Below are 72,089 nucleotides of genomic sequence, written 5' to 3'. Positions count from 1 at the left end.
ATTCTAATCAAAACGTGGTAATATGGTTTTCAAGTCTCCACCATCTCACGTTTTCTCCTTGCTTAGCTTTTCAATACTTTGGAACAAGTTTCATCAACTGATCATCATTATTTTCATCACTTGATCACCATTCGTAGGCTTCTCAGCATTAAAAATTCCAAAACAAGTTTCTTTCATTGCCCCATATCATTTAATCATAACTCACAGGCTCCTCGGTATTAGTAATTTTAGCATAAATTTCATCCACTAACCCATACTATTTTCATCACAATTCACAGACTTCTCAGTACTAGCCATTTTAGAATGAATTTTATCCTCTGATCCATATTATGTTCATCACTTGATCACCATTAACAAGCTATGTTGACCAATTCATCTCTATATTCATCATTTGATCACACCATATGCCTTCTTAAATCATCATTTTTTAGGTTTCTACCATTTTTTCCTTTTTCTCTTATCATCTTAGATTTCTCTTCAAAGGAATGCAAGACTTTTTTTATGCACATTGTCATTCATTCATCATCATTTCAAATCATGACAAATATAATGCACTCATACATTTTTTCGATTTATTCTGGGGATGTAACAATAAGAGAACACTAGGTAAATCTAAAAAAAAATAATAAATGAGGAATGAGTTTGGTACAAAACAAATGAGGAAAGAAACAAGTTTGATGCATATCATTGGGGAACAATGAATATTTAGATAATTTTGAACATTAATCCAAGATTTTTTTTCAAAAACTCATTTCATTGACTGTCGAAATTATTTTGAGCTTATCAAACCTTGCTCCAGCGTTGGAGGACTTCAGATATCTTTAATCTTTCATATATGTAAACTATTAACTCAGAGATTTTTTACCCAAATCATCTTTTTGGGTTTTCAATTTGAGTTTTCCTTTTCTCTCATTTTGATTTTTGATTTTTCTCTTTCTTTTTTTTTTCATTTTTTTTCATTTTTTTCCCTTTCTTCATTCATTCACCCATCTTTCACATCAATCTTTAGAGTAACTAAGCATGATTCTGTCATTTCATCATGAGCATGCCTTAGCCTAACATATGACCATTCAATTCGAGCATTCACATTTGATCCAAATGAACTTTTTAAAGGTTGTAATGTAGGCCATGGTGAAGGGTCATGAAAGAAATAGATATAATAGGCTTAAAACATGTATTGAAAGAGTTCAAAACCAAAAGATCATTACTTAATGCAATTTGGCATTTTACCTTATTATTTCACTACTTTTTTTTTTCACATTCACCTCACTCTTCATAAAAAAATTCACATTACTTTACCCTAAATTAGGTGTGGCATTTTTCTTTGCTCTCTTTCTTTTCTTCTTGCTTTTTTTTTAGATCTTTTGTGATTTTTAGGCTATTTTCTTTCTAAAAAATTACCTTTCAGTGTGAAGGGTGATCCTTGATTGGAGTTCTTTTAGAAAAAGAAATCATAGCAGGTTCAAAGAGGTAGCAATGAATGATTTTTCAAATGATAAAATAAAAATGGTCATTTTTCATTTTAAATGTGAATACTTTTCTTGAACATCATTTATTGAGCAAAAACAAGCTCATGAATTTGTATAAAAGACTATACATCTTCAAGACATATTACTTTCACATATGCTAGTGTCACGGGTCGAGACTCAAGCTCCGAACCCGTGCGGCTCCGAGACCCGGGTATTCACCCTTCCGGCGTCCCGGATCAGCCTGACCGTCACGGTTCACACCCTTGTGAGGTATTGTCCGCTCTGACCCCCTTGGCCTCACGGTTTTGTCCTACAAAAGGTGCCTTATAAGGCGGAGATGGTGTGAACCCCTTTATACCCCAGGGACCTTCCTATTATGTTCGATGTGGGATTCAGGACTCCCCCTTAGGTCCGTGACATTCTCTCGCACCCAACCTCGTGACGCCCTCGTCACGGAGGCCGGCCACCCTGCCTACCTCCCTCGAGGCGCTCGGCGTGGATCGAACGGTTTAAGGCTAGCTCTGATACCACTTGTCAAGGGTCGAGACTCAAGCTCCGAACCCGTGCGGCTCCGAGACCTGGGTATTCACCCTTCCGGTGTCCCGGATCAGCCTGACCGTCACGGTTCACACCCTTGTGAGGTATTGTCCGCTCTGACCCCCTTGGCCTCACGGTTTTGTCCTACAAAAGGCGCCTCACAAGGCAGAGATGGTGTGAACCCTTTTATACCCCAGGGACCTTCCTATTATGTTCGATGTGGGATTCAGGACTCCCCCTTAGGTCCGTGACACTAGTAGCTAGCTTCTTTTGCTTAAATAATCTCCTCAGATTAAGGTGAATGAGTTCTCAAAATTAAATCATAGAATTATTGTTATCATTATCTAAACATTCATCATCTGAAATTTGAGAATGGAAATGAAAAGTATGAAAGGTAACAAAGTATGGAACCATGGTTGAATGAAAGAGAAAATATAATGAAATGCATTATCCTTGCCTTTATTAAAATGATAACAAATGAAATTCTATTGCATAAAAGAAATCCTAACATTACTCTAAAAAAAATCTTAAAATGACAAACAACTCTTAACCACCCTTAACATCATTCTTCAAAATTATGCCCCTGTGCAATCAGGTGAAGGATTGACATCTTGTCTCCTGATTCATTGCAACTTTCCAGGCTCTTTTGGATCATCGTGTTGTTGATTCTCACTTAGAGCATTAACATTATATTAGGTAATGGGTTGCCACTAACATGAGGTGTTATTGCTCTTCCTTGATCAAAACTTATCATCCTATCCTTGATTAATTGTTGCACCTTATGTTTCAAAGTAGTGCAATGTTTAATAGAATGACCAATAATTTTATAGTAGTAGTCACAGTGAGCTGTAAGATCATACCACTTAGGATAAGATGGCTTGAGTGGCTTCAAATGATTGGAGGCAATTAAGTGGCTGCTATAGAGCTCTTGATATAACTCCGTATAAGTCATAAGGATTGGATCAAATATGAATTTTTTTTGAGTAATTCATTGCTCTTGTGAACCATTTACTAGGCTAATAGGATGAATTTAGAATTTTGTGAGAGGTTGAATGTTAAGGTTGTATATGAGAGCTTGGGGGCTAAAAACAAGCTGGTATATTGATGGGTAAGATGGTTATGGTATGAGCTGGTATGGGTAGGATGAAATATTGTTCACAGCATGATAGTGTGGAGAGTAATATTATGGATATGGTTGATATCCTTTAAACTGTCTGTTGAAGTTCACAGCTTGAGCTTCAATCTCTTTCTTCTCTTATGCTTTCTTAGTTTCTCCTCTTTTTAACTTGTCATTTTTAATAGCATTCTCAATGATTTCACCTGAGATCATCATGTCAGCAAAATTTTTTGTTACATTTCCTATCATCTTTTCATAATAGGAAAATTTTAAAGTGCTGACAAATAACACCATGATTTCTTTCACAGTCAAGGGAGGTTACACATGAGTAGCCATGTCTTTCCACCTCTGGACGTATTCTTTGAATGATTTAGTCACCTTCTTTTCCATATTTTACAAGAAAAGGTGATCGGGGGCTAAATCTATGATATGTCGATATTGATTGATAAAGTCATGGGTAATATCACTCTAAAAATGAATACGAGTTCTATCCAGCTGGACATACCACTTAGCAACAGAGCTAGTGAGGTTGTCTTAGAATACATGCATTAATAGCTTCTCAGTATTAGCATGGGCGACCATTTTTTAATAGTACATAGCAATATGGGTTTTTAGACACTTTGTACCATCATATTTTTTAAACTCTGAAACCTTGAATTTTAGAAAAATAACCATATCTAGGACTAAACAAAGTCTAACAGCATCCACTGAACCATAAAAACTGATACCCTCTACGGCCTGTCACCTATCCTCTAATAAGTTTATTTTTGTTCAGCTTTTGAGCCTTTTAAAGCCTCATTCTCCTTTGGCCTTAGCTTTTTTCTTTCTTCTGGATCATCCAAATTAGGGACTGATATTGGTTTTACTGCTTTCTCAGTAAAGACAGGATTTATGTAGCTCTGGTACTGTGATGGATTTGAAACTGATGGTATTTCAGGGATGTGTACCTTATAAGATATATGAACTGTTGGGGCAGTGAACCTTGTGTGGGTTGGGCTTGATATGGCCCAAAATCAGGAGGGTACAGTGGGTCATCCACCTCTTGTGATGGATGATCTTGCTAGCTAGTATTTTCTTCTATTCTTTTTCCCTTGTTCAACTTGTTCAAAGCCTTCAAAATCTTATTGAACTCTCCTTTTAGCTTTTTTTGGGCTTTCTCTATCCTCTCGAGACGATTGGAATTTTCTTGTTCCATCTATCTAGCTCGAGCCCTTGTGTTGTATTGGTGAGTGGGGTTCTTGCTTGGTGGAGCTATCCTTGAACCTTTCATACCATAATTATGATAAAAAATAAAATGCTATGCTTTATGTTTAGTATATTGATGCATGAATGAAATGTACATTTTCACGGATGAAATGAGAATGATGCAAACAATAATGTTAAAACATGATTATGAATATGATGTATAGAATGAAATGATAATGATGCACGCAATGAAATGCTATGATAATATGAAAATGATGCATTGAATGAAATGAAAATGACGCAAGTGCACAAAATCAAACAAACAAAATGGTTAGATCACAAATTGTTCCTTCTTGTGTCCTAACTTTGGGTTACATCTATTGATGGGTAGAAATGGCTTTATCCTAAGGCTGGCCTCATAAGGATGAACTATATGCAAGGTTAGGTGACTTTGACTACTAAAGGTTTTCAAATTGTTCCTTACATCATTGTCTATCATAGACTAATAAGGCATTCCAATCCTCACCCATCACAGGCTACCAACGGGAAGGATTCAATTTAAGTGGGAGTATTTCACTAGCCATTACAGAGATTATCATCTCATGAAAGCATAGGTACTTTACTCCCTCCTAAAAAGGAAAGAGCCTGGGTATAGATCTCATGTAATGTAAATGCATGTGATAGTGTGTATGAAGGAACATATAGATTTCATGCCCCAAAAAAAATCAAATAAAAGTTAAAAAAGGAAAAAAAATGTTAGTAAACAAATAACATAAATCATTAAAACCATTAGACCAAAGGATAAGATAAATTTAAAAATTTATGGCTTGCTCTTTATAGCATCCCCAGTGGAGTCGTCAAATTGTCATAACATATATATCCAAAAATTTATGCTAGACTTAACAAAATGGATTGAGTCACCACCAATCTTTTTTAACTAAGTGTGATTGGCCACCTAAGGAATCTATCTTTTTAAGGAGCTTCTAAGCTTAGCTATGGTCCTTAAAAGAATAAGTTCGATCTTCTAACCAGAACAGGGTTCGATTACATATGGAGAAGGTTATAGCACCCTCACATGCCCATCCAAAAGATGATACCATATTATTTTAAATTTATCCTAGGGTCCTGAGTCTAATGGTTTTAAATTTTTATGTTAAATATTGGAAATAATTTATAAGATTCTTTTATCAATCTGGTAGAACTATTAAAAATATTTTTTTATCTCAAGAGTATTCAAAGATCCCGTTTGTTTCCTTGAAAAAGCTTCGTCATTGAAAAATTTTTTGTTTGTTTTATTTTTTGTTGAAAATATATCTAATTATTCTAGCATTTAAGCCAAATTAGAAATATTTTCTTGTTTTGAATTTCTAAATTTTTTCACAATTTGGGTCTATTTAGAAATTCTTTTTAATTTTTTTTCTTGAAAAAAAAATAATATGAAAATTATTTTTATTGAAATTTCATCTAAATTATTCCACCATTTGGACCAAATTTAGAGAAAATTTCTCACCTAGAGATTTCTTAGGAATTTACCATTTGAAATTCTTAAGAACCTCATCATTACATAATTATCACCTATTTTCAACCAAATTTTATTATTTGAAAAAGAATACAATTATTTGTATTGAAATTTCATCTAAATTATTTTACTGTTTGGGCTAAATTTAGAGAAAATTTCTCACCTATAGATTTCTTAAGAACTTATCATTTGAAATTTCTAAGAATCTCATCCTTGGATAATTTGTATTTAATTCCAAATATTTTTATATTTTTATGTTTTCATTTATTTTATTTATTTATTTATTTTGGTTTGAAAATAAATATGAATTATTGCTATTGAAACTTTATCTAAATTATTCCATCATTTGAGATAAATTTAGACAAAATTTCTCACATAGAAATTTTATAAAAATTTATCATTTGAAATTTTTATAAATTCTATCATTGGATAATTAATATTTATTCTCAAAATTTATTTTATTATTTTTTTTCTAAATTTAATCATGAAAGAAAAGAAAAAAAAGTACTAAGAAGGAAAAAAAACTAAGAAAAATACTAAATAAAATAAATAAAAAAATACCAAAGAAAAACTAAAACGACTCAACTGGCAGCTAAATCGACTCAGCTGCAGGCACAAATGATGGCTTGAAGGTGCGACTCGACTTGGCTCGACTCGACTGAGGGGTTGGCTGAAACGCGGGTCGATCAAACGATTGGCTCTCGGGTCGAGTTGCCCACATGGAAACACGCGGATCGTAGGTTGATTTAAACGCTAAAAGAACGTCATTTTGGGGAGCCTATAAAAGCCCAAGTTTCAGCCTTATGCTTAAGATCTTTCTTTCCCTTTCTCTCTCTTCCCTTTTTTTTTCTCTCATCTCTCTTTAAAAATTGGATGAACCTCGGTTGAACTTCAACCAGAATTCTAGAGAATACCATCAGAATCTGGGTTAGGTCACCGGACGGTTGTCGAAAAATTTAACGTTCACTAAAAACTTCACTGAATTTTAAGAATCCTATCAAAAAATTCAATTGGCACTGAAAAGCTGATCGAAAATTTCAACTAGCGTCGAAAAATTTCGCTAGAATATGGAAATTTTTCAAAAAATTTCCAGAAAAATTTTGCAAAAAAAAATTGAAAATTTTTTCTTTCTCTTTGCTTACTGTGTTTTGTGTTTTTGTGTTTCTCAAACTTGCTTAGGATCTATATTTACAGGACTTTAGGGCCATAGAATCCAAATCTAAGTACAAGTCCCAATTTGTTTTGGTTATGTTTTCTTTTATTTTTATTATTTTTTTAAAAATTTAATTAATATCTTATTATCTTAAAATAAAAAAAAATAATAATAAAAAAATCAAAATAGAAACCAAAATAAAAATAAAATAAACAAACAGTTGGGCCTATCACTTAGACCCCATTGAATCAGGTCCAATGAGCTTAGGCCTGGGCCTTATTAAACTGGGCTCAATGGGCTTGGGCCCAGACCAAATGGGGTGTTTACAGCAACAACACAAAATTACCAAAAAGTTTACTAATTCATTATTTTTATTCATTGAAGATTTCATCAAACTCATGGAAAACATAAAGAATAAATTAGAAAACATAAGCAAAAAAGCATATCATGAGCAACATTTAGCCATAAAAAACAAGTGAAAAGTCTGGCTAAGCATGGGAAAGCTTGGTCGAATGTCCATTTGGCTTTTCTAAAACATGCAATATTTTATCTAGTTAGAGCATGAATCAAACATCTATAAAACTATCATATGAATGCATTTTTATTATAAAAGAAAATTTATCAAACATGTAATATATTACCTAAAGAGGAATTCAACAACATTACATATTAGCCAAAGACATAATGTAAACCACTAACATAATCAACAATCATGCAAATAACAAGTAGTATAATATTCAAATCATCCAAATTCATCATTCATAGCAAGAAACACATTCAAAATACCCTAAAAAAGTTTGGCCATAGAGGATCACAAGCTTGGTTGAACCTTCAAATGAGCATTCATGGTGGATTTTTTATGTACTTTAATCTTTTTTGCTTTAATCCAAACTATGAATTAGTTGGTTGAATTTTTGGACCAAGCTTGGAGATAAACAACTATGGCAGACGTTGTTGTCTCAAGAAAAAATAAAAAAAATTAAAGGATAAAAACAATATGAAAATGATATGAAATACAACAAAGGAGTAATAAAAATTATACTTTCAATAAAGCTCTAATTTTTTTTCTATTTTTTTTCCTATTTTTATTTTTCACCCATTGTGTTGGTTGCCTCCTCTTGTCATTCCTAGCCCTAAACGGTGAATATATATCCCATGCAATTGTATAACAGCACTTTGATCAAAAGCCCATCTTAATGCTACTATTTCTCTATTATTTATTCACCAAGCAATCACCTTTCATCCTTGGATCAAGGCTTATGAAAGATCAATGATTCAAGATGAATCCAGCACAAAATGAAGCTCTAAGTGCTGCTAAAACCTTGTAAAATGATCAATTTGCCCTTTTAAAACTTTTCACCTTTTAATGCAATTTTCTTAGAAAACCATGATCCCTTCTTTGTTTTTGTGATTTTAAAGCATCATAAATCTTAAAATGATATGAATTATGATTTGAAGGTTTTCATGGAAAATCAACATTGAAAAGGTCAAATTACAAAAATACCCCTTAAAAGTATTTTAGTAATTTCACACCTTCCAAGGTGAGATCAAGGTTTTTAATACACAAAAAATCATAAAATAATATGAAAACATGATTTGAAGTGTTTCGCAAAAAACCAACTTCGAGAATGTCAAATTATAAAATACCCCTTAAGAGATTTTAGCAATTTTGTACCTTTCGAGGCGCGACCAAGGTTTTTAATGCTCCAAAAATCAATAGATAATATAAAATCATGATCTGGAGCTTGTCTTTAAAAACTAACTTCAAGAATGTTAAATTATGAAAATGCCCATGAGGTATTTTGATAATTTTACACATATTGAGATGTGATAAGCGTTTTCAATGTCAAAAATAATAAAATAATATTTAAATGAGATCTAAAATTTTTACAAAAACCCTTAAAGGGCATTTCGATAATTTTATCCTTCTCAAAGTACAATCAAGGTATTGAGTGCATAAAAAATCACCAATTTCATTTCCTAACCTTTTTAATCCTATTTGATTGTGAATTTTGAAAATTGACCTAAGTTCAATATGATTTAATTGAATTTGACTAATTTTGATAAAGTTTGATCTTAGGGCATTTGGGTCAAATTGGTCCCAAATTCAATTTTGAAAATTTGTCAAAATTAAAAAAAAAAAAGGATTTAAATTGAGTTAGATTTTAATATCCTCACAACTAGTTAAATTTTAGTCAGACAAAATTAAATATTTATAGTGGCCTTGTAAACTAGGGCTATGGTGGGTTTTAGGTGATTTGTAAGGCAATTGTGAGCTAGGCTCCCAGTGGTAGTTGGAAGTGGTCACGATGGGGATAGTATTGTGTTGTGGTGTTGGGTAGACTTTTGTTGACTTTTTTTTTAGCTGATAATGGTAAAGGTCTTGATGGTGGCAGAATTGATAGGTAGAGGTAAGGTGATTCTAGGTACTAAAGGTTGGAGTTGATAATGGTTATGGGGGTAGTAGGAGGTTGTGATAATGGTGGTTTTGGGTTGTAATGGTATCAAGGAAAGGTTGATAATTGTAGTGCTGAGGAATTAAAATTGCAAAAAGAATAGAGCTTGGAGATATATGCTTTTTAGGTTTCATCTATAATTTTTTTTGCTTTCCCTTGTATTGTAATTGAAAAGCTCCATTTATAAAGCCAGTTGAGGGTTCAAATCCCAGATATTATGGGATTGAGGAAGAATTTTTGGCATCGTTGGTGACTTTCGAGGCATCAATGAAGAATTTTTGCCTTTTATTATTTCTACTGCAAAATTGGTGTCTAGCAATCAATGCATTGATTACACAAAAACTTTTAAGGAGAAAAGAAAAGAAAAGAAAAAGAAAAATATTAAAATAAAATAAAAACAAAATTAAATCTTTGGCTAAATTACTTTTGGGCTTGGTAATTGGGTTTTAAGATTTGATTTGAGTCTTATAATGGATTTGGACTTTGTAATACTTAAATGGATTAAGTTTTTATTCCTAGCCAAAGAAAAATTGACATCAAACAAATTTCAATTGAACACAATGTGAAAGTAATTCGATAAACTTAATTAAAATATTCAAAAAAGTTCAAATAAAATCGACAATTGATTCTAATTCATTTCAACTCAACATTCGATATTTTTGAACAAAATGGGTGTCAACAATCATAATAATTATTAATCTTATTTTTAATTTTTTTAAAATTCTTTATTAACGTTAGAATATTTAAAAATTTCATGCAAGCACAAAGTCAACCAAAATTTACATGTCCATTTTTTTAAATTTTGGTTTCAATATTATCTCCATCAAAATGTTTGGCATGTGATTTTTTTAAACATCAATTTGGATGGACTTAGAAATTAATAAGATATAAGTTCATGCTTTTTTTATTAACAAAATTTTCAAATAATGATTCTTTAGATAACTTTTAGCTAGTTAATTTATCAAATAAGGGTAACTAAATCTTATATATTGGCAAAAAAAAAAAAAAAACTCATATATGGATCCTTTTATTTTGTAGAAAATGTCTTTTAGAAAATATTTTTTTATATTTTTTTGTGTTTGTTTGGTAAAAAATTGACTCATTAACAAAAATTAACTTACTGGTAAATGAAAATGAGATCTTTTTTTTTTTTTTTTTAAGAAGGAGTTATTTGTGAGCGTGAACATTTACCAAACTTGTAAGTATAGTTCAACTCTAGTTGGACCTTAATCATAATTTTTTAAGCTTGGGCTTAAATTAACCCAACATGAAATATTAGTTATTAATAAAAATATTTTATTTAATTTTAATTAAAAAAATAAAAATATGAATACTAAATTCTTTTAATATTTTAAGTTTAAAAATTTTTATAATTTTAATAAAGCTGATCTTTAGATATGATTGTGTAAACTCGCACTTAATTTGATCTGATTTTAAATAATATTATATTAACAAAAAATATTTTTATTTGATTTTAATTAAAAATATCAACATATTAAAATATTAATATTAATACTAAAAGTTTTCTAATATTTATTTTTAAATATTTTCATTTTGTATAGTATTAGATAAATATTTTTAATATTTGAATAATAAATAGTATTATATTATTATTTTAATAACAAATAATAAATATTTATATAGCAAATAATTTTTTATTATTTTTATAATATGATTAATGTCAATTTCAATCAAATAAATAATAACAAATAAATAATGTTTCCAAAAACTTTTAGAAAGTCACAAGAGCTTTGCCTCAAAGGGAATTTTATATTCTTGATAATGCGGGGGTGATTGTTCATAAGATATTTGAATCTTTTTTACAAAATGAAAAATTGGAAATGGCATCCCAAAAAGTAAGATAAAGAAAAGGGAACATTTGGTGATTAAAAAGAGTTTAAGGTCCTTTTGAACCCTCCAAAAAAGTGTCTTCACCTTTTAAAAAATAAAGGAAAAAGGGGTTCGTTTTGTCTTAAAGTGTAAGCAATATATTTAGATATGACTCAACTATGTCATCTAAATCAAATTGAATTTAGTTGAATCATTAAAATCCAGCTATGTCAATCGTCAACTTGTGATGTACCTTCAATTTTGATTTTTGATAATACATAAAAATAAAGTTTTCAAAAAGTTATTAGATGATATAAAAAAGCAAAAACAAGTGAGTTAACTCATATACTAATTTAAAACTATTTCATATAAAAAAATTGATAATTTAATTTTAAAAAATTATAATATAACTTTTAATCAATTGATATTTGATTTTTTTAACTAAGTTTTTTTATACTTGTGCTCTACACGATTAATTTCGTAATCAAGTAGTATTAAAAATTATAAAATTTTGATAATTATATGATTTTATAATTTATCATTAATATCATAATTATTTCTCTTTTTTAATATATTGCATCTGAATTTTAAATGTAAACATGTAAATCCCAATAATAAAGATGGATTAAATTGTTGTCTTTGCTATAACAATTTGAATATAAATGCTAGTTTTATTGCTCTTTTAGTTATTTGATATAAGAAAAAGATATTGTTTATATCACATATTTATTCCATTTGAATTTTATTTTTTGAGATAAACAATGTGTTTTATTTAGCTAGAGAGAGAAAAATATCTTGTTATTATTTCAAATGGTACAAACCATATATTGACAAAAACAAATGTAAAATTAAGTGTAGAGGAAGTTAGTGAAAATCTCATGTGCCCACATGCTATCCTATTAAAATTAATAAGTATTAAGATGCATTACGAATTTTTATAAGTTATAATTACATTAAAATTTATATTTTTTAAGAGACTATTTTTCAGGAGTTAAATCCAAAAAAATTCATCTATGCCAATCATATTACATTCGAATTCATTATAAAAATATTGTTAGGACTAAAATTCTTTAAAATTGATTTATATTAGTTATATTTAAGCGGTTTTACTCTATTAAGATTTAATTTAAATGTTATTTGTGAAGCTTTTTAATCAAATTACATTTTCTACATAAAAACAAAAATATACAAATATAAAGAGAATAATATATTCTTAAGTTTTAATATAATTGTATCTTATTCACTACATCTTACATAAAATTTGATCTTGTGAATCACATTGATGAATTTGCAATTCTAATGCTAAAAGGACATGTTACTAAATAATTAGTTAAAAAACAAATAAAATATTTTTATTTTTAATTAAAAAAGTATCAGACTCAACTTTATCAAATCCAATAAAAATTTTAAAGTGAAAAAATAAATAGTGCGAAGAGCATTTATCATTATTTTCAAATAGAAGAATCAAATAAAAAATTATTGAATTTGATTATCCAATTGAAGTAAATAAAAATTAAATTAAAACAATATAATTCTTCTTATAATTTCATAAATTATTAGAGGATAAAATTAGAATATATAAAAATTTTAATTAAAAATTTGTTACCACACATTAGAACTTCTTTAATATTTTAATTGGTATAGAAATTCAAATGAGCTTGTTTCACAAATAAAATTTTTAAACTTTTGAGTGACAAACAAATCGCTTATATTCTTAAAAATACCTTTTAATTAATGAATTTGTCAATAAGTATAATCATTGATGATAATAAATTTAATTATATAATATATAAAAAAATTAATAATTAATTGTGATAATTGATATTTTTTGGGCTTTCCTTACCTTTTTGTTTTTTTAGTTTAGAAATAATATTTATCTATTAATTGTATCTTTTTGGCTTTTTTTACCTTTTTATTTTCTTTGATTTAAAAAAAATATTTATCTATTAATTCTGATAATCAATTGTGTATTTTTTTTGCTTTCTTTAACTTTTTGATTTCTTCATTTTAAAAAATAATATTTATTCATTAATTATGATCATTTATTGTGTCTTTCAGGCTTCATTTTTTATTTTTATTTATTTTAATAAAAATAATGTGTTTTTTTATTAATTGTGATAATTGATTGTATTTTTTGGTTTTTTATATTTTATTTTCACCATTTTAAAGAAATATATATTAAATTGTGTTTTTTTTTTTTCCACTTTTGGCTTTACCTTTTTGTTTTTTAAAATAATATTTATCTATTAATTGTGATAGTTTATTGTTCATTTTATGTTTTTTACCTTTTCATTTTCTTCGACTTTAAAAATAATATTTATGCATTAATTTAATAACTGATTGTGTCTTTTGATTATTTTGTCTTTTAGTTTTTTACAACTTTAAAGATAGTATTCACTAATTTAGAGTTGGATTAACTATGATTGATGAATACATTTTTTAGGGATTATTTGCCTTTTGATTTTTTTTTCAATTTTAATAAAAATAATGTATGTTTATTAGCTGTGATAATTTGTTGTGTTTTTTGGTTTTTCTTCCTTTTTGATTTTTCATTATTTTAAAGAGATACATATTATTTTGATTGTGTATTGTTTTCTTTGTCTTTTGACTTGCAATTTAACTCGAAGATTGGTCAATTTCTAAAATATTGAGGTACAAACAAAGTTAAAAGAAAAATAAAAGATATTTTAATAAATTAGCTCTACTTAAATAATGTGAAAAGGTAAGAAATTTATTACTTAAGATTGACTATTAGATTTATTTATCTTTCAAAAGAAGAAACAATTACTTTAATAAAAGTATCAATCTTATGAGAAATAAGATATCAGCTCCTAAGAGGCAAAAAGTTTCCTTAGAGTACATTTCATTCAATGTTTTATTTTACTTTAAGTAAAACTATCATATTTAAATAATGAAATTTGTGAATTTGGCGTTAAATCTATAGTTCAAAGATAAGGCTTGGGCTTATTAATGTGGCTAATTAAACAACAAAGAAAGGAAATATAAAGACTCAAAACAAAGATACTAGGGATGCTTTACTAAATGTGGGCTTGAAAAGACTCAAATGATCCCAAGAATGCCTAAATCATTTCTTGAATCAAATACAGTCTAGAATTTCACTTTAAGGATTAAGTAGGTAAATTCTAAAGTCATACTCATACTTCAAATCTTTATGCAACTTTATATTTTACATGTTTTTCACTAAAATCGATGCATATCAAAGATCAAGATCAAATATACAACATAAAAATCGTAATCCAAAGAAAAACATGTTTAAGAAGTCGTCTATTGCTTCACTATATTCACCTTTTTCCTCTTATCAAACATAAGTCATGTTTAATTAACTCATGAAAAATTAACTAAGTTAGCATTGTAATGATTATAGCAAGTTAACTTGGTTTGAAAACAAAGCATAGAGGAAAATTTTCGAAAAACATTTTTACTCAAAAAGTTTTTCTTTTCCTCCCACACTTGAATTATACAATAATTCACTAGAAATCTTAAGGATTAAAGGTAAAGAAATACTTACGCATCTTTGCTTTCCTTTTGAGGCTAAAACTTACATCATCCATTAGGCATCTTTTTGCATCTCTTCAACCCTAAGTGACAGCTCAAAAACAACAAAAAGATAAAAGCATACCTGTGATAATAATAAAAGAAATATAAAACTTTAAAATGTAAAACTAACTAAAAAATGTAGAACTTGAAAATGAAAAACTTGGGTTGCCTCCCAAGCAACGTTAGCTTTGGTCAGGCTTAACCATACCTAAATGTTTGGTTTAATTAAGTACATTACCCTTTCAACTTGCTTTGCTGCTCCCCCATGATAGATTTTTAATCTATACCCATTAACCTTAAAAGGTTGCTTCTTTACTTCATCCATAATTTCTATGGTTCCATAAGGAAAGATTTTGGCCATAATGAAAAGTCTACTCCACCTTGACTTTAGTTTGCTAGGAAACAGACTTAATCATGAATTGAAAAGCAATACTTGTTGGATTGGCTCAAAATATTTTTCCAAGATCTTTTTATCAAGCCATATTTTCATCTTTTCCTTATATAGCCTAGCATTTTCATAGGCTCGCATCCTGAATTCATCCAACTCATTTAATTGCAACAACCTCTTTTCTCCTACCAAATTCTGATCAAGGTTAAGGTTTTTAATGGCCCAATAACCCTATTGTTCTAATTCCACTGTAAGTGACAAGCTTTTCCGTAAGTTAATAGGCTTAAGATTATTCTCCCGCATTGTATTAGTGAAACACTGAGTGCTTTTGTTCTTGGTAGATTGATTTCTGATGACATTTTAGTTGCCTATGAACTTATGCACCATTTGAAGAATAAGAAACATATGAGAAAGGGTTTCTTTGCTTTAAAACTTGACATTAGCAGGGCTTATGATCAGGTGGAGTGGAGTTTCTTAGAGGCAATAATGGACAGGATGGGGTTTCATTATAGGTGGATCACTAGTCTAAAGAATTGTGTAAGATCTGTCTCATATTCGATTGTGGTCAACGGAAGGCTCACCAATGAAATATTTCTTGTGTCACCATATTTATTTCGTTTGTGTACTAAAGGTCTTTCTGCCTTATTAAAGAAGTGTCAAGATCAGGGGTTGCTACATGGATGACGGGCAAGCCGAAATGGACCTCAAGTTAATCACTTATTCTTTGCGGATGACAGCCTCCTATTCGCAATGGCTAATAGAGGTGAGAGCGACAAAGTGATGGACGTGCTAAAGCGATATGAAGAGAGCTCGGCTCAAAAAATAAATCTTGACAAATCAGCCCTTTTTGTAGTAGCAACACTGGAGTAGGACAAAAGGAGGAGATCAGAAGCATGTTTGGTGTGAATGAGACAACAAATGTAGAGAAGTACTTGGGTCAGCAAGCAATGGTGGGGAGAGACAAGAGAAGGGCCTTTTAGAGACCTAAAGGACGGAATAAAGACAAGGATGAATGGAAGATGTCAGAGATTGTTGTCATTGGGGGGAAAGGAAGTCTTCATTAAATCCATTCTGCAATCAATTCCTACTTATGTAATGAGCTGCTTTCTTCTACCAAAAACACTATGTGTGAAGAGATCAATAAATTGTTTAACAATTATTGGTGGAGAAACAATAAGGAGTCAAGAGGAATACACTGGCAGAATTGGAAGGAATTGGCCAAGGCAAAAAAAGATGGAGGTATGGGGTTTAAAGAGATGGGGGAGTTCAACAAGGTTCTTTTAGCAAAACAAGGGTGAAGGATTCTAACGAATCCTGACACTCTAGCTCATAGAATCTTGAACGACAAATACTTCCCAAATGTTTCTTTTCTTGATTCCAATGTAGGATCACATCCGTCACTCACGTGGACTGGCATATGGGCAACTAAGGCAGTTCTATAGCAAGGCCTAAGGTGGCGAGTGGGTAATGGTCGGTCAATCAGAGTTTGGACTAATAAATGGATTCCAGCCTCTCCTTGTTTACGCCTTAATCACCAAGGGACCATAACGATGAGACAACACTGGTGGCAGACTTAATTGAGGAGAATACCCGTATGTGGAAATGGAATATGATACACGAGTTGTTTTCACGTGAGGAAGCAAAAGCAATATGTGCGATCCCCTTTAGCAAACTAGACAGGCCGGACACTTTAGTGTGGCATTTTGATAGTAAGGGGGAGTATACAGTGCGAAGTGGTTACAAGCTGTTATGTAAACTGTCACAGGAGGGTAGATTTGCAAAAGAAGACAACGAAGATATAAGGGGAAGACAGAAAGTATGGACAAGGTTTTGGGACGCACAAGTGCCAACAAAAATTAAGGTGCTAACATGGAAAGTGAGGAAGGGTTTTCTCCCTGTAATGACAAACCTAGCAAAGAGGAGAATACCAATGGAGGTTATGTGCCAAAGATGCGATCAAAACCCTGAAACAGTCCTACGTGCAATAAAAGAGTGTCGTTGGGCAAAGGGAGTCTAGGAAAAATTAAGTTTCCAGTGGAGCGAGGAAGAAAATGGGAATTGTTGGCACTGTTTTTCTGAGGTAATCACTAATGCCACGATAGAGAAATTGCAGACGTTCATGGTTGGAATGTGGACAATTTGGAATGATCGAAACCATGAATACCACGGTGAAAAAAGGAGGGAAACAGAAAATGCAGATGGATTTACAAGGAAGTACATGGAGGAATTCAACAAGGTACACCAGCAACACATGGGAATGAATATTGCGGAAACTAGGCGATGGAGACATCCTGGAAGAGGCACCATCAAGGTGAATTTTGATGGAGCCATGGATAAGGCAAAAAAAAAATGAGGGATAGGGGTGATCATTAGGGATGAGGAAGGCAGAGTATTGGGAGCCCATAGTAATAGGTTACCTTGGATGACGAACTCTTTCGCAGTCGAAGCTGTAGCGGCAGTGTGTGCTATGGACTTTGCAAAGGATCTGGGGATAAGAAACTTTGAACTGGAAGGAGATGCATTGACGAGCATCAGCAAGCTCCGATCATGGACTAAAAATATGTCCCCTATAGGTCAAATAATTGAAGAAGCAAGACAGAAAATGGGAGAACTGCATGGATGCAAAGCACAGCATATTAGAAGAACGGGGAATGTTGCTGCAAACAGATTGGCAGTACATGGATTGGAGTTAGATGAAGAATTGTCCTGGGTCGAAGACTACCCTGCTTTCGTGCATGAAATTATTGTAACTGATTCAAACGCGAATTATGAGTAAATGAATATGCATTATTATTCAAAAAAAAAAAAAACATTTTGATGGGCTTTGCTTGCTGTTGCATCGTCATTCTGGTTCTATCATTGTCTTTCAATTGGCATTATCGTGGCTAGGAGCATTTTTCGTCTAATTGTTCTATCTTTTGTGTTGATACAAATTTACTTTCTCCAGCATCTTTGTATGCTACAGCTTTCCCAAACATATTTCATGCACTATTCTCCGAAAGCTAGCTTATTCCACAACATTTGCGATGGATTTTCCATTTCAACATCATCTTCCTGGAAAGTGCTCTAAACAAGATTGACTTTCCCCACAATCTGTCATCAATGAACTTGTCATTTAAGCTGTTCACATACCGTCTGGCCTAAAAGTCCAGTGAAAGCTCAGTGTAAGCTCTCTCCCAATTCCAGAATCCTATGGAATGAATGCCGATAGCATGCAGGGGTAGATGCAACCTTTGAACTAGAGAGTTTATAAAATTTCAAATTTTGAAAAATAAGAAAATTTGAAGGAAAATTCTTTCTAGACATCCTTAAAAATTTTTCCTAAACACCCTTTTTGTTTACAAAATTAATAAATTCATCGACACTTTATTAAGTGGACATCGAAAAAAATCCTGCCACAATATAGCTGGTAAATGCTAAAAAAATTGCACTAACTGCTCTTTTGCAATCATATAACACATTAAACTCTCATATGTTTAAATACTACGCATCACTAAGCCCTTCCATGGAACCAAGAACCTTATATTTTGGGTTCATTTTCGAAGAATCTCCGGCATACATGCCTCTTGGCAGGTATGCACCCGGGCTAGAAGTTGACATATGCTTGTGTTTTTTATCAAAAACCTTGTATATTGCCTGATGGCTATGGCTATTTTTTCCTTGGCAAGTCTCGACTGATGGCTACGGCATAAGTTGCCCTCAAAAGTATGTCGAGAAAAGCTTGTCTGAGCACTAGTTAATAAGACCTAAGTCCAATTATCTAAAAAAATATTAAGAATACTAACGGCTAAATCCACACACAACAATGGAATCAGGTCACCTGTAATTCTTTTTATTACAATCTTATAATTATTTAATCACAATTAAAAATTATGCAAAAATCTATCACTTATAAGTGTCGAGTCCACACTAGGAAGTGATAGACCCTACACAACTTTAAATTCTGATTAATTAATTATAGTACAATTATTATAAGTGATTTGCTCCTTACAGCAAAAGGGATTCCAAAATGCTTACAAAGGCAAACCAATTTTGATCCCAAAACTGTCACCAGTTTCAAAAGAAAAAAAAATGGTAAAATGCATAACCTCAAACTTGAAAGGAGGTGCAAGCACAGAAGACTCTAGCTTCAACACTGAACATTACAATGATTGTATCTGAATTGAGCCAATGCTTTATTCATAGTTTTACCATTTATCAAACATCCCCTCTAGACAAGTAATATTACATGTGTCCTCTAAATGGTACTTTAGAGTTTCCCTTGATCCATTTTGTCTCTGTCTACCTAACTTGACACAATGAAGGGTAACCTTAGATAATCTGAGTACCGAGTCTCCAGACTTTTTTTCTCAGCATATACACAGACATCATGCATCAGCAGCCATCTCATTAGGTGAAGCATTTGAACTGCCATTCAACTTGGCACGTTTCGCTTCTACATCTTTTACAGCTGCCTTGATAGCATCTTCTGCAAGCATACTGCAGTGCAGCTTAACTGGTGGAAGTGCTAGATGTTTTGCGATCTCCCTGCAATATTTATGTTAGTAAAAACACAATAAAATACTCATATTTACAGTCCAGCATGAGTAAGTTTGATTTGAAGAAACATTAAGAAAAAAATAATAAAATGAACCAATGATACCAGAAACCAAACAGGGACTTTGTTGTGTACCCTGCACATCCACGCTATAAATTGAAATAAAAGTTAAAACATAACTACATTCTTTGACATCAATCTTATATTTCCTTACCCCATTTCTTCTATCATATGTTGTCCTTCCAACTAATTCACATATATGTTATATATTGTCTTTAAACCTAAACAGGAACACAGCGGCTGAGCTGTTAACCCATGAAAGCTATGAATTAACTTATTCTGCTGTAGGTGAATTCTGATAACTATCTGCTGTATAATCACCTTAAGGCTTCAATTTAGATGTTCTGGAGTTATCTATATAGACAATCATGCAATTACAATTTATGCCATACATATATTTATGTTGCAATGAAAAAATCACAATCAAAAGAAATATTTTTTCACTTGACTAACTGCTTCTATCTTCATAATTGTATTTTTATATTGATTCCTTTGATACTTAAAATCATACTCTGAAACTTAATCAATCAAAAACTGCTTAATACATCTTGTTAGAATAGCTCGATCCTCAGGTGAACATTATTTGATCAGACACTCTGTCTTCCATGATTTATTGCCAATATTAGGCCTTCATTATTGTGCAACAATATAGAAACTAAAACTTCAACATCTACACATAGAGAATAGAGAATATCCTAGAATTACTAAAATAAATAAACAGTTAACAAGCATAATATAGCTGCAATTAATTAACGACTTCCCTTACCAGAGGCAGATATGACTAGATAAAAGAGAAGATAATGCAAGAAAGAAGATGATCTCTACATAGCAGAATTAAGGTTATAAGTTTCTATTACAAAGTTAAAAACTTTAAATTAAAGGAGAAAAGTAAGAACAGAAAGTATAAATTAATTAATTACACAATTAAAAAATTCCACTTAATTATTTCAATGATCAGATATCAAAAAGCCACATAAAAGCATGCAATCTGATGAGCAAATAAACAAAATGGAACGGAAAAAAGGAATACCAGAAAGTATACCTGTAGAATATACAAGTCAAAATCAAATATATAATCATACTTACGTGTTTTTAATGGTTAGCACTTCATCCATGCTTTTTCCCTTCACCCATTCAGTAGCTGCAACATGAAACCCCAAGTTACTACATAGCTCCTCCGGCAAATAAACTCTTTTAAGTACAAAATATTGAATAACATTCATAAAACAGATTAGGCCTTTAATAACATTCACAAACAGATAGGCATTTGGTTCTGTTGGTTTTTGCTGATTCCTTTTATGATCTCTAAAATTAACTAAATGCAACAGTAATTAAGCATATTTGTTGTATACTAAAGTAATTTTCTTTATTAAAAATAAAATTTTAATTTAAGTGTTTAAAATAATTATTTGATTTTGTATGCAAAAACGGACTTTTTTATTTGTTTTGGATGGAAATAATAATAATAATAATAATAATAATAATAATAATAATAATAATAATAATAATAAACAACCAATCCGTGCTCTGTTTGCGTTTTGTTTGTGAGTTTCCCACTGAAATCAAACATAACCCAACTAGGTCGCATTTGAAAACTTAAATTTGGATTCAAAATTTTTGGATTTGGAATTTAAATCCTCATGTAAAGTTTTTAATTCAAGAAAACAAAGATAAAATAAATAAATATTACAACTTCAATGAAAAAGAATTACAGCTTCAATGAAAAAGAATTATACCTACAAATCTCATTAACCAAAATAATAATAATAATAATAATTGGCATACCAACAGAAGAAGACGCAATTGCCGATCCACAGCCGAATGTTTTAAAGCAAGCATCGACGATTTTCCCCGACTTCTCGTCGATTTTGATTTGCAGCTTCATAACATCGCCACAAGCCGGAGCACCGACCAATCCCGTGCCGACGTTCTGGTCGTTCTTATCGAAGGACCCGACATTACGAGGATTGTTGTAGTGGTCGATGACATTCTCGTGGTAAAGACGTGGCAAAATCTGAACGGGCCGTGATGAGACCTCCCTTGACGCTAGCCCAAGCAGCCTTCCCGACGCCAGCCTCAACATTTTTGCCGTAGGTTTTGCAGGGAAGAGTTTTCCAGGTTCCGTTAGGGTTTGGAACTTTGGATTTGTATGAAAATAAATATCAGCTTGAAATGTCAGCTATATTGGCACGTAGAACGCGGGGCTGGAGTCCGAGAGACTGAACACACGTGGGAGTCTCCCTCCAGTTACCGGATTGGATTGCGTTTTCAGCAAACCACGTCATAAAAAATCTAACCGGTTAACCGGGTAAAAGGAAGAGAAAAACAGTAGAAGAATTCAGATGAAATTTATTTTTGTACTATGGCTTAATAATTTGTCTTATTATTGAATTTTAATTTCGTTTAATTTATTATTATTATTATTATTATTATTATTATTATTATTATCTTCATGATAAATATTGCTTAAAAAAATTATAAAATTAATGTGATTTAAAAAAAATTTATAAGTTATCAATAGATAAAATACTTAACTTTTAAAACGTTCCAAAGTACACAATGAAGAAAATCATTATTATTCTTATAATTTTAGGTATAATGATTATGATGTATAAATTTATGAATTTATTGCTAAATATAATTTTAAGAGTCATTATTAATTTTTTTTATTTAAATGTGATTGATTATCTAATTAAATTTATTATCTTTTAAAAAAAATCTCAAACTTGACTCAATAATTCTTAAAAGAATAGAATTTAGTCTATGCGATCAAAATTAAATGAAAGTATAATTATATGTAGAGAAAACTATAATATTCTTACCAAGTCTATCCAAATGATAATGCTATTTCATTGTGTATTATCTAAAACTTTAAAACATTTTTAAAATTTATCAAATAATTTATTACTTTAAAATCAACAAAATCTTCTAATAATTTAGTAAGATATTATTTGATATTTAAATTCTTCAATAATTTGATAAGATTAAAAATTAAAATTTTAACTTTTTTCTTAAAAAATAATTAAATCTTCTAATAATTTCGTAAGATTTAATTCGAGATTCAAATCCTTTAATAATTTAATATGATTAAAAAAATTATAAATTTGTTTAACAAAAATATTAAATCTTTTAATAGTTTGATAAGATTTAATTTAAAATTTAAATCCTCAAATAATTTGGTATGATTGATTTGAAAACATTCTTAATTTAATTTTGTTATGAAATCTTTCAATAATTTAATAGGATTAATTTCAAAAATTCATTTTCTTGAAAAAGATAATTAAACCTTTTAATAGTTTAGTAAGATTAAGTTTTGATATTTAAATTCTTCAATAATTTGATATGATTGTTTTAAAAATATATATATTTTTATTAAACTTCCTTATCAAATTTTTCAATAGTTTGGTAGAATTTATAATTTTAAAATAATTTTTAACCCATAAAAATTCTCTAATGATTGAGAAGGATTTATGAATTTATTTAAAAAATATTTTTAACAAAAATTAATTTAAATAAAATGAGTAAATAAAATTTACATAAAATAAATAAATAAATAACAAAATTACCAAAAAAAAAATCAGTGGTTCGACTCGGGCTTAAGACTTGTGAGATGCAAGTTGCTGGATCTTAGTGCCATGGGTTAGGTCCATAATCAATGATTGAGAATAGTTGTTAGAATCTGGAAGTATCATTAGAGTCTTCATCAAGAACTTTAATGCTCGTTGGGAAATTTTACTAAAGCTTGGGAATCTCATTGAAAAATCATCAAAAATAAAAAAAAGCTTAAATTTTGAAATTAAACTATTTAAAATTTTTTTACTCTCAAATTCTTTTTTATGATTGTTGTTCTTTGTGTTAATTGTAGGTTTTAAATAAGGATTTAATCCTAACTTCAATAGGAGTCTAATTTTGCAAACAATTATCTTAACTTCTTTTTCACTCGGTTTCAATCTAAAAAATCCCAATAAAGCACACCTTTAAGGATTTCGATCCTTTTTCAATCCCAACTCTTTTCTTTTATAATTTTAAACTTTCTTATTTTTTAAACAATCAAAATAATAAAAAAAATACAAAACTCAATAAAATAAATAAAATAAAAATTTAACTTTAACTAAAACCTTGAACTAAATGGGAAATCTACAATTACCCATCTTTGCGCATTTTCTGTGAAACAGAAAATGTGCAAAGATATATACACCTATTATGTTTGGATCCTAATCTACCAATCTTTTTTTGAAAAGGTTTTTTCTAAACAAAGGCTTAACATCAACTTTAAAAAATTTAAAAGGCTTTTCTCATCAAAGGTTTAATAACTTTAAAAAATTATAAAAGGCTCATCTTATCAAAGGCTTAACAACTTTAGCAAATTTATAAAAGGCTCATTTAACTAAAGGTTATGAAACTTTGAATATTTTAAAAAGGCTAATTTGACCAAAAGCTCAATAACTTTAAAAAATTATAAAAGACTCATTTCATTAGAGGCTCAATAACTTTGAAAAATTATAAAATACTTCTCTCATTAGAGGCTTAACAACTTCAAAAAAATTATAAAAGGCTTCTTTTAAACAAAAGTTCAACAACTTTTGGAAAAGTATAAAAATGCTCCTTAACAAAGGTTTATCAATTTTCCTTGAAACTATTGCCTTTATCCAAAAGTTAAATTTCTTATCTTCGACTCTTTTCCTCAATTTATGATTGAAATCCATCTTTATAAAATTTTCTTAACTAAGGATCAAAATCTCATTAAGAAGTCTTATCTTTGTAGAATTTTTTCCTCAATCAAGGATCAACACCTTACTCACTTTCTCAATAAATCTTCCCATTGGGAATCAAAACCTTATCTCTAAAAATTATGCTTCACCAGATATTAAAGTCTCATTTTTTTGAAAAACTTATCTTCAAATAAAATATTTCACACTTTCATTAATCTTAATTTCACAATCCAAGATCACAACTTCTTATCAAACAAATGCAATGAATGACATGCTATGAATGCAATGTCATGAATGTAACCTTTAATTGTGACAAAAAGGTTTTTAAGATCTTTTCAATACCTTTTTTCCATTTTAATTTTGAGGAATCATAATATCAAAACTAGCTAACAAGTTTTATCAACGAGTTTATGAACCAAATCTTCATTTGCCAATTTGATCATAATATTTGAACTTTTTCAAAATGTTCCTTCTTTTCTTTGAAGGCTTTAAGGATTAACATTTTCTTAAGTTTCCTTCGTCACTCATATTTCTTTTTCATGCTAACATGTCATTCAATTTTTCATTTCAAAATGATGCAAGGATCTTTTATGGATTCATTTTTTATCATCATTTCAATTTCATGGCAAATGCAATTCATAAGATATTTTCTCAACTCATTTAGGGAAAATAGAGAGCAAGGTAAATTGGAGAAAATAAGTAATAAATATAAGATCAAGTCTAAAGAACAAATAAGCAAATGAACAATTTCAAAGCATATTATTGGTATAAATGTTTGGATGCTATAATAACATCTAAATAATGAATTTTCCAACAATTTTAGATACAATTCTAGAATTCTTTCTCAAAAACTCATTCTAATGATGTTTTTCATATTTTGAGCTCATCAAACCAAATCTTGCCCCTATGTCATAGGATTCTAAAATGATATCATCTTTTCAAACCAAAGCTATCTTTACAAGTTTCCAACCTAGTTATCTTTTTCTTACTTAAATTGTCATTTCGGGTTTTCAATTTAAGTTTTCCATTTTCTTCCTTTTTCATCTTTCATTTTTTTTTCTCATTTTTCATCACTTTTCATCATTTTATTTTATTCATCATTTTTGCTTCATTCACCATAGTCATTCCCACAAATCAATCCCAAAATATAAGAGAAGATTATAATCTCATTATCCTTTGATTATATCATAAACATGTCTTAATGCATTATACGATTTTTCAATTAAAGTATTCACATTTTATCAAAATGAACTTTTAAGGCATGTATCATAGGCTATGGAAAGGGGTTGTGAAAAAAGAATAAAAGAGGCCTAAAAATGTGTTTAAGGGTAATCAAACCAAAGATTATTCATCGTCATGCAAAACACATTAGCATTTTGCTATATTTTTCAACTTCATCATCTTCTCATTTTTTTCTTTTTTTCCCATTTTTCAAGACAAGTTTAAACTCAAAAGGGTATCTTACTTTTTTTACCCTTGAGTATTATTTCTGGCTTTTACTTTTTTCATTTTTGTGAACATGATTTTTTCAAAATTTATTACTAAAACCTTTTTGTGACTTTTATTTTTTTTTTTGTGAATAGGTTTTTTTCTTAAAATATTGCTTCCCAACATATAGATGATCCTTGGTTGGGTTTTTTTTAAAAAAATATATACAATAGGCTCAAAATTGTAACAAATGGACAATTTCTTGTTTGTAAACGATAAAAGAAAAATGGTCATTTCTCATAAAAAAAAATGAATGCTCTCATTGAAAAACATTTATTGAATAAAAACAAACTTATGGTTAATTAACCAAAAAGAACCACATACTTACAACTCCACTTTCGTCTTTCGATAGGTGAAAATAGCATATCAGTTTACTCTTTTTATATAATTCATCTCACTTCAACTTTCGAGAATCTCAACAGAATATAGGTCCTAATCATCAGTGTTATCAATATAAATAAGATTTTTAAAATTAAATCCTGAATTATTGTCATGACTATTTGAACATTTATTATTTGAAATGTGGGAATGGGTGTAGCATGGAAGGTGTGTAAACGTAACGATGAAAAGAGAAACATATAATAAAATGCACTTGCCATTTTATTGAAACTAAAAGACAAATAAAAGACCTTTTTAATGTTCACAACATGTAAAAACTTGCATTACTATCTAAAAACTCCTAAAACCTTCTAAAAATTATGCCTCTATTTGCTTAAACAAAGGATTTTCAATGACACTTAGCCTTTCCTTATTTTCAAAATTTACCAAACCAACCTTGACTAAACTTTGTACCTTATACTTTAATGCTGTGCAATTTTTTATGGAATGGCCTACAATCTAAGGATGATAATCACAAATAGCATTCGCATCATACCACTTAGGGTGAGGAGGCTTTAAAGGTTCCAAATAGATTTGTGCAACCAAGTAATTCTTAATGAGCTAAAGAAGTAACTTGGTGTATATCATGAGAGTTAGGTCTAAAAGAGTTTTCCTGTTTTGTTACTCACAAAGATCTTAGGTTGAACAACTAGTTGAAATACAAGTGTAAGATCAGGTGCAAGTGTTTGAAAGTTTGTTTGCACACTTGATTGTATAATTGGCTAATAAGTATAAGAATTTGGGAAAATGTTGTTCATAGCCGGGTAGTAAGGTGAGTACATAGAATAAAGATAAGGATTGTGAGAGATAAAGCCTTCAGCTTATTTCTTTTTTATAAATCATAGCTTAGGCATATTTTTCTTTCTTTTTTAGTGCCTTACCATTTGTCTTTGCATTAGAAGCATCACCTTTATTAAGTTTTTCATTCTTGATGACATTTTCTATTATCTCTTTAGAGATAACCATATTAGCAAAAGTTTCTGTAGCATTTCCAATCATTTTTTCATAATATAAGGCTTTCAAAGTACTAATGAATATGACAGTGGTCTTATTCTTAGTAAGAAGTGGTTGAACTTGAACAACATAATTTTTCATCTTTAAGCATATTCTTTAAAGCTTTCAATAGCTTTTTTTTTTTCATATTTTGTAAAGATAAATGATTATGAGCCAAATCTATGATATGTTGATACTGAGTAATGAATGCTCTTGCTAATTATTTTCATGATTAGATATAAATTCTATAAAACTGGACATACCATTTAGTAATAGAGCCTATTAGGCTATTTTAAAACACATGAATCATGAGCTTCTTATCACGAGTATATGGGACCATCTTATGGTAATACATGGTGACATAAAATCATAAGGCATTTGATCCCATCATATTTTTTAAATTATAGGACCTTGAACTTAGGTTGGATTACCACATCAAGTACCAAACACAATTCAAATGCATCCATGGACCAATAGAAATCCATTTTTTCAACAACTCAAAGTCTATCTTCTAATAAAATCATCTTTAAAGTGGATGAGTCTTCTATTGCCTTAAAGTTATTCATTTTCAATTTTTCTTATTCCTTGAGATCAACCAAATTAGAAACTTGAATAGAATCAAATACCTCAACACCAAATGTAGGATTAGTATAAGTTTGAAAGGATCCTTGAAGAGTTGTAAATGACATTCTTGGATTTGAATATTAATATGTCCCAAAAAAATGAAGTTGTTGTACTTATGCCCCTTGATATGTTTAGGCCTCGTATGGGTTATACCCAATAGGGTATAAAAGGTCCATAGCACTTTAGGATGGGCAATCTAGCAAAGTAAGAGTTTTTTCAATAGCTTTACCTTTATTTATCATGTTAAGTCTTTCCATAATCTTTTTCAACTCCTTTTTAATTTCTATTTGGGCCTTCTCAACCTTTTCAATTCAATTAGCATTTTCTTGCTCCATAAGCTTTGCTTGAGTGCAAGTGTTATAATGGTGACAAAAAGCTATCGTAATTCTCTAATAATTGAGTTATCCTTGAACTTTTTTACCACAATTAAGATGATGTGTTACTAGATACTAAGAATCATCCTAACTTGTTAGAGAAATTTTTCTATATGCTTGTATTGAATGTGGTACATAACAATTCAATGATGCATAAATGGATAATAAATGCATGCATATAACAGTTTACTTATGCATGGATTGATAAAATGACTACATGAATGGATGCATGAGTTAATATTTACCCCATAATGATGTATAAATGAATAAATGATTGCTTAAGTTAATGTAACAATTTAATGATGCATGAATAAATAAATGCATTAATGTATTAATGTAATGCATAAGAAGCCAACTAAACCTAAACACTTTCAACTTTATCACCAAATTTGATGAAACTAAAAATGTTCCTTCATGTGTTGGGTTCTTCTAGATATTGGCTGGGTATAGCTTTATCTTACAGCTAGCTTCTTAAGTTTTTCTATAAGTTGGGTTAGGATATCTTGATAATCTAAAGGTTTTCAAACTATTTATCTCATTATTGTCCATGATAAACTAATAAGACACCCTAATTCTCACTCATTAGAGGCTATAAACAAAAAGGGTTCAATTTGAATAGGAGTATTTTGCTAGCTTATGCAAAAACATGAAATCTTATGAAAGCATAAGTACTTTACTCCTTCTTAAAAGACGAAACTAAAGTATAAAGCTTATGTTATGCATATCCAAATGAATGACAGGATAATTAATACTTGAAAATAAACAAAATTTTTTTAAAAAATTGTTAAATTAGGCTTGAACAACACAAAATCAATTACTAGCTTGACTCTCAAAATTCTTAATGGAGTTGTCAAACTATTATAACATATAGATTCATGCACCTATTGCTAGACACAACTTTAAGAATCGTCACCAATTTTTTTTATTTATGTGCGATTGATCACCTATTTAAATCTGTCACCTTTTAAAGAATAGTCTCAAGCTTGATTATACTATTTCTAAAATAGTAGATTTTAGTTTACAAAACTAAAATTGGATTTAGAAGTATGATTGATTACATGTGATAAACGTTATAGCATTCCTACAACACTTATCCGAAAAGTGTTACTAGTTGATTTCATGTTATCTAAAACCTTAAAACATTTTTAATATCTACCAAATAGTTTATTGTTTCAAAATCAACAAAATCTTTATATAGTTTGGTAAGATTTTATTTGAGATTTAAATCCTCCAATAGTTTGGTACGATTAAAAAAATTATAAATTTAACTTTTTTTTAAAAAAATAATTAAATCTATCAATAGTTTGAAAAAATTTAATTCGAGATTTAAATCCTTTAATAATTTAATAATATTAAAAATTATTTTATAAAATCATTTAAAAGAAATATTAAAATTTTCAATAGTTTGTAAGATTTAATTTAAGATTTAAATCCTTCAATAGTTTGGTTGGATTGATCTGAAAACATTCTTAATTTAATGTTATTATAAAATCCTCCAATAGTTTGGTTAGATTAATTTCAAAAATTCATATTCTTGAAAAAGATAATTAAACCTTTCAACAGTTTAATAAAATTTGATTTTGAGATTTAAATCCTCTAACAATTTGATAGGATTGATTTCAAATATATATTTTTATTAAATTTTCTTATGAAATTCTCTAATACTTTGGTAGAATTCATAATTTTAAAATAATTTTTAACCTATGAAAATCCTTCAATAGTTTGGTAGGATTCATGGATTTATTTAAAAATATTTTTAACAAAAATTAATTTAAATAAAAATGAACAAATAAAATTTACATAAAATAAATTAAAGAAAGAAAGAAAGAATATTACCAAAGAAACTATCGACGGCTCAGCTCAAGCTTGAAACTTACGAGATGCAGGTTTTGGATCTTTGCGTTACGAATTGGGTTCATATCCAGTTTGATGCTTAAGGAAACTAATAATCGTCATTAGATTCTAGAAGTATCGACAAAATCCTCATTGAGAACAATGCTCGTTGGAAAATATCACCGAAACCTGGAAATCTCATTGAAAAATCACTGAAAATCGAAAAAAGCGTAAAATTTAAACTTGAACTATCTAAAACTTTTTGGTCTCAAATTCTTCTTTTTGATTATTGTCCTTTGTGCTAATTTTGAGTCTTTAAATAGATATTTAATCCCAACTTTAATAGAAGTCCAAATTTGAAAATAACTAGCTTAACTTTTTTTTACTCGGTTTCAACCTAAAAAATCCAAATATCAATCCCAACTTGTTTCTTTTATAATTTTGGACTTTCTCCTTTTTTAAACAACCAAAATAATAAAAAAAAACTCAATAAAATAAATAAATAAAATAGAAATTTAGATTTAACGAAAATTATGAACTAAATAAGATGTTTATAGTGATATTTGATATATTTTCAATTTTGAATAGGAAATCCTTTTGTCTTTACAATTTAACCTGTAATAATGAACTCAAATTACAAATAAACAATATCAAACAACAAAGTATGAAGTCAATTTACTAGTAAACTTCTTTATTTATATTTCTTTTATAAATTTCAAATTAATTTCTTACCATCTTCCTACCTTTCTTTCACCTTTCAAGTTTCTCAGCTTTATTTTATCTTGCTTGAATCATGCTATTTTCAATTATTCTAGCTAAAATAAGTAACAAAAAATTGACTAATTAGACCTTTGAAGATAACTTATTAAAAAAAATAATCACATCAAGTTTCTTAAAGACAAATAGCTCTAAAGTAGCATACCATGTAAGTATAAAACATAAAAAAAATCATTTTTAATAAATAAATCAAAAAAGTAATTTGCTTTTTCATTACTAACAAATACACAACCTTGTTTCTAAGCTTTAAAACTATATTTGGATAACCAAAACTAATATCCAAGTAGCTAAAATGCATTTTGATTTGACTAATAAGACCTGTGAGGATAGTTTATCAAAAATAATTTATTCAGATAGCACATCAAGTTTCTTTAATGAAAAATCGCTCTAAAGTAGCATACCTATGTAAGTATAAAACAAAACAAATCCATTTTTAACAAATAAATCAAGTATAGAATTTTGCTTTTTCATTGTTAACATATACACATATCTCTATTTCTAAGCTCTAAAATCATATTTAGATAACCAAAACAATATCCGAAGCAGCTAGAGTGCATTCAACATATAACACCAAATACACATCTCGAAATCAGCCCACCTTTTAAAATTTACATTTAAATGGGATAAAACAATTAAAGATTTTGCTTTAATAAATTATCAAGAAAGACTACCTAGACTTATAGTAGCACTATAAAATAAAGGATTTGATCAAATAACACATTGATCTATAGAACTATTACATCATAACAAACAACAATCTTAATACTTTTTTTTCTTTTAAGGGCATAGATTATTATATTATACTTTTAACATTCTAACCAGCACCCATGTTGATGTTCATTCTTTATCCAACCAATCTTCTAAAAAGAAAAAGTAGAGAAAAATATAAAACACATCATATTACCCTTAACTCCAAGATAAAATGGCATACTTTAGTATCATCTATTCTAACCTTCCTAGAATAGGTTTTTTTAAAGGAAGACTCTATATAATGTGCCCTTCCCTTACTAGGCTTTCCTTATTTTTGTATAGCAAGTGGCTTTCCTAAAAAGTACTTTTTATCATGTAGGTTTTCTAAAATCTATACCCCCAGGTTGCTAAATTTACTTATCACATTTACACCTTGTTTTATTTATTATCTAAGGAATTTCATTTACACCATGCTTCGTTGACTCATTTTATATCATAGATTAAAGAAAAGAAGTTACATTAAAAATGAAAAAGGGTATACCCCTTTTTCAAAAACAAAAAAAAAAAGAAAGAAAGAAAGGAAGAAAAGTTACCTTAGAATTATTTGGATTATATGTCAACCACTCAATCAATTAATTAAGTATTATAGGGTAGTACTTCCATTTTGTGACTTAACACCTAGACCATTTGCTACAAGATACTAAAGTGCATTCTAAAATCGTTCCCTATTGTAACAACAATGTTTGTTATGAAAATGTACCATCAAATAATAGGATAAAGACAATTATCATACAATCATCTAGGCCATAATAGCTAATGGAGGAAAGGCTAATACTTTAAAAAAAGTTGATAGTTTGAAATGTTGCATAGGTTCTTCTTAGGATGTGTTAATAGTAATCCTATTCAAAATAAACAATCCAAATCTAAATTTCAATGCTATTTTTCTACTTCACACAACCAATAATACAATAAAGCATATATGAAAAACATTAAATTATACCAAGCATGACCTAGAAGAATCCTTTGCTTTATCAACTCTACTACTTTTTTCTAAGCAATCTGAAATTCATTTGTTGTAAAAGGCAAAAAAAAGTATGCATTATGCCTGAAAGTTTTTTCCTAAAGCAATCATACCCTGTGTACTTTGTAATGCTTCAATAAATGTTCCTAAACCTTTTTTTTTTTCTAAACAGGAAACAAAGTTGAGTTTCAACTCTCATGATAATAATATAAATTTTAAACAATCAATATTTTAAAAATAAAATGCCTAACTATCTCATATCAAAAACCCTTTCATCTTTTTTCTTTGTCTTTGCAAAGCTTAAGAAACCTTTCAATATCTACTAGCAATAAACCTAATATTTGACTTAAAAATAAAAATTTAAATCAATGAATAATATCATAAAATATACAAAATCAAAACTAAATGACAAACATATATACTATAACGGGCCTACCTATTGCATTTTAAGAACCTTTTTATATTTGTTTTGGTCCCTACAAAGCATGAAAAAGCCATTCAATCTCTGCCAATAACAAATCTAATATTTAACTTAAAACTAAAAGTCTAAATCAACGAAATTAAAAAACTTGTAAATATGAAATAAAAATAAAACAGATAAAAAATAATCTTTTGCCAAATCTGAAAATGCCATGAACCCAAAGCATGTTTTGAATATTGACCCATTAGAATCTTCTCTCTTCACCTCTATACCAGCATTAATTCAAAGCTTGAGAAAGGTCTTTCGAAAACCTAAAAAAAGAGACTCATTTTCCTCTCTAATTCTTTATTCTTATTTTTTTTTTGTTATTTCATTACTCTCACTTCATCTCTTGCTAGTTGCTATATCACTCTTTTTTTTTTTAATTTTTTATCCTTATTATTTATGTGGTCTCTATCCATTTATTTTTTTATTTTTAAATGTTATACTTTTATCCTTAAAAATTTTGATTCACATATGTGAACTTCAAAATACCAAATAACAACCTAAATTAGCATGCGACATAATACATGTCAATTTGTGAATTCCTCTGTGCTAGTAAAAAATCACTTTAGTTAACTACACACCTAAATTGCACTTCAAAAACATAGAGATAGATAAAAAAGAAAAAACCTTCTAGAGACATAAAAGAACAATGAAAAATATAATAGAGTAAATGAGCACCCAACCCAAAAACAAAAAAATGTCAAATGTTAAGCCCAAGATCCTTAAAGGTCCTTTTAAACTAGGGGTGTCTAAATATTTATAATTTTGTGTTTATTATATTTTTAATTAGTTTGCTATCGTACAATGCACATATTATCTTTATTTATATAAATGTGAGTAAAAACATAAATTAATATTATTTAATCACTTACATGTTCAAAATATATGTAAAATATAAATAATATAATTAAAATATCAAATCATAATAAAATTAAAGTTTTAATTAAAAATTAACAAAATTTAAAATGTACAATAAATAATTTTAGAGGAAGAAAAGATATCTAAAAAATATTGTAAATAATAATATTAAGTACATCAACACAATATTAAAATAGAAACTAAAGGTTTTATCACTTCAAATTCATTTTCTTTAATTTTTATCATCTTTATCTTGTAAGCTCTTATTTGAAAGTCAAAGTTGACCCTTAAAGATTGGTAGTGATGTACAGAGCACATGTTAAGGCAGTTCTCAAGATTGACCCTGCCTTTTAGGCTCTTTATCACATCCTTAGAAACTAAACCTAAGCTACAAAAAGTATAAAAGGGAATTTGAGCTAAGGTTTCTAAATTTGTGAGGCCTCTTTTCCTTTTTATCACCTTCTTAGCTTGGCTCTTTTTGCTATTCATTGAAATTCTCCTTACCTTTAGAATTTTCATATTTAGAATACTCAGATTCTAAAAGAGTAAGATTCTATGCCTGAGTAATAGCTTAAACCACAATGACATCGAAGGAGAAAGAAGAAGGGCAAAAAGATTTCACAAATAATGGGAAAAAATCAAGGATAGAAATTGAGATCAGTTTAAAAGATTGGAGAAAAAAAATAGAAAGGACAAAATTTTTAGAATGAAGATGAGGAATAGAAAAGAAAAAAGAAAGGTCAGTTAGAGGAGCCAAACTAACTTTAGACATTAGAGCTGTAAGATTTTCAAGCTTAAAGTCAAATGCAACAAGAAGCTCTTCCACCCCATCATGGACCTACCTTTTTTTAGCACAAACATTATCTTCAACTCATTTTGGATTTTTTTTTAATATCAGGTTCAATTAAAAGGCAACTTGGAATAATCCCTTCCTATATGAAAGAAGAGACTAAGACATTTACCATCGACCTTCAAGTTGACCTCCCTTAGCTCCACCTCATAACTCCCTAAACTACAATCCCTAGAACCAGAAGAAGACATGATAAAAAATAAAAGAAAAAATGTATTGAGAAAAAAAAAAAAAGAAAGATCGATTGCAAGAAGCTAAAAAATTTTATGTTGGTTAAATTAGGTCAATTTGAGAGTAAGAAAGTTGTAAAGTAAAAAATAAAGGCTTAGAGGACCTTTTATGTAGCTAACATAATGGTCAAATGTGCACTTCAAATCATGTCACGTATCCTAGACGATTATTGATGATGACTCTTTTCATTTCCAACTCTAGGTTTTTTACCATTTTATTTCTTTTTTTCTCATGAAATTCAACTTTTAGATAACAAAGGGGTAAATTGATCATTTCACTTACTTAGACTGGTCAAAAATCTAGGTTAGATTGATCAAACTGGTCAAACACCAAGTTAACCTTGTATTAAACCAGAAAATCAAATTCTAACACCAAAAAAACCTACAAGTCTCACTTTGGTCCACACCACATCAAACGTATAAATCACATCGACAATTACTTACAAGCTCACTTAGTCCAACCTTTGCCCACCTTGACATTAGGTCACTCACCTTGATAAACCCAAGATCGACCAATTAAGTATATAATTTAAAACCCATGCTCGAGGTTAATTTTAGCACCATCGAGCAAATATTAGGTTGGCACATGCTAGATCAGCTAAGTTTACACTCAATAGTTTGATATTTAGACTACTTGGTGGAGGACAAAATGTTAGGAGTATTTTTGTGTTTAAATGGTAAAATGATCTTTTTTCTTATTAGAGATTGTTAATAGATAGTTAGGGGCATTTATGACTTTTGGATTAAACTGACATATCAAGTCAACCTAACAAGTATAATGCAACATCAACTTGGCCATGTCACCAATTTAGCTCGCATATCCCTCACCTTCCAACTATAAATAAGGCCATCCGGATGTTTATCTAATGATCTTATTTTCTTCTATTTTTTCTTTATTTTACTATTCTTTTGATCTTCTATAATCGATCTTTGACTTTATCATCGGAGTGCAAAAGTAAAGAACACTTCCTATTTTTGCCTTTACCTGTTCTTTTTCTCTCTCTAGTAATTTCAGGGTTTTACCTCTCAACTTGGAGTTAAACACAAACACTTTTCTTGGTAAGGTCTTGGTAATCACGATTGTGCTTATCACTTTAAGCTAATTAACAATGTCACTATAAAGCTAATTTCAAAGATTGTTATGAGTCGATTAAGGCCTTTCTTAGATAATATTGTTGCACTAACTCAATGTAGCTTTATCCTTGGCCAAAATAATACTAATAACATTGTGGTGGTTAAGAAGGTACACTTTTTTAGTATGACTCGTGGGAAATCTGGGGGTATGATTATGAAAGTTAATTTGGAAAATACTAATGATTGAATAAGCTAAGATGTTATTAGATGGGTGTTGTTGGATCTCAATTTACCCTCTACTCTTATTACCTTGATTATGTTTTGTGTAACTTTTGAATAGATGAATTTCTTATGGAATTAGGAGAAAACATAGATTTTAAGCTTACTATAGGGTTTTGGTGAGGAGATCCTCTCTCTTTTCTTTATGTGTGTTCCATTTTAAAAAACTTACTAAGATGATTAAGGAAGAGGCAGATAAAGGTAAGTGGCAATCAATTTTTTTTTATATCTATCATGGTGGTCCAACATTGTCTCACTTATTTTTTGTTGATGACCTAATTTAGTTTGAAGAAGTATTAGTGGTTCAATGTGAAATAATGGTAGACTATTTGAATTCTTTTTGTTCTATATCAAGATAAAATTAAATTTTAATAAGCTAAATTTTTTTCTCCTCCAATTGTTTGAATGATTTGGTGGAATCTATACAAACCAATATAGGCTTGCAACATTGTTATGAGTTTGGAGATTACTTGAAGTGCCTATACATTCAAAGAGGGTGAATGAAGATACCTATAAGCTTTTGTTTAATAAAATTAAAAGGAAACTTTTGTTTTGGAAGGCAAATCAATTATCATTTGAAGGAAGAGCCATTTTTGTGGAATGAATTTTTAAGTTCCATCTATGTTGTAAAAAATGACTTCATAAAAATGATTTTTGTATTTTTTAGTTTTTTTTTTCAAAAAATTGATTGAAAAATGAAAAATAATTTACTGGTTAACAAAAAATCAATTAAGTTTTCAGGAATTTGTATTTCCCTTCAAAAGGGGAAGACAATTTTTGAAAAATATCTGTTTATGAGTAAAACCATTTACGTAGCCTATGTACATAATTCAACTTAAGTTAGACCTCAAACATGATTCTTTAAGCTCATAGTTAATTTAATTTAATTCAAAATATTATTTTATTAATAAAAATATTTTATTTAATTTTAATTAAAAAATAATTTATTAATATTAGAAGTCTTTTATATTTTAATTTTAAATATTTTTAGAATTTTAATCAAGTCAAACTTCGAATATAATTGTTTGAGCTCGAACTTAATTTGATTTGACCTAAAATACTATTATATTGATAAAAAGTAATTTTATTTGATTTTAATTTAAAAATATAAAATATAAAATTTTAAAGTTTTCTAATATTTTAATTTTAAATATTTGCATTATGTATGTCATTGAACATAAATATTTTTAATATTTCAATAATAAATAGTTTTATATTATATATTTTAATAATAAATAATTATATAGTAGATAAAATTTTTATTATTTTAATAATTAATATTGTTTATTAGAATAATATTATTTTAATAATATGACAATTTTTAATCATTTTTAATCATTTTTAATTTAAAATATATTATTTTTATATTTTATTGACAAATGTATTTATATTATTATTTTAATAATAAATATAAATAAATAATACATTTGTTATAATTTAATTATAAATATTTTCAATATAAAATATAGCTATTTTAATAGTAAATATTTTTAAAATTTAAATAAGAAATAATAATATAAAAATATTATTATATTAATAGAAATAATATTTCAAGAAAGTAATGATATTTTAAATATTTTAAAATATTAATATAAATAATAATTTAATAATTTAATAATAAATATTATTATTCAAATGCATAATAATTTTAACAATAAATAATTTCAATATTTTAATAATAAATAATTTTGAATATTTTAATAATTATGTTAATATTATTTGAATGGAAATCATTTCTCTTTATAGGCTAATTATGGTAGGTGTATTATGTATAAAAACAATATTAACCATTTTGTACACCTAAAAAAAACTATTTTATTTAGATAAAATCCTACAATTTATATTATTATGGACATGCTTGACAACTTTTGTAAGACTATTTTTTGTGTAAAAACAATATATAAACTATTTTATTATATTTTAAGTTTATGGGATTTTATTATAATGATTTTATTGTGTTGTATTTTTTAATTATTACTTTTTATTTTATATTTATGACATTTATTATTATGGATAAGTGTAAAAATATTATTTAAAAGAGTTATGTAAAGAACATTATTTCGATGGAAATATTGATTTTTTTTTTAAATTCAAACACCAAAAAAATATTTTTCACAAGATCATCCAAATAATAAAAAAATATTTAGAAATTATTTTTAAAAAACTATTTTAGTGAAACAGATGAAGCCTTAATACGATTGCAAATTTTATGATGCAGTCAACTAATTTGCCTATTTCAGTGGCTAAGGAGATTGATTCTTTGGGGATCGATTGAGAGTCAGAAGAAAATTCCATTGGTGCTATGGGATAAAGTTTGTTAACTTAAGTCAGAGGGAATCTTGGCATTAGGATGAAGTTAATTATGAACAAGGTTCTTTTTCCTAAATTGTGCTGAAAATTGGAGGAGGGTAATTTAGGTTTATAGCATGTATGCTGGGGTCTAAACATTGGAAATGATCTTCTTTTATTCATACTTGTATCAAACAGTCAGCTTCTCATACTTGGAGAAGCATTTACTCGACTAGGGACGTGGTGAGGAAGAGATGTTTTAAGTTGATTGGTAATGGGGAGTACTTTTTTTTTTTTTTTTGATTTGATAAATGATTTGGAGGTAAATCTAATTGAGTTTTGTGAATCTTTAATCTCATTCCCAAGCAACCATGATATTGTTGGTGATTATCTTGACATGAATGGAAAGTGGGATTGGGAAAATTTGGTTTTTCTTCCCATTGATATTAAAAATCAATTATCCGTTGTGTATCCCATTACTACCAAAGAGGATCGAGTTATTTGGTCAGCAAATTTAGCAGGTGTTTTTACGATTAAATTAGCCTACAACCTTCTTGTGAACAGAATGAACGGTGATTTTTATTGGAATTATTTTTTTGAAAATTGGACATGCCGCATCAAGTGAAACATTTTCTTTGGCTTGTAATACGTAATAGAGTTCTTGCAAGGTAGTTGTGTGTCAAAAGAAAATTTTATCTTTTTCGTTAAAAGAAAATTGTTATTAGTTAAAGTTTTATATCATTTTCAGAATTATTAAAATAATTTAATTATTAAAACGATTTTATTACTCGTAATTTAAAATTATTTTGTTTGACTAATAATAGTTTATTTTTAGAATTTAAAGATTATTATGTTTAGTGCTAAATATAAAAATTATTTTATTTAAAAATATCAAAATAATAATATGTATTTAATAATTATACAAGTTAATGATTTTAATATTGTTTAAAGATAATAATTTATAAATTACAAGCAATATTTTATTTACTTTGTGACAAAATATAATTAAATTAACAAATAAATTTATTAATAGATAAATTAAATTTTATAATATACATAATGTAAAAAGACATTTAAATTAAAAAAATACAATTAATGTATTAAAATTATAACAAAGAAAAATAAAAAGATTATATTATGTATATAAAATATTAAAAAGTTAAAAAAACATATAAATTATTTTTGAACTTATTATAAAAAATATTAGTTTGGAATATAAAAATTTATAATAAAATAATTACAAATTTGAGAGAGAATAAATTTTTAATCTGCATATTAAATAATAATATTAATTATTGTTAATTTTACATCACTTAATTTTAGTGATAAAAAGTTTTTTATTTTTTTTATAAAAATTAAATAATCTTTTAAGACAATGACATAATCAATTTTGGTAATCCAAAATACCATCCCTAAAGATAGTATATAATAATTTAAATGGATATAATTAATTTAAATGATCTAAAATTATCATCATATAAAATCATTAAATGTTTACCAAAAGAGTGATCTAATCACAAATTTATACTCCATTTGAAATACCACCTTAAGCCAAACAGGTAAATAGTTGCAGACCAAATCGAAGAAGAAAAAAAGTAAATCTGACAATTTAGTGATACAATACAAATATAATTAAAATATAAAATATAAAAATATTACATTTTAAACTTTTAATAATAGTTATATATAAAATTAACAAAATAAAAAAAAATTATATTTTATATTTTTATATAAATATAAATTAAAACAGCATAATTTTTATAAAATAAAATAAAAATATATAAATTTTGTATTTTACACCATATGTCCGGTGAATCTAAATTTTAGAAAGTGTAAAACATTCTTATTAAAAAAAAAAAAAAATTCCAAGGGCAGGTATGTAATGAAAATCCGTCGAAGCCTCCGAAACTCCCGAACCCCAAAAAACCAAACCCTAGAAAAAGTCTCGTTTAACACTTACGTGAGAAGAAAGGAGTGCTGTAACTCAAATATTCACCTTTCACTTTCCCAGAAAAGAAAAATGGAAGCAATGAGAAAACAGCTCGATGTGCTAATGGGAGCCAATCGAAATGGCGACGTAAGAGAAGTTAATCGCAAGTACTACGATCGCGATGTTTGCCGTCTCTTTTTGTCCGGTCTTTGCCCTCACGAGCTCTTCCAATTAACGGTACATGGGATAAATCTAACTATTGATTCCTTAATTTCTATTCGCTTCATTAATTATTAGTTGCCAAAATTCTCTTTGTTTTGTTTAATTTATAGCTTAAAGAGAGAATTGTTGATTTGTGGAGTAATAGACTAGGGAAAACGAAGAGTTTGGTAAGTCTTTGGTTTTCTGGGGAAATGTGATGGGAAGAAAGACGGGTGCTTGATTCTACATTTATTTTTTTATAGTATTTGTTTAGGTTCCATTAGGTTGGGGTTAATTTTTTGCTTATGAAAGGAAAGCGTATTTGAATACTGAAGCAATAATGTTTTTGACAAAATTCAAATTTATAGATTTAACTTTTTTTAAATTGGAAAAATGCATGATTTTACTTTTATATCAAATTATTAGTTGCGTTTTGACCTTTCTTATTTTCATTTACTAATTGAATGTGGATTTTCTTTTGCTTTAAATAACTTTTGAGGCAGCGAATAAAATAGCAAACAAAAAGTTCCAAAGACAACAACCAAAAGGAGCATTACTGATAGCTAGTGAACGGATTGAATAATACTGAAAATCTAAAGCAAAGGAAATAAATGGGGGAGGGGGGAGTAAATTCTTTTGTTTGAGGAGAGGATTTTGGTAAAATCATTTATTGCTAAAAATGCTATACATATGCTGCTACATGTAGGTCAATACCGGACCATCATCATCATGATTTTGAGTTTGACTGTTGAATGGTCAGTTTTAGTAATACGTTGGATTGGAGTTTTTGATGCTTTTTTTTTTTTTTCCTTCTGAAGTTATTATTCTTTTGACATTACTGATCACATTTTGTTTCCTATCTTGCATCAGAAAATGGATATGGGGCTGTGCCCAAAGGTCTACTCTTTGCAGCTGAGGAAATTGTATCCTTTTTAAATCTTATTGCTTGCAATTAGTATTGCATTCTGACTTAACATTGTTAGTAATGTCTGACTTGTACTCTCTTGAAATCTGGGGTATGTCAGTAGGTACTATATAGTAGTAAATTTCATAGGCGAACCAGGCGGCTCAGACAGGGGTGCAAGGGCTGGATGTGGTTATGTTTTTTTTTTTGTGAGTTTTCCCATATATTTACCGGATCATGTCCTTCTAGCTGTCCCAAGTTTGAATGTTGCAGTATTTGATATGGTTCCAATATGAGTATGTTGGAAGAAAAGAAGGGTCAGAGTGCCATGCTAATGGACCATTGGCAGATTGCCTATCTTTTCGCTATCAAGCTCTAAGGTCTAGTAGTATATATTTGGTCTCTTAACTCCTTTTAGATATGAAGAAGCCAAGGCAAAAGGTGTTGATAACTGTGACAGAGAATTGGAAGAGGCCATGGATAGACTCATTGTTGAGTGTGATAGGAAAATTGGCAGAGCCCTAAAGCGTCTTGAAGATGAGGATGCAAAAGCTGCTATTGCAATATCAGTTTCTGAGGTTACACAGGTGAGGCCAAATAAGTTAATGCACTTTCATTAGTTTTATCCCATGAAGTACGGGCGTGGGGGAAAACCTTTGTGTGCCAGTGTCGTACCAGTGTCCGACATGGACATGCCACTGTCACAGCAGATTATGTAGGGTATACACTCAAAAAGGGCAAAAAAATAAAATTGGATACAGTCAAGATGGTGATGTCACACCTGGACACAGTGAAACAACAAAAAAAAATGGAAATTATAAAATAAGAAAAGCAGTATCATCCAGGGAAGCAAGACAAAACACCAAAAGCCAAAAAAAAAAAGAAAGAAATAGAGAGAGAAAACCTAGGGTTATGGGTTTAGGTAGTTTTAGGGAGATTCAGAGCTTGAAAATTGGTGGAAAGGAAGGTTATGGAGAAGGGAGGTTTTTTTGAGTTCAAAGTTGTGGTGAAAACCTAGGGTTTTAGGTTTAGGTAGTTTTAAGGAGATTTCAAGCATGAAAATTGGAGGAAAGGAAGTTTATGGAGAAGGGATTTTTTTGGAGTTTAAAGCTGCAGTTTTTGGTTTTAGATTTAGGCTTTTAGGGATTGTTTTTGAAAATCCATTTGGATAGGAAGAAAGAGGAGGACGAAAGGAGTTTTTGGGTAACTTTTGGTGGAATTTCAGCACTGGCGGACGGCGACCACCTGAATCTGGATTTAAGGGGGTTGCTGGTGGAATTTTAGGGAGAAGGAAGAGAAAGATAAGCTAGAGAGAAAATTCTTTATATATAGGAGGGGAGGGAAAATGAAAGAAAAAATGGCTTTTATAGTGCACCAATCGGTAGATTTAGGTGAGGCGGGAAGGAAGAAAGAAAAAGAGAAGAAAAAGAAAGATGAATGAAGGAAGGAAAAAAAGAAGAAAAAAGGGAACGGAGAGAAAACAAGAAAAAAAAGAAAAGAAGGAAAAAGGACATGAGGTGTTAAATAATTAAGATAGTAATTATCTTATTTACCTCTACATAGGTTTTATTTATCTCAAATTTGTTGTTTTCTAATTGTCATGAGTAAAATTGTAGTATTTGTATCCAAAATTTACCTTGGTGCTTTATCATTCCATAATTATTTCAGTGGCAAATTTGTAAAAAAATGTAGTCAAAAGAGTGATAGATTATATACGTTTAATGCAATCTGTATTTTCGTATAAATTATATATTTTAAATTTATATTAATTAATGAAAAGTGTCTATATTTACAATTTAAATTAAATATTTTAAACAAAATATATATAAAAAATATTTTTTATTGTCATGTCTTGCTGTAACAGTGTTTTCATGTTTTAGCAATTGCCGTGTCATCTATGTTCTGCCGTACCCATATTGGATTTCAGTGTCTGTGCTTCATAGGTTTTATCTAATGTTATGTTTTCTTCTTATTTGAATTTTGAAAAATTTGACATTGCAGACACCTGAAGTACTTGAGCTGTCGAAGCAGATGAAGGAGAAACTGAAAGAAGCTGACCAACATGGTGCATATTTGAGCTGGCATATGAATTATTTCAGAATTAAGGCATTGTTGTTTTGAGCGCTTTAACTTTCTGCAGATTGAATTTGAAGACAGCTTATCAAGCAGCAGAACATTTCTGTATTACGATTGGGAACTTATTGCTTAACCATCATGACTTAAATTCACTTGAAATTGCTCAATTTGTGACCCTAGGTAAGAATTTATTTCATTTGTATTATTATGTTTTATTTGCTTCCTCATTCATATCCTTGCAGTCAATAGGAGGCCAACTTACTGTATCGTTCTAAGAAATCATGTTTTCTTCTTCTTAGGAATTCATCTGAGGTGTCATCCAATTGATTATTGTGGAGATTTAGTTGAATTATTTAATAGGTTTCATGTAAGAGGCTGAACTGTTTTTGTAGTTGGAATTCATTCTTCCCCTATGTTATAGCTCTAAGTAGCTTTTAGTGACTAGTAAATGGGATGAAGTTAACAATCATGTTTAAGGTTGCGCCTAGATGGGGATGATATGGATGAACACTTTAGGTTTAAATGCTTACGGATGAATTAGGAAAAAGGTTCAAAGTTTTTTTTATTTGTATTAGCCTAGATATCTGGTAAATCATCTAGACACATTTATAGGTTGTAATAGTTATGAAAGTCCTCTTTTGTTAAAGATGATAAACATATTAAACCTTGAATGTTTCTAACGTGTTTAGTCAATACACTCGAAATTTTCTAGTAAAATATATTGAAAATTTGTGTGTTTTTGTTGTTTATGAAAAAGGAGTGTGAACTACCATTGCATTTGTTTGCTTAAAATTTTTATAGGCTCATTTCTTAGTCATTGTCTGCACTTTTTCTATAATTACTGATTATAAATGGTTGCTTACAAGCCTTTTATAAAATTTACACTCATACATTGGTACTTTTATTATACAGATCTTGAAGGCAAGACAGATCTTAAGATTCGAGCTATGGAAGAAGTAGAAGAGCTTAAAAGAGCAGACAATCAGGTATGTCATAGTTTTTGGAGGTTTAGGAATTAAACAATGAAAATATTACTGCCATAGAGTGGTACTTGGTATTACTTCTTGATTTGAGCTGTGGTGTAAGTTACATGATCTTGATACTATGATAACTTTTTGACTCTTGAACATGTCATTTTTTTGTTGTGATAGTCGATGCTTCTTTTGGATGCAGTCAACAAAGATAGAGCTTCACTGCCTCAACACCTGTCAAATCCACCACCACTGGCACCTCTGCCTATACCTGCACTTGGTACTCATGCGCAGGAGATGATAAATGAGAAGCTAAAGAAAGCCGAAGATCTTGGTAAAGTATTTATTATCAAACTGCTTAATGATGCCTAACTTTAAAAAATTATTCTTGTATGCTAGTAAATTGATTTATGGATTGATCTATGTGAATCCTCAAGTGAGTTGTTTTTGACATTAACAATTTGATCAGTTATTGCTTTTGTTCTGTGAGTGCTTTTTGTTATGGTTACAAAGGTATTGGCTACTTGATTGAGGTATAAAACAGAGCATTTTAAGTTATTTGCCATTCAACAACAGTCCCCCCCCTCCCCCTTCCCAAAAAGAAAAAAAAAGAAAAAAAATGATGAGTTAAATTCAGAGTATATTCCTTGAGGTTAGGATTATTTTTTTATTTATTTTTGAATTCAGAGTATAGTTCTTGAGGTTAGGATTATGTTTGTTATTTTTTTGTTTGCTTAGTGTACTTTCCTAAGCTTTCTCTTTATTGTATAGGTGAGAAGGGAATGGTGGACGAAGCACAAAAAGCATTGGAAGAGGCTGAAGCACTTAAGAAGGTTTTCAATTTCTCAGTTTTGGCCTATTCTTTTTTTCTTTGAATTTTGTTTGTCTTTGTTACTTCTATTTATGTCTTCATCCTTAACTCTTCTAGGCAAAATAAAAAATATCCTTTGCTGTGTCCTTTTCTTTTTGGCTCTTTTTAGGGGATAAATATCATTTTTGTGTATAATGGTTTTTCCTTTTCTGTTCAGCTGCCTGCTAGACAGGAGCCTGTTCTGGATTCCTTGAAGTACACAGCTGCTGATGTCCACATTGTGAGCCTGCTTTCTTTTCTGAACCAAACACTTAAAAGGCACTGTAGTAAACAAATGCCTATAACTTTGAAATGAACATGAAAAACTAAAGCTCACAACTTAAATGAAAATTGGAAGGTTGGTGCTGTTTGAAACCTCAGCACACAACTTGAGATGAAGTTTGGTATGAAAAACTAGGTCTTGTGCTTCCTGCCTAGAATAATTTGCATGCTTGTAAATGTAAAGATGCAGGTGCAAGCTCAGACTTCCTGAAGTCAGTTTAATACTTTGCTATAAGCAGCTTAGAATCAGAACCTTACTGGCCACAATATTTAAGTAATAAAGGTAAAGAGTTTGACACGTGTTATGGGAGCTTAATATTTATAAGGTAGATCTATGCTTGACTTCACTTTTGGATGTGAAGAAGTCTACATTCTGAGATAGATGCTTTCTGTATATCAGCTTGATTTGTTGAGCTTGGTGCTGTGTGCGTTTGTGGAGAAAAATAAAGGATATCATCATTCAGGATTGCTGTTTCGTTCATTTGCTACTGCCTTATTTCTTCCTAGTTTGTTTTACAAGCTTCTTGGATAAAGTATATGAAGAAGTCATAACATGCTATAGTGTCCTAATACTTTAGGATGAGACACATGATAGGTTCATGGACAGTTGCCTTACATGATTCCATTCAGTTCAATGATTTGAATTTCATAGTGCTTTCGGTGTTTGATTGTTTTCATCTGCTGATCTGATCTAACTTTTCCTAATTAATTCTTTGAATTGCAATTTTCATCCAGACTGATCAAAAGCTTCGTGTTTGTGACATTTGTGGAGCATTTTTAAGTGTTTATGATAGGTAAATCTTGATTCTGTTTCTGCGAGCTATTATTATATTTTGGCTTGTTTTAAGACTTAGAAAAATCAGTGTTTGGGGTTTCAAGTGCTTCAGCTTTTGACCAGACTATTATACCTCCTTGTTACCTGCAGGCTTTTGGGCCCAGTTTTACGAGGATAACTTTTGCAGGTACATAATGTGCGTCTTTTTCTGTTTTATGTGCTTGTAGATTGTGCTATTGCTAGAGAATAAAACATTAAGAAGCTATTCAATGCTTGTCTCTTGTTATTTGATCTTCTCGGTCAAGTTTTTTTATTTTTCCTTTTTCCTTTCAGTGACCAACGTTTAGCAGATCATTTTGGAGGCAAGCTTCATTTAGGTTATATGCAAATCCGTGATAAACTAGCAGAGCTTCAGCTAAGATGATTTATTTACTCACTTCTGTGTAGCTTTGGGTTTCTTTTTTTTGTAATACTTTCTAGTATTGAGTAGGGACTGCCAAGATGTTCTGTTCGCAAGTTTACTTGCAACTTCTTCTGACCTGAGTGTTAACTGTTTTGATTTAATTACTCAAATGTGATTTGAATGCCTTTGTCTAGTGAATTGAATGAATAAATCAAATAGATGCACTTGTGCTTAGTAGAAAATATCTATTCTTTTATACATCTTGTGTTGAGATGTCGTTAGGTTGGTATTGTGAATATGTTGGTTCAGGTGCTGGTATAATGTTTCACATTCATCTATACTGATTCTCAGTTAGTGAGCCCCCTGTGAGTTTTTCTTACCTCGGAGATGAATTATACCCTCCCATTTTCAATCTTTGTGGTTATAATCTGGATACTGAACTCTGAAAACAGAGTATTTTTCCGTGGATACACCTGTGCATGTTGGACTTGGGATGCATTACATATGACATTTTGGTTAGATATGACAAATTTTGAACTCTGAAAGACTCACAATGCACCTTCTTTAAGGAAACAATTAATATATGAAAGAAAAATAGGGGAGGAGGAAGCAGGTGAAGAAATTTGTAGAATTTGTATTCTACAAATCTAAAGTACAACTCTTTCGTTATGTCCCTGACTGGGACTACAAAAAATGAAACATGAGTTGCAAAATAATCTAGAATTGCATGCTCCATGTATTTTGCACTTTGGTGACATTATTAGCAATTTAGTGCTGGTTTCCAAACTAGTTTCTTTAGTTCTGTTCCTTCTCGCTACTAAGAAGATGCAGATGTTGGTGAGACGGGGCATGGGGCTTCCAGTTTTGTTGCGTAACTGATTATATGAGGCATTTGGATTAGGTTGGTATTAAGGCAGGTCGTATCCGCTATACTTTTGGTTTAATGGTTTAAGGCATAGTGTTTTATTCCTGGCATTGGAAGTGTTTTTCATATAGTCCTTGTGGCAAGTACATAAAAATGGTTTCAGTAGCACTTTCTTGGTAATTATTGTTGTTTGGAAGAGAGAAACAACAGCCGCAAACTTGATCGATATGATGACAGAAGGTAATATATTCTTTTTTTTTTCTTTTCCTTCTGCTTTTTTTTTTCTTTTATTTGGAAAAGGGGCCTGGCAAGATGGTTCATTCTTCGTTCATATTGCTTTAATATTTCTATATTACTGATGAAATAGATCAAACGAACGGAGTAGAGATTGAGATAGAGAACCTAGTCGGGATCGTGGCCGAGGAGATAGTCGTGATCGAGGGAGGGATTATGGTCGTAGGAGCAGGGATCGGGACAGGTATTATGAGTGAGATCATGGATACGATGGGGGCCATGAGAGAGATTATGAGCGCCCACGTAGTTATGATTCAAGAAGTCGTCGCAGGTCACCTTCTCGGTCTAGGGAACATTCCAGGGATTACGATCGGCACAGGTACTTGTTTTTTTATAGGTCTTATAAAGCTTATTTTCCTTTCAATTTAGGCATGAAGTCACTTGAAAGATTTTAAAACAATGATTTGGTATTCTTAAGTTAATTGACAATGAATAATCACAAGGGGCTTCTCTCTATTATTAGTTTGGATTATGATATATAAACGTTTTGATAATTATTTTAATTATCCTTAATTATTCTTTAAACCTTTTTTTTTTTCCTATTTCAGGCATGATCGATACGTGGATGGATATGGAATTGATGTTCTTTAGGTCAGTGGTGAAATCATGTAGGATTGGCATTAATTATGTACCTGTTCTGATGCTTTTGGTGGAGTTTGGCAGTTTCTATTTTTTTTGCTGGATGTATCTACTGCTTCAAAGACTTTCTTGGCTAATATTTGTACGAGGTATGTGTTACTTTATGTTTAAATTATCTTACTAATTAGTGCTGTGAATTTGCAGTGTTTGGCCCAAATATTTTCAACTGCCTTTATTCCCCTTTTTCTTTGGTCGAGGAAAAAATAAGTGGAAAATTAAGTGTACAGGTGCTTAGACGATAGATTTTTGAAGTTTAATTAATTGATTTCTTGTCATGCTTTAACAACCACTCTCCTCCGGACGTTAAAGAAAAGTCAAAATATAAAGTGGTTGATCCAGTTCCGATGAAATGTTTGGAAATTAGCAGCCTGATCCATTTTTATTTTGTTTTTTTTTTCTCTTGCTGTCATTTAAGCAGATGCTCTGTATAATCAGAAAATGGAACAAGTGTTTGTCAAACATAGGTATACAAAGAAATTTGGTGATTGGACACAATCCGTTATTGCATCAAATTGGCTTTGTATCAAATTCCAGTGGGTTATTGCATGATCCAAAATTGACATTCAAAATCCGGCTCTGGCTGTGTGAAATTAGGTTGCATTCAATGGAAGGGGATTGCGTTTGCAAATGCCCTTCAGGAATACGGATGATACAAGGTAGCCTTTTTTCTTTCTTTGGCCAAGCAAGCGTCAAGATAGCTTTGTTCCTTTGGTTTGGTAACTAGATGTGATTAATGGATTGCTCGGTAAAGCAGAATTTTTTTTTGTCCTTCCCTGTACCAAAACGATAAGTTTATTTTTAGCAAATGGGAAGATTTGAATCAAGGTGGAATTTCACTAGCTGCTGCTGACTCTTACATTTCCAAATTTTTATATCTTAAAAGACCTTTACAACAAGAGCAATCACTTGAACACAATAAGGGGCGTATGGATCGGGGCAAGTAATTTTCTTTTTTGAAATTTTTTTGTAATTTAATTTCTTAGTTTGGTTAATGTGAATGTGATTACTTGAGTTTTTAAGATTTTCAACAGTTCCATGAAGTAGAAAAGTATGGGGAACAAAAAAACTTTTTTTTTTAGGTTTTTTAAGATTTTGGAGGAAAAGTGAATTTTCTCATTTGCTCTCAATTGTATTTTAAGATTACATAAACAATGTTATTTACTTTATAAATGTTATAATTTTTTATAAAATATTATGAAAATAATTTTTTTTAATATATTTTAAATAAAGATCATGTTTTTAACACAATGTTATTGAAATCCTAACAAAAGTTATGATTAAAATAGTGACTTTTGTTAAAAATATGAAAAAAAACAAGTTAGTTTTCATAATTTAGTAAAGATAATGTTTTTAAGTAAAAATGTGATTTTTATTAAAAGTATGAAAAGATTAAGTTTTAAAATTTTACAAAGACGATATTTTTAATATTAAAAAACAAAAAAATAATATCATTTTTGTTGAAAAGATAACATTTCAAGATAAAAGCGTAATTTTTTTTTTGTAAACATTAAAATTTATTTTTTAAAATTTAATAAAGCGATGTTTCTAAAATAAAAATGTAATCTTTATTGAAAATGATAATATTTTCTAAAATAAAAATGTAATTTTTATGAAAAAAAAAATTTAGAAATCAATAATGACAAATATTTTTAAGATAAAAAATGTAGTTTTTATTGAAAACATGAAAAAAAAATTATAGTTTTCAAATTTTAATAAAGATAACTATTCTAAAACAAAAACTTAGTTTTAACCAACTTTAGAGAGAGTGTGGGGATAATAGGTACTTGGACTAAAAATCTCTTTAGCTAATATTCGTGAAAATGATATCTTGACCTTTGTAAATGTGAAAAAAATATTTTTTATAATTTGATAAAAAAGATGTTTTTAAAATAAAAAAACTAATTTTTATTGAAAAAGATAATTTTTCTAAAATAAAAACATAATTGTTATTGAAAATAAAAAAATATATTTTTACAGAAATCAACAAAGACAAATGTTTGTAAGAGAGAAAATGTAGTATTTATTGAAAACCTGAAAAAAAATTATAGTTTTCAAAATTTAATAAAGACAACAATTCTAAAATAAAAACATAGTTTTAACCGATTTTAGAGAGAATATGAATATAATAGGTACTTAGGCTAAAAATCTTTTTAGCTAATACTCATGAGAATGATATCTTAACCTTTGGTCACTATTATTTGAACAACTTGTGCACTTGTAGAATAGCTCAATCAACCATATTATTGAAAATATAAATAGAGATATTTATTTCTAAATAATTTGAATCAAGAGAAAATTTCATTCATTCCAAAAATTTCAATTCTATACATTATCAACCATTCTAAAACTAAGGCCATAGGAGTGTTGGATTTGCTCATACTACTCTTTTGCCTAGTCTAAGAAATCCAAAAAAAGTTGACTATGGTTGCTGGTGGGAATGACCTTTTGCCTTAGAGCTTTTACTTTTTTTCACTCATTATCGGGCCCGTTTGGCTACCTTGTGAGTCTGGGTGCTCAAGTGGTCGATGTATGTTTATTTTCCTTGGCTTTTGACCTTCCATTATTTTTGAGTTTCCTATTAATAAAGGAACCCACTTACAATTCTTGAAATGCCATGAAAGTTTCTCTTGATAAATTATATCTAAAATGAATGTCTCCAATGCTTTATGTAAAAAATGATACATGAAACAAATAAGAGAAAGGAAACATGAAAACATAAAAAATAAGTAAAAGGAAAACTTTAAAATGCACATGTAATGCCAAAAAAAAAGTGAGATAATGTTCTAAACAAATTTTAGTTTTTCTTTTTTTTTTTTTTTTTTTTTTCCTTTTTTTCCCTTGGAACAAAAAGATTGTTATTCCTAATGACTTTCTCTCTCTCTCTCTCTTTCTTTTTAATTAAAAACAACATAAGCAAATTATCAAAGAATCAAATGAGAAGGGTAAGGGGTGGTGAGATATGAAATGCAATGCATGTTTTATAAAATCATAGTATTCATGAATCCATATGTATGAAATGCAATGTTATACTACATGAGTAATGATGTATACTTGATACTTATATGAAATGCACTAGCACATTATATGCATGAGATATATTTACATGAAATGCAATTAATGTGTTATGCAAACCCAATGTAATTAACACTACCTTAAGATATGCAATGAGATGGAATGCATGTACTACCTATTGAGATATGCATGAGATGGAGTGCATGTACTATTTATTATGGTGTGCATAAAATGAAATGCGTATACTATTTATTTAGATATGCATGACATGGGATGCATGTACTATCTTAGTAGGATGTGCATGAGATATGGTGTATGTATTATCTTATTATGATATGCATAAAATGGGGTACAAGTATTATCTTTATAATGTGTATGAGATGTGGTGTATGTATTATCTTATTATATAAAAAACATGATAAAAAAGTATGAAAAAAAGATAAAATGAGATGCAAAAAGATGAAACAACATTTAAAATCAAAACTCTATTTTTCTTTTTTTTTTTTTTTTTTAAAAGAGAAAAAGTTCAGACATTTTTTTTTAAAAAAAATCACAAAGAAGGATTAGGACTCAAACATTTTTTTTTATTTTTTTATTCAGCCAATAAACAAAAAATTTAAGAAAAACTTTTTTTTTCTTTGAAAATTTTTTTGTGGGATAATGCTAAAAAGAATTTATTTTATTTTATTTTAAAACAATTCTTGAATATGCCAAATTTGGACAAACATCAAATGAATGAACTATATGTCAAATGAAAATTTCTTGAAAGAATGCTTTTCTTTTATTATTTATTCTTGTTTTTCTTCAAAAATTTAGTTTTGTTTGCATCATTATTACCCCTAAATACGTATTGTATCAAAGTATTCCTTACATATCCTAATTTGGGTAATTTCTACAAAGAAGGCATGGCATGGCTTTACCTAAGGCTGGCTCTCTAAAGCTATTATATGCTGGATTGAGAATTAACGCATCTAAAAGTTCCTAAATTGTTCTTCACATCATCATCTATAACAGACTAATGAGGCACCCCGATCCATCATCCATTACAGGCTTTGAATGAAAAAGGGTTTAATTTAAGTGGAAGTGTTTCACTAGCCATTGCAGAGGTTTGCACATCACGAGAGTGTAACTACTTCCTCCTAACAAGGGTTATAACCTAGGTATAGAGCTTATGCATGTAATGCAAATGTGAGTGTGTGTGAAAGAACATACAAACCTTTCACATTTTCTTAAAAATATTCTTATCCTAAATGCCTTACAATTATTAAAACAAAGTAAATAACAACATTTTATAATAAATAACATAATTAAAATGTGCTTGAAATGTAAGATACACAAACTTTTTTTGAATTTTATGCTTTTTGAAAACAAGAGAATTAGAGTCAAAACATTTTTCATTTCTTTCAAAATTTTTTACTTTTTTTCAAAATTTTCAATTTTTTTTAGGCAAACGGGAAAATTAAAATGAAAGAATTAAGATTAAACTCTAACTAGAACCATTAAACCAAATTTTGGGATAACATGCAGCCAATATTTGGCTTGACTTTCTAAACATGTATCTCCAATGAAGTCACCAAGTTGCCACATGGTGCAGATTCGAAAACTTGACCATTAAACATGGAGAGTAAAAAAGGGTTAAACAAGCATTTTTAATAAAAATCAAAACTAAAGAGTCATCACTAATCTTTTTTAGGAGACTACAAAAAAATTTTATCCTTTTAATAAAACATTAAAATAGGTTTAATGTTTATTAAAAAAACATTTTATAGTTTGCAAAATCGAAATTGGGTCTGAGAGTTAATTATGCGTATGGAAGGATTAGCACCCGTAGAACGTCAATTGAAAACGGTACCAATTGATTGCATGTTATCCTTAAATTTTAGTGAAAATGGTCTCACTTTAGTGTTTAGAGGTTAATTCCTTCCATTTATTTATTCCAAAATTTAAATTTTTTTTCTTTTAAAAACAAATCAATTTTCTCTTTTTGAAAAACAAAGTATTTTGTTTTTGGACCAAAATGAAAAAAGTCTTAATTATCAAAACATTTTTTTCATTCTTCTATATTTAGGTAGAACTTCAAAAATACCTCTAACTTAGGAGTTTTCAAATTCTCCCATAAAATTGAGATATCACTTTACATAAATAATAACCATTGAGAGTCCCCATATAGTTAAGCTAGATTTTAAAGACCATATTTGTTTGAGATGTTATCTTATTTTAAAAATAGTTTTATTTAAAAACTCTTTTATAAAACATATGCATGGTATACAAGAATATAATAATAATATGAATGCATAATAATTAAACATAAATAACAAAGTATCAATGCATGACAATTTAAAAATGCGTGTAACAATATAGTAAAATGAGATGCAAATACATGAATAGGGTCAAACGTTGGTTGTAGGGTTTGGGGTTGGTTCGGGTTTTTAAGGTTTGGGGTAGGTTTAAGGTATAAGTTAGGGTTTGGGGGTTTGGTTTAGAGTTTAGGGTTTAGAGTTTGGGTTCTAAAGTTTGAATTAAGGTTTAGTTTAGGGTTTAAGGTTTATAGTTTGGGATTTTAGGTTTAAGATTTAGGGTTAGGTTTAGGGTTTGAGGTTTTGATTATGGCTTAGGGTTAACTTTAGGGTTTAGGATTTACAGTTTAAGTTTGAGGTTTCAATTTGGGGTTTGGGATTTAGGATTTAGGTTTTGGGTTTAGGTTTGGGTTTTGATCTAGGGTTAGGGTTTGGGATTTGGTATTTGGGATTTAGGTTTGGAGTTTCAATTTAGGGTTTAGGCTTAGAGTTTGAAGGGAAAATGCAAATGGCAAAAATAAATAACAAGAATGCCATTGAAAAAAATATAAATTTTGATGCATGAAAAATACATGACTGTGAAATAAACTTATTACAAATTTAGGCATATTTAGAAATATATTACAAACTAGACATGTATGTAAAAATACGATAAAAGTTGATCAAACACAATGAGCTTTAAAAATTTAAAGACATGTTCCACAATTTTTTTTTTGTTTTAAATTAAAACACATGTAAACAACATAAAATCATTAAAAAGTCTATTAATCTAACATCCATACTCATTAAGAATTTGATCAAACACATAGAAAACTGAAAGAACAAATCAAGAACACAACTAACATTTGGCCATGAATCAAGCTAAGAGGTTTTAGTTAAGCATGGGAATGGCTAGGCCGAAAACTTCAATGGCAAAACCATAAGCACCCATCATTTTATTTAGTTAAATTTTGTATCAAAACTTCATAGTACTATAATATGAAAGCATTTTTATCATGAGAAGAATTTTAGCAAACATGTAATAAACTAACAAGGAAACCATGAAAACATACTTATTTAGCCAAACACAAGACATAAACCACTAAACTAACCAACAGACAAGCAAATAAAAATTAAAAAAAATACTATAAACATCTATATACATAATCTAAAGCAAGGAAAACACATTTTAAAAACCTAAAGGAGGTTCGACCATGGGGGAAGAGAGCTTGGTCAAACTTCTTAATGGATACTTCAATGGTGGATTTTTTTTTTCTCTCTTACTTCAAACCTAACTATTGATTAGTCACTTGAATGCTTGGACCAAAGCTTGGGATTTAAATAGACAAACAACTATGACTTTTCTCACAAAAACAAGAAAATTAAAGGAAAAACAATATGAAAATGTAATGGAATGTAATAAAATGCAAGAAAGGAAACTAGTAGAAATTATACCTTCACAAGCCTTTCTCATTTTTTTTTTCTATTTTTTCCTTCCTTTTTACCTCCCAACTATTACGTCCCTTTCATCTCAGACCTAAATGATGAATTTATAAGCCATGCAAGTATTTAATAGCCTTTGATCAAAAAAAGCATCCAAAGGCTACAAATCCACCATTGTTTATGCTCTAAGCAACCACTTTTTACCTTGGATCAAGGCCTTTAAAAGATTAATGGTCATAATGAATTCAACACAAATTGAGGCTAAAAATGCTACTGGAATCATGTGAAATGACCAATTCACCTTTTTAAAAGTTTTTACCTTTTTATGCTATTTTCTTGGAAAACAATGATTCCTTTTTCATTTTTATGATTTTAAAACACCAAAAATTTTGAAATAATGTAAAATGACAATTTGAAAGTTTTTGTGAAAATCTGACCTTAGAAAGATCAAATTACGAAATTACCCCTAAATGGTACTTTGGTAATGTCATACCTTCTGAGGTGCAATCGATGTTTTTAATGCACGCAAAATCTTCAAATAATTTCAAAACATTATTTGGAGCATTTTGTAAAAATTCAATCTTAGAAAGGTTAAATTATAAACATACCCCTAAAAGATATTTTAGTAATTTCACACATTTCGAGGTAGATCAAGGTTCTTAATATACTAAAAAACTTTAAATAATATCAAATCATGATTTGAATTCACAAAAATCTGACTTCAAGAAGATTAAATTACTAAAATACCTTTAAAGGGTATTTCAATAATGTTACCCTTCTCAAAGTGCAACCAAGCTTTCTAATGCTTTAAAACCACAAAATTCAGTTCTCAACCACATTGATTCCAATTGATTATAAATTTTGAAAATTAATCCAAGTTCCATTTGATTTGTCTGCTTTTTACTACTTTTGACCAAGTTTGACATTTTTTGACCAGGTTTAACCAAGTTTAACCCTAGAACATTCGGGTTAAATTGATACAAAAGTCGATTTTAAAAACTTGTCAAAATTAAAAAAATATATTGGAATTAAGCTGGATCGGATTTTATGAGGCTTATAATTGTTTGGAGTCTGTATAGATAAAATTTAGTGTCTACAGTACTCTACCTAGAGGTTGGAGAATCATCTACAAAGACTATTATTTTCATTTTAAAGAAATGTCATGGTTGATTTTAGGTGAAAAGAGTTATATTTAAATTTTGCCTAGATGTTGAAAAATTTTAAGGTAATTCTTTAATTTAGAGATTTTCACAATATTCCTAAATAAGATTTCTCTTTTTATCAAATAAAGTCAATTTGTTTTTCAAAAAGTGAAGGGAGTTATCATTAAACATTAAGTTGAAATCATTTTCATCTAATACCAAAAGCTAACACGTGATTAATTGATATGTTTTTAAATAGGCACTGTAGGGATGCTAATTTTTTCCTACACGTAATCGTGCTTCTGAATGCAACTTTGTTTTCAAAAACCAAAATATCTTTTTTCTAAACCTTAAATTCGATTTTGGTTTTATTAAAAAGATAACTTTTTTAGGTGATCAATTACACCTAATAAAAAAGATTGGTTATGACTTCTTTTTTTTTTCTTTTTTTCAATTCACAAAATTTCATGTCCTCCAGTCAGGTTCATGGACCCATACGTTGCAACACGACATATGCTCTTTATTTTTTTTGTTGCCATTTATTTGTCACTTTGTCCCAACATTTATTTCCAAAGCTTGGCCATTATGGTTTTGCTATGCTATCAGTTCATTTTATATATCAACTAAAAATAAAGAAAAATAAATTTACTAAAATGGTGATAAAGTACAAATTTAGCATCCATTGAATTAAGAGTATTTTTAAAAACATTAACGTAACAAGAGTAACTTCATATGTGGTCAATTGATTTTAAGGTTATCTAAAATTTAATATACTATCAGGGTAAACACTACTCTGGTTCATTAGCATTTTCGTAATAGGTTTGGTATGTCTATAACATGAAATTCATACCAGACGATAGATCCATTATGCTTACACATGAAGTTCTTGCCTAAGCCTATTAGCCTTAGATGTGAATGGGAATATTAAACTTGTCAATTAATTTGAGTTAGGTTTTAGATTAGGTTGGTTTAAATAAAAAGTACTTAAAATGAAAATTATGATGAATGAAACCAACCAAAGAGCATGAGTAAGCTCAGTGGCTTTGGCGAAATCATTGCTCTCTTATGTTTTTAGGATTTGAAACATAAAAGTAAGGTAGAGTTTGGTGCAGGCACTCTGCTGTGTAATGAAAATTTCCTAGCAAACAATTTGAATTCGGATTCAATGGCTGCAAATTTTTCTTTAACTTGCCTTTGTCCCTCCTTGATGCTACTCTGTTCCTTTCTAATTTCCTTCATCTCCAATTTAATTACATTAGTTTAGCAAACATATTTTTGTTCACCAATCTTTTCTTCTATCACAAAAAAATGTAAATAATACTAACTTGTATGAGCTAGCATCAGTCACAATTGACGATGATTAAGAGATTTTTTTGAAAAAGATACTTAGGTGTTAACTTAAATATAGATGGTATTCTAAGGGGGAAGTTGAATTGAATTTTCTCCAAATTCTTCTTAAAAATTGCTTTTAATAAAATTGAGTGAAAAACTAAAATCAACAAGCTTTTTGATGAAAGTTTGATGGAATAATCAACATTTAATAAACTTAGAAGCAAATATAAACAATAATCAAAGTAAAGAGTTTAGGGATAGAGAAATTAAACATAATAATTTATAAAGATTCGATTTTTCTCCAAAGGCACTTATATCCTCTCACTTAGCTTTCCTAGCCAAGATTCAATCCACTAAATGAATCAAGTACAATCCTTATCTTTTCAAGACTTTAAGATAGCAATCTCTATCCTTTATAGGATTTTACCCAATTTAACTACAAAACTCTTAAGAGAATATGACCCCTCTTGCTTTCTAACCCCCTTTATATATTAAAAGAATTTGCAAACAATGAAATAACCTTTTTAAGGCTAAGTGTTTACCTAATTTAAGTACAAGAAAATGATGAATGACAGATAATAATAACTTGGATACAACAAAGACAAAAAATATGGATTGTGAAGCTTTAAAACTCTTGATTTCTTAAAAGATTTTGATTGAATGCTCTTATGGTCTTCTCTCTTCTCTTAAATGATATTGGAATAGTCTTATTTATAAATGAAGTGAGTTTGTAGCCATTGGCAATGGTTTGATGTTGAAAATACCCATTGAACATTTGAAAAACTAGCCGTTTGAAGCATTTCTAGTAATACTTGATTGATCCTATCTGGGACCCGATCAATCCTGTCAACTACATGATTGATCCTATATTGTAGAGGATTGATCCCTTTTTGGCTAGTTTGCATTCTTACGACTTTTTGATAAAAAATTGATTGATCCATTGCCATAGGGGATCAATTGGTTTTCCCAAACCCTAGAGTCAATCAATCTTGTATCTCAAGGGATCGATCTGGTCAACTAGGGGATCAATCTTGTAAAATAAGGGATTGAATCGTTTTTTTCAAATTTGTATAAAACCTTTTTTAAATGTAAAAGAAATTGGTTTTTTATTTAAAACATTTTCTATTTGATAAAACACTTAGAAACATTTTCTTTTAGAGTTGAAAACATTTTTTTAAGTTTTACAAATTTTTGGCAAATCAAATATCATTTTGAAAAACATATTACTTATTTAGTAAAAAAATAATAAAACATAAAAACAATGTAATCTTAATCACAATCAAGCTTATTTAGCTTAATGTTTTGTCATTTCAAAATAAAGATCAATTTAAGCCTATCAATTTTTTCCTTTTTTATATGATAAAATTTAAAGATAAATTTGCTTGATGAAAATCATTTTAAGGTCATGAAAACCATTTTCAAAAATTATTTTGAAAAACTCCCTTTTAAACAATGTATAGCAAAAATTCAATAAATTATCATCCTTAACTAATGCATCCTAATCCAACACAACTCAACATACATATGTTAAAGCATATATAACAATTAGGCACATACAAACATATGCATATCAAGCACAAGCAAATTTTTTCACAGTATATCTTCCTCTTTTTTGTCATAGCAAAAAGACATTAGCAAATATTCATAAAATCAAATCTCTCCCTTGTTATTTAAGCTCTCCCTCTTTTTGCTAATAGTATACATATTAGAGGATTTCCATAATTTTTCTCTTTTTTTTTTTGTCATAGTCAAAGAAAGAGATCAATTTAAAGCATAAGACAAAATGCAAGAGCATAATGAATTCATGTATTTAAGTAATATGTATAACAAAGTTTACATACATGTATTCAAGCATAAGAACATATAACAATTTTATGTATCCAATTTGAGCATTTTAATATTAAATCATTCAAATTTACTATATGATAATTATCAGCAAAAAGATAAAAGAATAATATGCATACTACTTATAAATTCTGTCATCGTAAAATGTGCTTAGAATTTAAGACATCAATATCATATAAGCATATATTCAAGCACATGTATTCACGCTCATACCAAATATTAAAAATATAAATTATTAAAATATGATATTACTAAGCAAATCATGAAAGTACAAGCTATATCAAGGATAAACATGTTTTATATTAAGCATAGACATGAGAAGCATAAGCCTCTATGAAAGTTCAAAAATTCATTAGCCATATTTTCAATAACTTTCAAAGATCACACATATGCTATCCAACTAAATTTTCAACAAGAACCATAAGCTCATACATGTGTAATGAAACATGAGTACTAATGAGCAATAAGGTTCCTTCATCATGTCATAACAAAAAATATATATATAATCATGACTTTTCAAACATGATGAATACATATGTTATAGCAAAGAAATAATGAAAGTATTGAAATATAATTCAAATTATATCAATGCATAGCAATGCACTTAATTCAAAGATATGCAAGTATTCAAATATATATTTCAATTAAAATCATACAAGCTTATACAAAAACATTTCCAATAATATATAGCAATATATAAAAAAAGATACAAACATTTTGACATAATGTGATACACGTTATCTCAATAATCTTAATCAATAAACATGTATATATATATATATATATTCAAATTAGTAGTTCATAATCTATAAGTCCAAACAACTAAAGTTCAAGAAAGCAACATATTCAACTCATAGTCATGTTCAAAGATTTTATCTTAAATGAATATTCATACACTAAAGATATTAATCACATCAAAGCAATTAAGAACTAAGCATGAATATTAATCAAATTACATTTGATCAATCCAAGCTTTTAACAATGTTAAAATAAATTTTATCAAGTAGCTTGGTGATTAATTTGTTCAAAGTGTTCATATGTTTTAGCGCAATATCTCATTTTTGTATATAATCGGAGCATTCAAAACAAACAAGTCTTTTAAGCATATATCAAAGCAAGCATGTATATGTATTCAAACTCATACATCATAAGCACATAGCATAAAGTTAATACATTTACCTTTATCCCAATCAAGCTTTATTATTATGCTCATTTGGCTTTAAGTTTTCTATTCCATATACTTTGAGCAAGTTTTTAAGGTACTTGTGCTTAATTGATAAAGATTACATATTTTGCTTGCTATACTTGAAATCTCAAAATGTAAGTTCATTCATACACTTTTAAAGTTTTCCTCATATAGATGTAGAAAAAATTCTTAAAAACAAATATTCATTAGTAGCATCAAGAATATCAATTGATAAAAATATACTAATTGTTATAAAATGAATTTCATATTCTAAGTCATTAGAGGCAAAAGAAAAATTGTTCACTAAACACAAGTTGTCAATTGCAAGAAAAATATAAATTTAACTAAATGCCATGTATCAAATTAAACATTAAATAGCCTAAGAATGGCACAAAAGTAAAAGTTCTCAATGTAATGTGCAAAAATTAATCTTTATAAATCATTAATGAACACAAAAAAGATATATTCAATATTCATGTATATTCAAGCAATCATCAAAGAATATGTAAAAATCAATTTTAGGCCATATAAAAAAAATTAAAAGCTCAATACATATTTATCATCCAAACATATTTAAGAAAATTTTAGCAAAAAAGCATAACTACGTCAACACAACTCATAAGCCACAATCAACAATGACTTAAGCTAAAAATAGGCATCACAAGAAAATCATTCACTCAAGTTATGTTGTAAGCATGTTAAGTAAAACTTAATCATATTTATATAAACACACATTTAACAAGAACAATAGATGAACTAACAATATATTTTATTTAAAAACAAGTAGTTAAAACAATTAAACACAAAAATAAGCATATTTCAAAAATATTTTACAAAAATCATGACATAAATAATTTAGCAATTCAAATCACAAGCATTAAGGTCAAGTTAAAATAACGATCACACAAGCATATTTCATCATTCAACAAACTTGTCCAATTTTTTAAAACATTTTCATATAAGGAAATTTCACAAACACCTTAAGCCTCAAATTAGTCAAGTAGTACCATATAGCATTCAAGAGACATATACTTCATTAAAATCAAATTTGTAGTGCCAAACTCATTTAAGTAAAGTTATTGATGTAAAACATAATAAGATAATTCATTCAAAGCTTAGCATATCAAAGATTTTGATTTTTGACATTTTAAAGCTCATTTTTGCTTGAAAAAGACCTTGAAAATTTTGAAAACTAGTTAGGCTCATTTTTAACCAGTTTGAACTATTCTAACAAATTTTAATTAACAAAACAAAGTATTCAAGTAGTGATTTGACCTTAAAAATTAGGAAATAAAAAAATCAACTCTTAAATCTCATATTTCCTTAAAAATGATTACTAAGATGGGAAATATGTTAAAACTCTCATTTAAGCTCTTTAAACCATTTAAAAAAGTTTTATATCACAATTTATAATTGTCCAAATGGTTTTTATTCTCACATTTTCTCAAAAACAAGTTTTGATCTTTTAAGCTCTAAAATCCTTTGAGACCTATATTTAATATTAAGAAAATTAAAACAATTGCAAGTTAATTAAATTTCTTTGTTTGAGCAAGTTTAAAATATTGAACACAAGATTTTCAAATTCATTTGCTCCTAGAAACCTGCTAAAACAAAATTTCATATTCTAAAACTTGACTTTTGTAAAAATAATTTTCAAGGCAAAATATAAAATTTTAAAATTGTAGATCTTTAAGTGTTTTTCCTAAGTTTGTGCATAAATGAAAAAGTAATTAAACACACAATTAATCACACCAAGTATATAACATTAATATCTACCATGCAATAATTATACTTATACATATATGGTCCTCAAAATAGGTTGAAATATATTTAAAGCAATTAACCATTAAAAACAAGATTAACAATCATGAGAATATATTTCTATCTCATTCATATATCGAAGAGCATAAATAAACTCATATTTTCTCAAGATTATGTAAACATGTAATCAACTCCAACAAAAATTTACATAAAAAAAGATATATCAATAAAGCATACAACCATTAAGCGTTCAATATTCAATAAAAATAGACAACCAATTTCAAATTTACTTCAAATAAAAGTTTAAAGGTTATTTATTTTTATTATGTATCTAGAGTTTTATTCTTCACTCACATTGTGGCTCTTTACTCTATAACAGTTATAAGAGACATTCTCATTTGACTTTTGGTAGCCAAATTACTTTATGTCCTTTTAGTGCTTAATTTTGAAATATAAATTTCTTTATATAGGACAAATAGATATAGTATGACCATGAAATTTATAAAAAATGCATTTTATAAGTTTGGTAAATAAGAGGTTAACTAAAACCTCATGCTTTTTATTCATCAATTGCTTAAATTTCATTCTTAATTCTAAATTTTTTTTTTTTAGCATTTCATTTCTCTTTTGAGTTGTTTCAAAATTCATTTTCAACTTTTTATTTTTTTTTCCAAAACATTCTTTATATTTATGAAAAAATCATTTTCAACATTTAATTTTGAAAATATTTTCTTATATTTCATTCTCATTGACTCAAATTTCATAATTACCTCATCAAAAGCATCTTCTAATTCATCAAAAGTATAAAAGTTTAAATGATAGAGTTAGAGGTTACCTTAAGCTCATCAATGGCCATGAGACATGATGCATGTTGGTTAGAATATTGTCTTTCATGTATTATTTCTAATTTCTTACTTATCTTATTGGAGATTGAGCAATTTGAGATCAAATTTAAGTAATAGGACTTAAGAGCTCTATAAAGAGTGCACTTGGCCTGGGCATTATCTAGTATGTGTTTCATGTACTTTGCATTATTTGAAAGAATACCAAGCCCTTTTTCTATCATTAATGAAGCTCTAAAATCTTGTGCCATGATGAGTACCTTCATATTTATTTTTCATTTACAAAACTTAAATTTTTAAAACATCGGAGCTTTGAGGACTTCCTCACCATCTTGAAACATAAGTTAAGCCATAGAATCTTTTCTTCAAGGTTGTTAGACCTACAAAAATAGAGTTCAAGCTCTAATACCAATTGTTAACTCAAATGTAGATTGTAAGCGAAGTGGGGGTAAATTGAATTTTCTTCAAATTTTTTTCAAAAATAGTTTTCAATAAACTTGAGAGAAAAACTAAAATAAAGGTGTTATTTGATGAAAGTGTGATGTAATAATCAACAGTTAATGAATTTAGATGCAAATATAAATAGTAATGAATGTTCGATCATTCGCTAAAAGCACCTATGTTTTCTCCCTTAGCTTTTTTGGCCAAACTTCAATCCGCTAAATGAATTAAAGTACCATCTCTATATTTTCAAGGCTTAAGATAGTAGCCTCTATCCTTTATAGGATTTTACCTAATCTCATGACAATGCTCTCAAGAAGATACCACACCTTTTGTTCTTTAACACCTTTTGTATATCAAAAGAATTTTATAAACAATGAAACAACCTCTCTAAGGCTAAATATTTGCCTAATTTAAGTGCAAAGAAATGATGAATGAAAGACACGAATAGCTTGTATACAATAAATACAAAAGATATAGACTTTAAAGCTTTAAAACTTTTGATTTCTTGAAAGATTTTGATTGAATGCTTTTGGGGTATTCTTTCTTCTCTTCAATGGTGTTATAAGAGTCTTATTTATAAAAGAAATGAGTTTGTAACCATTGGGATTGGCTTGGTGTTGAAAACACCCATTGAATATTTGAAAAACTAGCCGTTTGAAACATTTTAGTAAGACCTGATCAATCCTTTATTGTAGCAGATCAATTCTTTTTTAGCTAGTTTGCATTTTAATGGCTTTTTGGATTAAAAAAATCAATTGATTCATTCCTATAGGGGATTGACTAATCTTTTCAAACCCTAGACTCGATTGATCCTGTATCTCAAGGGATCAATTCGCTCAACTAGGGGATCAATCCTATGAAGCAGGAGATCGATCAAACTTGTATAAAACCTTATTTAAATATCTAAAAAAGTTAGTTTTTTATCTTAAAAAATTTTTCACTTGATAAAACACTTTGAAACATTTTCTTTTTGAGTTCAAAACATTTTTCCAAGTTTTCCAAATTTTTAGAAAACCAACTATCATTTGAAAAAATATATTACTTATTTAGTACGAAAATAATCAAACATAAGAACAATGTAATAGATAAATCTTTTTGCAAAATCATAATCAAGCTTATTTAACTTAATGTTTTGTTATTTCAAAATAAAAATCAATTTAAGGCTAACATTAGGGAAAAACAATTTATTTTTTTAGTATTTGAAATTATTAGAATTAGAATTAGAATTATTGAAATTATTATACATTACTCTATCAATAGATCATGTGACTGATATTTTGTAGGATTATAAGAATAAAGAACATAACAATGTTAAATTTATCCAAGTTTTCCTTTAGGACGATTCGCCATACATTTGCATAATTAAAACCTAGGATTGATCTTGGTTAAGCACCAACTTCTTTCTCTCTCTTTCTCATAACATTTATTTAAGTTGATAACCGATGTTATTGGAACTTATAGTGCACTTGCTTGCGAAAAAAATGTGAATATGATTGAATATAGTCTTTTAAATTTATAATGTAATAGTGTTGTCCTTTCCAACTTGAAAAAAAGAAGGAGGAAACTTGAAGGAAGATGATGATTTTCAAAAATTAAGTGTGATTGGTTACTATTTATAAAAAAATTGATGTTGGACAAATCTATTTTCCATTGGGATAGAGATCAATCACATGCCAGGGTGTTCAATATGTGATTGTTGAACAGAAAATAGAGATTCGATCCTTTATTTATTTAGGCCCCAAGAGATGTTTTGTCGCTTTTGAGAGAATAAATAGAGAATGTACTAGTTTATTTAAACATAAGTCTCAAAATGATATATTTACTTTTTTTTTTTATATTTGATGCACTGTCAATCTATAAATTTTATACATTATCATTAAGTCGAATGATGTCACCTTATTAATGAAGTGAATCAAATGATAACACCTATTTACAAGTTTTTTTTTTTAATTTCTTGATATTTATTTTAAAGGTTGACATTTGTTCATCAATGAGGTGGTATCATGTGATTTACTGATAGTGTTATCTCTTAGTATTTAGACCTAGGCAAACTTTAAATCAATCTTCGAGGGGGAACGAGACTCAACTTTCTACTCTATTACATAAATGGCATGTGCACTTGTAGTCAATCTAGTTTTGGTGATAATTCTATATTTTTATAAAATTATCATAGCTTTTGATGGTTTTTTGTGATGAAATTTTGCTTGTTTCTTAAGAAGTTATGAATGAAATATTCTTAATTGGTAAAATGTCTCTTATGTAAGTACTTTAGTGATTTTTAAGGAAAAAGGATGATTTTAAGAAGAATTGAAGGCAATATGGTGCATTTTAGAAGAATTTTATCCACAGAGGCCAAAGTAGTGTTCAAAAGATGCCTTTGTTCATTTAAAGGATTTTTTTAGCTTATACTTAGTTGGTTTTAATTGCATTTGAGCTTACTTTGAATTACTTTAAGTCATGATCTAAATATTACATGTGTCTATTTTTTTCCTTAAGCCAATTAAGATGTGTTTGAGTTTTGTAGGAAAAATGCATGAAGTTAAGGAAATGAATCACATGAAAGTGGTAGGTTTAAAGTTGTCAAGGAGCAAACTACTGGATTTAATTTTAGTTTTTTCTTCTTTTTTTCCCTTGGCATTTTTAAAACTTCTTACTGGTTGTAATTCACTTTGCTTGGATTACTAACTCAAGGCTTGAAGAAATAGCAAAGTGGAAAGGAAAAGAGTGAGTTGGTCAAAACCTCGCTTAAAGAGTAGAATTTGTTGTTCAAGTGTGAACACAAAGAGGAAGCTCAAAAGTCACGCTTAGTTAGCATTTTGAAGACTTCCAATTGGCTATTCAAGAGACAACTTGGAGCATGGAGTCACACTTTCCACTTTGACTTGGAGGAAGTGGAAGAAATGAGTGTAACTAAGAAAGCTTCTAGAGGAAATTTGATAAGCTAGAACTTTTTTATCTAGTTGGCATCCTATATTGCATTTTTGGAGGGTGCTTTTTGGCTCTTTTAGATCTAGGAATGCCTATAAATAAGCTACATATGGGCGGCAAAAAAGAGCTCATTTTTCTACACTTTTCAATTTTTTTTCCTAGCATTTTCTTTTTCCTCTTTAGGTAGCTTTCTCTATTTTCTTTTTAGAGGTTGTTTCAAAGGATTTTCCTTCATAATTTCTTCCATATTTTCTTTCAAACACTTAGATTTCTTACACATTTACATTTTCTTAATGCAATTTACATTTTTACTTATTTTTCTATTCAATTTTTTTGTAATTTCCATTGAGTTGTCAAATTTGTTTGCCAATTTTCTCTTCTTGCACTATTTTTGTTTTTGTATTTGATCTTCAAATTTTTTATGCAATATTTGGCTGAATTTTTTTTGCATAATCTAAATTCTTAGTTCATTGAATCTGAAATTTTTAGCATTAGATTCAATCTAGTAAGATTTCTGTTTTCAGTTTGTGGAATTTAAGAAAATGTAACACATGACATTCATAAAATCATTTACTTGACATTTTCATTATATATTTATTAACATATGAGTAAATAATTTTTTAACATTTTCATAACATATTTATTTATTTAACTTGCAAGCAATTTAATTAAATTAATTTATATATTTATATAATGTTAAATATATATTAATTCATAAATAAGATTTCAAAATTCCACTTAAAATAAAAAATGTTCAAATGTATAACAAAGGTTCTAAAGGAATTGACAAACAAAGGTTATAAAAAAAAGAAAGTTGTTTTTACCTATTGATAAAAAAAAAAAAAAAAAGAGCATGTGCATGATTTAGTTAAAGATGACGGTTGTTATAACAACTGTTGACTGTTTAATAAAAAATGCTTTGATCAAACATGTCAAAAGATTATTCAACTTTTGAGGGTTAGAATTTTATCAACCAGTGTTATTCTTTTTTATACGTGACAATAAGGAAAAAGAGTTTGATAAAGTTTTTTATATAAAGTTAGGAAAGTTTTTATTAAAAATATTACATAAAAATTAAAACAAAATTTTAATAAAAAATTAATAATATATAACAAAATTATTAAAAATATCATTTTATAATATTAAAAATATCACATCATTTGCCACCATTCTGACAAAGCCAATTCATCAATTCTACGTTTTTTTTCACAATGTTTAATAGACACTTCAACAACAATATTTTTATTTTCTCATTAAGAATATTTTGTTATTAATTTTTTTATCACTTTTTAATCAAATTAAATGGTAAATTGGAAAATCAATTCCTTATTTAAAAGAAAAAATTATGAAAATGAGAAGATTATTAAAAGTAGTAGATTTGAATTTTGAACCTAAACTATGTTAATTAAGTCATTTTTAACTAAAAAAATCATGTAATGGAAATATGTTAGCTCTTGTGATCTTGCTACTTGAGATTTGTAAGACAATAATTTATAAAATTTTTTCAATCCTAAATATTAATTGAAAATTGATATTTTATTATAAACGTTTGTTTTATTTCAAAAAATTAGAATATTATTGACACAATATTCTATATGTTAACAATTTTTATTATTATATCTTTATTAAATAAATCAAATAAATTATACAAAAACTCAATTAAAAAAAATACTAAAATTAATTAATTAATTTATATTTTGTATAAAATGATATTTCTTTATGAGCGATGCTAGGTGTCAAATGTTGAGGTTTGAATGCCTCTACAAGAGTTAGATTGAGTGTTGGTTTATGGTGTAATTTCTATGATATTAATATGTATAATGGAAACTAAATACGAAAAGGACAAAAATGAAATAAATTTTGCATTTTGTTAGAAATATTAAAAAATTGAAAGGAAATGAGGGTTTTTGATTCCCTACTATTTCCCATATCTTGACACTATTGATAATTTTAGAAACTCTTAGGGAATCACATTCCACAAACCAAATGTGAGAATCACATTATAAAAAGTAAGATTCTTAGTTAAATCTTACTTTTCCCGAACTGAACCCCTCCTAAAAGGTTTACATGATGATAACTATCCACTATATGAAATTCTTTTTACCTTTTAATTCTAACAACTTTTTTAGGAGATAAATTTAGCTGGTGTAAGTTCTAAGACCCATGTACAAGATAAAGGAGTATAATTGCTGCAAATAGAAATCAAACTATAATTAGAAAAAAAAATAGGGAAAGAAGTACTTGAAGGATTATGTTTGTAAAAAAGCAAAGAAAACCATCAAATCTAAAACTAAAAAAGATACCAGGCTTGAATTATGTACTCAATACACTTGCATAACTTTAGAAACTCAGCCCAATCCTAATTATGTTCTGTAACACATGAAAACAGTTAAGACTAAAGAGGTTGGAGATGATGCCATCATAGTGTTACAAAAAAACACACACAGGAAGACAGATTGAGTAAGTCAAATAAAAATGAGGATGACGCATGTGAAACACATAATTGAGTTGAGAGTAGAGGAGAGGATGGTTTATGTAGAAAATAAATGCCAAAATTAAAAGGCTTTTTATATAAATTGAAACATATCAAGTTGAGGCTTTAATGAGGCAAAATCAAAATCTGATAGAGTAAAAGTAAGGTTTCTAATTTTAGAGAAATAATGAGAAAGGGCACTCAAGAGGAAGTGATGAAAGAGTAGGGGTTTTAGGTATTTTATATTAAGTAACATAGGTTGTTACTTAAGTTTTAACTAATAAATTTGTCCATAAAAAAGTTTTAACTAATAAAAGAAAAGAAGCAAAGACTAAAATAATGTGATGGGTAGGCAAACAAAACAAATGTGATGACAATGGGCAATGGCAATGGGTAAATGCTTTACCCATTTTAAGTAAACCAACCCAATTTAAAAAATAAAAAGTTTATTTTATTTTCTTATAAATATTTTAATTCATGAAAAATATAATTTTCTATTTTAATTTAGAGAGAAAAAAAGAGAAAAAAAAAGACTTTGGGCTATTTAACCAGCACTAAAACGATTCCATTTCATAGTGCACAACCCACACAAGATCCATAAACGATCTATTCTTCAACCTAACTCATTTGCAATTTTTTTTAATTTTTTGATTTGTTCATTTTATTTTATTTATTTTAGCTAGTTATTTATTTAAAATTTAAATTAGCATAAATTTTTATTAGTTAAAAATAATGATTTTTTACTTTAAAAAATATAATCACATTTTAAAAATAAATAAAATTAATCCAATAATTAAATTCTTGAAAATCATGAATGCTTAATTTTGTAAAAAATTTCTATTTCAATAATAATAATTTATATTTATTTTCAAGCAAAACAAAATTTAAGAAATTTTGAAAAAAAATGAATTTTTTCAAATTTGAAATTCTTAGAAGTCACAAGCAATTAATTTGCTTAGACGTTGTTAGTATGATTTTTTTTAAAAAAAATTTGACACAAATGATGAAAATTTTAAATAAAAATTTAATAATAATAAACATTTAATATGTATTAGGATTTTATTTAACTTTTTATCATTTTAATAAAAATGACAAATAAGATGCATTTTCATCATATTTCCTACTTCATGCAAATCACCATTATATGCTTTTATCTTCTCATATCTTTTTTTATTGTCATAATGGTTTTAGGGACCGTTAAATGAATGTGAAAACAAAAGATAGAGTTGCCACTAATTTTTTTTGACTAGGTGTGATTGGCCACATATTAAAACTTATCCTCTTAATAAAATTTTAAAATTAATTAAAAAGATAATTTTTTGGTCTGTGAAAAATAGTTTAGGTTCGGAAGTCAAATATGCATGGGAAAAGATTAGTACCCCATAGTGCCCGTTTAAAACGATACCAATTAATTAGATGTTATCTTTTAATATTGACTAAAATGGTCTTAATTTTGATATTTAAAAATTAATTTTTCTATTTTCTTTAAAAATGTATTTTTTTAATTTTTTTTAGTAAGCTTGAAAAGTAAATTAGAACCTTATATTAAAAAATTTCTAAAAATATTCCAATACTGTAGCAATATTAAAAGGAACCATCTCACCTAAGAAATTTTTAAGAATCACTACCCAGAATTCTCAAAAATCCTATCATCGATGGTTTATATTTATTTCCATAAAATATGATATCTATAATTTTTTTTAAAGAAACAACTAGCATTTTCTTAAAAACTCATTTCTATGCCATTTATAAAAGAACAAGAAATTTTTATCAAAATTAATCTAAATGCTCCAATGAATTGGTGGCATTTTAGATAGATTTTCTTACCTAAAGATTTCTAAAGAATCATTACTCAAATTTTTTTAGGATCTCATCCTCAGAGTTTGTTTTTTATAAAAATTATTAAAAGTCATGTCATAATATAGTTATCTACAAATACATTTATTTCCTAAAAACATACTTTTATTTATTAAGAAAAATTGTTCAAATAAAAGAAAATAATAAAAAATGAAATTTTTTTATATTGAAAAGAAACTTCTAAATATTTCATTACTTTTGCAATTTTTAGAAGACTTTTCTCACTTAGAAAATTCTCAAAAATAATTACTCGGACTTTTTAGGTTCCCATCATCAAAAATTTCATTTGCATTTAAAACTATGTACTGCCAACAATCAAATAGAATATGCATATGAAAAACATATATGATTATGTTTTAATCTTATTTAATTAATTTTCAATTATCACAAAAAATATTTGAAAGGAACAAAGCAAATATATTTTTTTTTGAAAATTTTCCTAAATACCACGAATTTTGGTAATATTTTAGAAAAATTTTCTCATATAGGGATTTCTTAGGAATCTCTACTCGGACTTCCTTAGAATCCCATCCTTGGAGATTTTTTTGTCTATTTTTAAAAATTATTAAAAGTCATATACTAATATAATTATCTACAAATATATTTATTAAAA

At 28.5% G+C, this 72,089-nt stretch overlaps 3 protein-coding genes and 1 pseudogene across 22 annotated transcripts; 3 read left to right on the top strand and 1 right to left on the bottom strand.

Moving 5' to 3' along the window:
* Positions 1 to 15,888: 15,888 nt before the first annotated feature.
* On the top strand, positions 15,889 to 17,229 carry LOC111297474 (uncharacterized). Its single transcript, XM_089741761.1, has 4 exons — positions 15,889 to 15,975; positions 16,137 to 16,451; positions 16,599 to 16,642; positions 16,752 to 17,229. Exons 1-4 carry the CDS (start codon positions 15,889 to 15,891, stop codon positions 17,227 to 17,229), a joined length of 924 nt encoding a protein of 307 aa, XP_089597887.1.
* LOC149515628 (uncharacterized) lies at positions 16,189 to 18,012 on the top strand (annotated as a pseudogene).
* Positions 18,013 to 19,307: 1,295 nt separating this feature from the next.
* On the bottom strand, positions 19,308 to 21,960 carry LOC111296718 (iron-sulfur cluster assembly protein 1-like). Its single transcript, XM_022891157.2, has 3 exons — positions 21,595 to 21,960; positions 20,896 to 20,950; positions 19,308 to 19,739 (listed from the first exon to the last, which is right to left on the bottom strand). The coding sequence occupies exons 1-3, from the start codon at positions 21,890 to 21,892 to the stop codon at positions 19,580 to 19,582; spliced, it is 513 nt and encodes a 170-aa protein (XP_022746892.1). The 5' UTR covers positions 21,893 to 21,960; the 3' UTR covers positions 19,308 to 19,579.
* An 18,658-nt stretch (positions 21,961 to 40,618) lies between these two features.
* Positions 40,619 to 48,513, top strand: LOC111296054 (uncharacterized). 20 transcript variants are annotated; one of them, XR_016346869.1, is made up of 14 exons: positions 40,619 to 40,912; positions 41,747 to 41,799; positions 42,199 to 42,367; positions 43,782 to 43,845; positions 43,938 to 44,036; positions 44,769 to 44,842; positions 45,008 to 45,161; positions 45,599 to 45,660; positions 45,856 to 45,918; positions 46,695 to 46,753; positions 46,839 to 46,921; positions 47,068 to 47,149; positions 48,196 to 48,242; positions 48,370 to 48,463. XR_016346869.1 is itself a non-coding variant. In XM_089769220.1 (13 exons), the coding sequence occupies exons 2-13, from the start codon at positions 41,629 to 41,631 to the stop codon at positions 47,079 to 47,081; spliced, it is 897 nt and encodes a 298-aa protein (XP_089625346.1). In that variant the 5' UTR covers positions 40,619 to 40,912; positions 41,583 to 41,628; the 3' UTR covers positions 47,082 to 47,359. The 20 variants fall into 20 exon arrangements, 14 of the variants coding, with proteins under 14 accessions (XP_089625346.1, XP_089625340.1, XP_089625341.1 ...); XR_016346873.1 differs by having other exon boundaries at positions 46,885 to 46,921; positions 48,196 to 48,513; XR_016346871.1 differs by having other exon boundaries at positions 46,882 to 46,921; positions 48,196 to 48,513.
* The last annotated feature ends 23,576 nt before the right edge of the window (positions 48,514 to 72,089 follow it).

This window comes from Durio zibethinus, chromosome 12 (genome assembly GCF_047325235.1).
Source record: "Durio zibethinus cultivar Kanyao isolate XHJ-2024 chromosome 12, ASM4732523v1, whole genome shotgun sequence".
Taxonomy (NCBI): Eukaryota; Viridiplantae; Streptophyta; class Magnoliopsida; order Malvales; family Malvaceae; genus Durio; species Durio zibethinus.
This window is presented reverse-complemented; position numbering and strand designations above follow the sequence as displayed.

What these genes read in the sequence shown, in the direction of transcription:
- LOC111296718 (XM_022891157.2), bottom strand. Translation starts at nt 21,892, where the DNA reads ATGTTGAGGCTGGCGTCGGGAAGGCTGCTTGGGCTAGCGTCAAGGGAG. An exon ending in AATTGCGTCTTCTTCTGTTG is followed by an intron (nt 20,951 to 21,594) that starts GTATGCCAATTA and finishes TTCATGTTGCAG; the next exon opens with CTACTGAATGGGTGAAGGGA. An exon ending in GTGCTAACCATTAAAAACAC is followed by an intron (nt 19,740 to 20,895) that starts GTAAGTATGATT and finishes TAAATATTGCAG; the next exon opens with GGAGATCGCAAAACATCTAG.
- LOC111297474 (XM_089741761.1), top strand. Translation starts at nt 15,889, where the DNA reads ATGGATGACGGGCAAGCCGAAATGGACCTCAAGTTAATCACTTATTCT. An exon ending in ATTCGCAATGGCTAATAGAG is followed by an intron (nt 15,976 to 16,136) that starts GTGAGAGCGACA and finishes CAACAAATGTAG; the next exon opens with AGAAGTACTTGGGTCAGCAA. An exon ending in CAAGGCAAAAAAAGATGGAG is followed by an intron (nt 16,452 to 16,598) that starts GTATGGGGTTTA and finishes ATTCCAATGTAG; the next exon opens with GATCACATCCGTCACTCACG.
- LOC111296054 (XM_089769207.1), top strand. Translation starts at nt 40,628, where the DNA reads ATGAAAATCCGTCGAAGCCTCCGAAACTCCCGAACCCCAAAAAACCAA. An exon ending in TCTTTGCAGCTGAGGAAATT is followed by an intron (nt 41,800 to 42,198) that starts GTATCCTTTTTA and finishes AACTCCTTTTAG; the next exon opens with ATATGAAGAAGCCAAGGCAA. An exon ending in AAAGAAAGCCGAAGATCTTG is followed by an intron (nt 45,162 to 45,598) that starts GTAAAGTATTTA and finishes TTTATTGTATAG; the next exon opens with GTGAGAAGGGAATGGTGGAC.